The 56,478-nt window shown below is 42.1% G+C and overlaps 1 protein-coding gene and 1 long non-coding RNA gene across 3 annotated transcripts; both read left to right on the top strand.

The window, feature by feature from the left end:
- The first annotated feature begins 18,626 nt into the window (after positions 1–18,626).
- Positions 18,627–19,000, top strand: LOC109178495. The gene is made up of 3 exons (XR_002053727.1): positions 18,627–18,647; positions 18,750–18,806; positions 18,878–19,000. It is a non-coding gene; the product is annotated as an uncharacterized LOC109178495 (long non-coding RNA).
- Positions 19,001–31,537: 12,537 nt separating this feature from the next.
- On the top strand, positions 31,538–45,554 carry LOC109178437 (trans-resveratrol di-O-methyltransferase-like). Of its 2 annotated transcripts, XM_019328069.1 has the most exons (2): positions 31,538–31,721; positions 44,408–45,554. In XM_019328069.1, the coding sequence occupies exons 1-2, from the start codon at positions 31,636–31,638 to the stop codon at positions 45,411–45,413; spliced, it is 1,092 nt and encodes a 363-aa protein (XP_019183614.1). In that variant the 5' UTR covers positions 31,538–31,635; the 3' UTR covers positions 45,414–45,554. The 2 variants fall into 2 exon arrangements, with proteins under 2 accessions (XP_019183614.1, XP_019183613.1); XM_019328068.1 differs by lacking the exon at positions 31,538–31,721 and having other exon boundaries at positions 44,207–45,554.
- Positions 45,555–56,478: the final 10,924 nt, after the last annotated feature.

Consider the following 56,478-nt stretch of genomic DNA (forward strand, 5'->3'; position numbering starts at 1 on the left):
ACCTCTTCTTCTTCATTTTCATTTGCCATAAGACACATGTGTTCGTAGGATGAATTGTTGGAGATACTCATGCAAAACATTGCATTGTCATCTTTTGAGGTGTCACTTTCATCACTTGAAGACTCCTCTGACTCACTTGTTTCTAGTGGGTCACTAATAAGTGCTTTTCTTCTCTCCTTTGTGAACCTTTTGTCTTTGGTCTTGAATTTTTCCTGTTGAGGGTTAGAAATATTTGTATATTGACTTTTACTTACCTTGGGGTGTGGACAACTTGCTGCAAAGTGTCCAGGCTTTCTACAATTGTAGCATAAATTTGAATCTTCCTCAATCATTTCTTTCTTCGAATTTTTCGTTGCATTCCATTGTTTTCCTTGTGAATTTTTCTTGTAGTTGCTCATCTTCATGAATTTCCTAAATTTCTTGACAAAGAGAGCAAATTGATCATTAGGCAATAATTCATTTTGTATTGACCTTGAGGCTGATGGTTGCTCGGCTACGAGTGCGTTGATCTTTTCTTCATGATCTTCCTCTATCCTTGACTTCATCTCAAACTCATAAGCTTTTAGATCACTAAAAAGCTTATCTGTTGATAGGGTTTTTAGATCTCTATGATCTCTCATGGCCGCGACCTTCATATCCCAAGTAGATGGTAGTCCACGTAGGATTTTGAGTGAGATTTCCTTTTGATTAATGTCTTTTTCAAGATCATTAATTTCTCCTAAGATTTTGGCAAATCTTGTCTCCATGTCGGTAATATTCTCGTCGTTTAGCATTTTGAAATCCTCGAATTTCTTTAATGCTATGGTGAGCTTATTATCCTTTTCTTGCTCGTCTCCTTCACCAATTTGAATGAGTGTTTCCCAAACTTCTTTTGCGGATTGGCATTTTCGAACTTTTAGAAATATCGTGTCATCGATAGATTTAAACAAAATATCCTTGGCTGTGACACTTCGTAAATCTAAATGCTAATTGGGATTAATTAAGGAATTAATCCTAGCCTTCCTTAGTAATTTATTCCTAAAATCCTAAAATTTCATAGTCGAAGGACTAGAAATTGACTAGTCTTCTTGGTGTACCTTGTGTCTTGCGTGTTATACCTCAATACCTTATTCATCCACACCTTAGTAAGGGTAACTTGGTCTTTTCACTACTGAGAGGTGCTCATGTTTACCTAGCAAGACCTCTTGTCTCCATTCCATGCTAGCCAAAGTTCTAAAAACTCTCCAACCTCTCTCTAAAAGAATCCTAGCTTGCTCTCCAAGTCAAAAAGGGAACTTCCAAGCTTTGCATAGTCTTCCACCAAGATTCCAACTTTCCAACACTACAAGGCCGGGAATGGTACTATCTATCCTTCCCTACCTTTTCCTTACAAGATTCCTCCATCTTTTCTCTAAATCTTTCTTCTACCTTGTGGGTTTTGGGAGTTTGTAAAATATCTAGTGGTGGGTGAGGTGCTAGGTTAATCTAGAGGAGCTTTGGTCTTACTTTGACGTTGAAGAAGGTGTTCTTGGTCTACAAGAGGTAACCCATGCTACACAAAACCTATTTTCACTTGATAATAATGATTGTTGGCTTCTATGTGATATTCTTGATGTGTTTGAGTGATTGATGCATTGTCTTGTGGTGATGCATGTTTAGAGCTTGTATTTTAGGGTTCTTGGATGCTATTTTATGAGTTATTCATAGGTTAAAGTCATATCTTTATTGTGTGGAAGATTTGGGGTCATTTGGACTTAAACTTGGCCTAAAAAGTGATTTTTCGCGAATGCTGAATTTTGGACTCTGATGTACCCCGCGGGTACATCACGGGTGGAGCCCTACCCGTGGTCCCAACCGCGGGGAACATGTTTGGGGATTGCGGGGATTTGTTCACCGTGACCCCCTTCTTCTTGGTATTTGATGTTTTGACCTCCCATTGTTGGATTATTGAGCTTTTGTGAGTCTTCTTGATGTTTCGTATGTCTAGAACGATGAGTTAGGAATCCATGTTAGGATTTGGTGTCTTGAATCGTGCTTATGATCCAACCTTGTGATTCGTTGGATTGATGTTGAGTCTTTGTGGTTCATTGGAACTATTTTGGTTTACCCGTTTGATATGCATGCTAGTCTTGGCGTCATTGATGCCAGTATGTGTTCTTTGTCCCTTTCTATTGAGGATTGGCAACTCGTGTTGCCAATCATGTTGATATTGGATTGAGGTCCATTGTTGTTGTGGAGTATCGTTTCATGTCCTTCATTGAAACCCCTTGATTGAATCCCTTGATGTGATCCCGTGTGTATGATTATTCCTTGATTAAGCTATTGTTGAGCTTATCCGTTGTTGTACACACTTTGTGTGGAATCTAGGTGTTGTTGTATCTCTAGATTCCGTGTGTTTTGACTCTTGTTGGAATGATGGATTGATGTGATGAGATGTTTGAGCTGGTAAAGTGGACAGTGTGGGGACTTATGTGTGAACGGACCGGTAGTGAAGCTCTGGATGGCCGTTAGGTTACTTGTGACTTGTGGGCAACATGGGACACTTATTCCAGTTGCCAGAGATGGTAACTAACCCGTTGAGCTTGGAATCTCAATAAGGGGTGTATACACTTAAAGTTGCTAGCTCTGTTTCCATTGGGATGTGGTCCTTGTCATTGCGATGACACTATGCATTTGATCCAGGTCGTTGCGATGACTACGTGATACATGTTTGTTGATGATTTGGAGCCCTCCACACTGATCCACTATAAATCGAGCCGTGGTGCTGACTCCATGGTATATGAACTTGGAACTTGAAACTTGTGACATGTAGTTGTCACTGTGGCATGTAGTTGCCAATGTGTGTATGTGTATTCTTTGCTATTGAGCATGTCTTGATGTATTCTACTTTGTGATCAGTAGAATACATCTCGAGTTGTATTGTTTACAGTTGGTATTCTTGTCTTGTTGTTGTCGTAGGGATGTTGATTTCCCTTTTCATTTGAGAGTGTGAACGAGTCTTTGAAGTTGACTTCTATCTATGGCTTTTGAAATGATATATACTGTATTCCGTTTCGAAATGGTTGTGACTTATACTTATCTATATATGCTATTTAACGCGTGTTGATGGGTTACCAGCAATGTTCGCTGACCGGGTGTCATCCTCTATCTTTATGTTGCTTTACAGGTTTTGAGTAGCATCTTTGAGAGCGCGCTAGCAGATCGTTAGTTAGTGTAGCTCCTTGTGGCTTGTTTTAGTTAGACTTGTGGCCTGTGAGCTGTGGATTTTATAAGTATGACTATGACGTTTTGTTTAGACTTAGCGTGTGCACCTATTGATAGGTGTGGCATAACATCTCCCGTACTTGTTTATTAGCTTTCGCTTAATTTAATCTTAATGAGTAGACTTTATCTCTTCTTTAAGTTTTAATTGGTTTTAAAAGTTGATGAAAATCGGGGGTGTTACAGTTGGTATCAGAGCCTAGGTTTGAGCCTAGGATGTTAAGAGTTGGACTTTAAGAACCTAAGTTGAGCTTAGGTTAGTGCTCTAAATTGAGACTTTAAGTTGCTTAGTGAAGCTTTTAAGTGTTTAAGTACCTAAGTATAGGATTCTTAGGACGCGCGGTGAGGTTGTTCTGTTGTTAGCTCTAGTAGTTGTGGCTGTTGTTCTCGGTTGGTGTGGACCTTCTCGATAAGTCGCCTTGTTCTGGTTTCGTTGAAGTCCTGACGAAGGCTGTGGCTAAGAGGAAGAAGACTCGAAGGTCTGCTGTTACAAGGTAGTCAAGTCGTGGTGGTTGCAGCTAGTCACGTGGTCAATGCAGAGAAGATGGACTGCTCTTCTCGCAGCCAGGAGTCAGCTACATCAATCCTCGTTCAAGCAAGTGACGACGTCTCTCGTGCGACATCGTCATCAGTTATACGCTATCTCCGGAGTTGAAGTCTAAGTTTCGCGCAGCTGAAGTCCGTTAAGATGCAAAACGTCGAATGGAGTTCGAAGATCAAGACTCGAAGACCCTCACTCGTGAGGGGAAGTCAAGAGCGGTCGCAGACGGTCTAAGAAGATGTCAACTCTCGTCAATGGGTCGTTTTTTTTTTTTTTTGGATCAATGTGATAGAAGCCTCCCAGAGAGTTAAAGAGCTACAAGTCCACCTTGGACCTTTCTAAAGCACGAAGAGTTGAAGTGTAAGATCGAAAGTGTTCAACATAGAAGTAGTCCTACCTACCCTTGCAGAAACTAAGAATGGGCAAGTTCGAAGCAATGAACTTCGAGTAATAAAGATCAAGATGGCTATACGGGAAAATCTTGGACCTTTAAAGTGCACGGAGAAGAGGAACCACATTGCTAGTAAGTCACCTAACCCTGTGAAACGTGAAAAGGTTGAGTAGTAGTTGGTTAGTGAGGGTAGCGTTTATCCTAGTCGGCACACTTGGAAAGTTATGGTTAACATGAAGACTTCTGGTAAGGAGGTTTGGCAACAAGAAGGAAAGAAGACGTAACCGAGTTGCAATCAATCGTTGGGGCTGTCAGAAGACTAAAACTGGCAAGAGCGAATCAAAGGACGAATTTGGTCACCAAGTATTCCTAAGTTGCAAGTAAGACTCTGGGCCGACGATTTCTGGTAAGAGACCTATCCTTGGCTAAAGCAAGGAGGGACGGGAAGTAGCTAATCTTGTATGGGAAGACTGAACAACAAAAGGATATGCCTGACAAGAAAGAACTTAAGGATCAGTTCTACTGTTGGACCTTCATAAGCAAGACAGGTTCGTGCGGCAACAAAGTTTTCAAGGAACACTTACCGTTACTCCAGACAAGAAAAGACAAAGTTTACCTTCTGAAGATTGCAAGGTTATCAACCGTTAACGAGTTTTATCCTACGGAGCCTTTAGTAAGGACTTGAGTGAATCGTTGAGTAAGGAATCATGGGTTGTCTCAAGATGTTGACTTTGATAAAGACTTTGACTCACGCTACACTTTTGGAAAAGTATTATCGTCTGTGTTAAGTGTGAGGTCGCAATTGAACTCTACCATTTAATAAGCTAAGAAGTGGTTAACTAGAAGGAACCATGCAAATCAAGAAGGCAAGTTTGGAAACTTGCGCTATGGATTTACGAAGACCGTGGATTGTGCCCTAATGATGGATCAAGTTCCCCTTTCAGTGGTGGTTTTTGTCAAGCATTCAAAGGACTACTTATAAGATTTGGTGAGATTTAGAGTGCCAAGTTCATGATGCTAAGGAAGGTACAAGGAATACGTGGGTGTTTAGACCTCGATGGTTTTCAAGTGCAATAAAGAAGGAAGTTTGGTTCGTAAATCTCCAAAGTCTTGGGGTGACAAGAATAGACAACCTAGTGCGCTTAAAGAAAGAGGAAAGCATTGGTCAGTGCTTTAACCGATAATGGTCTTAACAAGGACGGACAACAAACCGAATCTCTAAGAACATTAAGGAAGTTTGCTAAGAGTTTCGTTACAGACGCAATGAGGAAGACCGATAAAGGAAGCAAGTCAACACACAGTTATCTGGTCCGTGTGTATGATTATTCCTTGATTAAGCTATTGTCAATGTTGCAAAAAACGTTAGGCGCCCCCTAGGCGCCAAGGGGGCGCCTAGGCGCCGATTTTTTTTTTTTATTTAAAAAAAAAATTAAAAATTAAAAATTTTCAAAATTTAGTAATAAAACAAAAGGTTTTCATAGTTATTTCTTAGAAACTATTTACAAAAGTGGTTGTAAGATTGTTCAAAAGATTGTTTAAACCATCTAAATAAATAAAAAACTAAAATTAAGAGCTAAAGAAGCATTTTTTTGAGAAATTATTGGACCAAACCGCCTTTGGTGATCGGTACCCTCGTGTACGCGATTTGGAAAAAAAATTGTCCAAATCGGACAACCGAGTCAAAAGTTATGCCTTCCGAAACTTTTCCAACATTTAAAAAAAAAAAATTCGCCGAACCGCCGAACCGGCCGGTTAGGCGGCCGGCCGCGTAGGAGGCCGCCGAGGCCATTCCTCGCGGCGGCCTCCTAGCGCCTAGCGCCTAGGCGCGATTTTTGCAACCCTGGCTATTGTTGAGCTTATCCGTTGTTGTACACACTTTGTGTGAAATCTAGGTGTTGTTGTATCTCTAGATTCCGTGTGTTTTGACTCTTGTTGGGATGATGGATTGATGTGATGAGATGTTTGAGCTGGTAAAGTGGACAGTGTGGGGACTTATGTGTGAACGGACCGGTAGTGAAGCTCCGGATGGCCGTTACGTTACTTGTGACTTGTGGGCAACATGGGACACTTATTCCAGTTGCCAGAGATGGTAACTAACCCGTTGAGCTTGGAATCTCAATAAGGGGTGTATACACTTAAAGTTGCTAGCTCTGTTTCCATTGGGCTGCGGTCCTTGTCATTGCGATGATACTATGCATTTGATCCGGGTAGTTGCGATGAGTACGTGATACATGTTTGTTGATGATTTGGAGCCCTCCACACTGATCCACTATGAATCGAGCCGTGGTGCTGGCTCCATGGTATATGAACTTGGAACTTGAAACTTGTGACATGTAGTTGTCACTGTGGCATTAGTTGCCAATGTGTGTATGTGTATTCTTTGCTATTGAGTATGTCTTGATGTATTCTACTTTGTGATCAGTAGAATACATCTCGAGTTGTATTGTTTACAGTTGGTATTCTTGTCTTGTTGTTGTCGTAGGGATGTTGATTTCCCTTTTCATTTGAGAGTGTGAACGAGTCTTTGAAGTTGACTTCTATCTATGGCTTTTGAAATGATATATACTGTATTCCGTTTCGAAATGGTTGTGACTTATACTTATCTATATATGCTATTTAACGCGTGTTGATGGGTTACCAGCAATGTTCGCTGACCGGGTGTCATCCTCTATCTTTATGTTGCTTTACAGGTTTTGAGTAGCATCTTTGAGAGCGCGCTAGCAGATCGTTAGTTAGTGTAGCTCCTTGTGGCTTGTTTTAGTTAGACTTGTGGCCTGTGAGCTGTGGATTTTATAAGTATGACTATGACGTTTTGTTTAGACTTAGCGTGTGCACCTATTGATAGGTGTGGCATAACATCTCCCGTACTTGTTTATTAGCTTTCGCTTAATTTAATCTTAATGAGTAGACTTTATCTCTTCTTTAAGCTTTAATTGGTTTTAAAAGTTGATGAAAATCGGGGGTGTTACAGTTGGTATCAGAGCCTAGGTTTGAGCCTAGGATGTTAAGAGTTGGACTTTAAGAACCTAAGTTGAGCTTAGGTTAGTGCTCTAAATTGAGACTTTAAGTTGCTTAGTGAAGCTTTTAAGTGTTTAAGTACCTAAGCATAGGATTCTTAGGACGCGCGGTGAGGTTGTTCTGTTGTAAGCTCTAGTAGTTGTGGCTGTTGTTCTCGGTTGGTGTGGACCTTCTCGATAAGTCGCCTTGTTCTGGTTTCGTTGAAGTCCTGACGAAGGCTGTGGCTAAGAGGAAGAAGACTCGAAGGTCTGCTGTTACAAGGTAGTCAAGTCGTGGTGGTTGCAGCTAGTCACGTGGTCAATGCAGAGAAGATGGACTGCTCTTCTCGCAGCCAGGAGTCAGCTACATCAATCCTCGTTCAAGCAAGTGACGACGTCTCTCGTGCGACATCGTCATCAGTTATACGCTATCTCCGGAGTTGAAGTCTAAGTTTCGCGCAGCTGAAGTCCGTTAAGATGCAAAACGTCGAATGGAGTTCGAAGATCAAGACTCGAAGACCCTCACTCGTGAGGGGAAGTCAAGAGCGGTCGCAGACGGTCTAAGAAGATGTCAACTCTCGTCAATGGGTCGTTTTTTTTTTTTTTTGGATCAATGTGATAGAAGCCTCCCAGAGAGTTAAAGAGCTACAAGTCCACCTTGGACCTTTCTAAAGCACGAAGAGTTGAAGTGTAAGATCGAAAGTGTTCAACATAGAAGTAGTCCTACCTACCCTTGCAGAAACCAAGAATGGGCAAGTTCGAAGCAATGAACTTCGAGTAATAAAGATCAAGATGGCTATACGGGAAAATCTTGGACCTTTAAAGTGCACGGAGAAGAGGAACCACATTGCTAGTAAGTCGCCTAACCCTGTGAAACGTGAAAAGGTTGAGTAGTAGTTGGTTAGTGAGGGTAGCGTTTATCCTAGTCGGCACACTTGGAAAGTTATGGTTAACATGAAGACTTCTGGTAAGGAGGTTTGGCAACAAGAAGGAAAGAAGACGTAACCGAGTTGCAATCAATCGTTGGGGCTGTCAAAAGACTAAAACTGGCAAGAGCGAATCAAAGGACGGATTTGGTCACCAAGTATTCCTAAGTTGCAAGTAAGACTCTGGGCCGACGATTTCTGGTAAGAGACCTATCCTTGGCTAAAGCAAGGAGGGACGGGAAGTAGCTAATCTTGTATGGGAAGACTGAACAACAAAAGGATATGCCTGACAAGAAAGAACTTAAGGATCAGTTCTACTGTTGGACCTTCATAAGTAAGACAGGTTCGTGCGGCAACAAAGTTTTCAAGGAACACTTACCGTTACTCCAGACAAGAAAAGACAAAGTTTACCTTATGAAGATTGCAAGGTTATCAACCGTTAACGAGTTTTATCCTACGGAGCCTTTAGTAAGGACTTGAGTGAATCGTTGAGTAAGGAATCATGGGTTGTCTCAAGATGTTGACTTTGATAAAGACTTTGACTCACGCTACACTTTTGGAAAAGTATTATCGTCTGTGTTAAGTGTGAGGTCGCAATTGAACTCTACCATTTAATAAGCTAAGAAGTGGTTAACTAGAAGGAACCATGCAAATCAAGAAGGCAAGTTTGGAAACTTGCGCTATGGATTTACGAAGACCGTGGATTGTGCCCTAATGATGGATCAAGTTCCCCTTTCAGTGGTGGTTTTTGTCAAGCATTCAAAGGACTACTTATAAGATTTGGTGAGATTTAGAGTGCCAAGTTCATGATGCTAAGGAAGGTACAAGGAATACGTGGGTGTTTAGACCTTGATGGTTTTCAAGTGCAATAAAGAAGGAAGTTTGGTTCGTAAATCTCCAAAGTCTTGGGGTGACAAGAATAGACAACCTAGTGCGCTTAAAGAAAGAGGAAAGCATTGGTCAGTGCTTTAACCGATAATGGTCTTAACAAGGACGGACAACAAACCGAATCTCTAAGAACATTAAGGAAGTTTGCTAAGAGTTTCGTTACAGACGCAATGAGGAAGACCGATAAAGGAAGCAAGTCAACACACAGTTATCTGGTCCGTGTGTATGATTATTCCTTGATTAAGCTATTGTCAATGTTGCAAAAAACGTTAGGCGCCCCCTAGGCGCCAAGGGGGCGCCTAGGCGCCGATTTTTTTTTTTTATTTAAAAAAAAATTAAAAATTAAAAATTTTCAAAATTTAGTAATAAAACAAAAGGTTTTCATAGTTATTTCTTAGAAACTATTTACAAAAGTGGTTGTAAGATTGTTCAAAAGATTGTTTAAACCATCTAAATAAATAAAAAACTAAAATTAAGAGCTAAAGAAGCATTTTTTTGAGAAATTAGTGGACCAAACCGCCTTTGGTGATCGGTACCCTCGTGTACGCGATTTGGAAAAAAAATTGTCCAAATCGGACAACCGAGTCAAAAGTTATGCCTTCCGAAACTTTTCCAACATTTAAAAAAAAAAAAAAATTCGCCGAACCGCCGAACCGGCCGGTTAGGCGGCCGGCCGCGTAGGAGGCCGCCGAGGCCATTCCTCGCGGCGGCCTCCTAGCGCCTAGCGCCTAGGCGCGATTTTTGCAACCCTGGCTATTGTTGAGCTTATCCGTTGTTGTACACACTTTGTGTGAAATCTAGGTGTTGTTGTATCTCTAGATTCCGTGTGTTTTGACTCTTGTTGGGATGATGGATTGATGTGATGAGATGTTTGAGCTGGTAAAGTGGACAGTGTGGGGACTTATGTGTGAACGGACCGGTAGTGAAGCTCCGGATGGCCGTTACGTTACTTGTGACTTGTGGGCAACATGGGACACTTATTCCAGTTGCCAGAGATGGTAACTAACCCGTTGAGCTTGGAATCTCAATAAGGGGTGTATACACTTAAAGTTGCTAGCTCTGTTTCCATTGGGCTGCGGTCCTTGTCATTGCGATGATACTATGCATTTGATCCGGGTAGTTGCGATGAGTACGTGATACATGTTTGTTGATGATTTGGAGCCCTCCAAACTAATCCACTATGAATCGAGCCGTGGTGCTGGCTCCATGGTATATGAACTTGGAACTTGGAACTTGTGACATGTAGTTGTCACTGTGGCATTAGTTGCCAATGTGTGTATGTGTATTCTTTGCTATTGAGTATGTCTTGATATATTCTACGTTGTGATCAGTAGAATATCACCTGACATGCTCAACACAAGAGAATAAAGACACATATTGGCAACACATGCCTTCGTGACATCACTCATCATGAAATAGAGAAACACACAACGGCAACACATGCCTTCGTGACATCACACATCACGAATCAAGAATCCTTCCTTATGCCCGGTTCCAACCTTATGGCTACCCCCAACCTTATGTCTAGTTCCAACCTTTACCTCTAGGACCCCTGTACACCAAGTCCAACCTTATTCCTCCGAGGACCGTCGTCCCCGCTCCGACAATCTCCAACATTACCACCGATTTCATAGTACACGAGGGTACCGATCACACACTTTGGCAACACATGCCTCCCAAGAAATATGTGAACCCATCACTCAGGTCACAAACTCCATAATCGCATCATGGCCACCACGAGGACCACTGTCGTACCTTGATGACTAATGTCCCGTACCATTAATCGTGCAATCCAGGTACAGCCACACACACAACACCATCATAGGAATCAATCAACGGATCACAACGAAGATATGAAACCATACTCAACAAGAGAAGGATCACAATCTGACAACAACGATGATTAACACAAGTCATCATCCACAATAGGAAAGAACAAACCACACACTCTAGCATTTAAACACCGAACTAGCATGCTTATCAAACGGGTAAACTAAACATAGTTCCAAAGAACAAACAAGACTCATCATGGTTCAACGAATCATAAGGTTGAACACTTAGCACGATTCAAGACACCAACACCTACATGGAATCCTACCATATAGTTCTAGACATACGAAACATCAAGAAGATACTCGAATAGTTCCACAAAAGAACATCAGGAAGTCAAAACACCAAATACCGAGTCAAAAGAATCATGGGGAACAAATCCCCGCACAAGCCAACATTGTATCCCGCGGGTGGGGCCACGGGTGGACCCCCACCCGTGGTTCCGCCCGCGGGAACCAACTCCCACCGGCCTTGTACCCCGCGGGTACACAACCCTGAACAAAATAATCCCTTCGGGGATTTTCAACACCAAGCTCAAATTCAAGTCCAAAACATCCAAAATCTCACCAAATACAAAAAAAATGACTTGAATCAAAGGAATAGCCAAGCAATGGCATACATGAACCCTAATAACAAGCTCTAGATATGCACTTTCACAAGACAATGCATCAACACTCACATTTCATAGCAAAAACACATGTAGAATCCAAGAAATCATCATATAGGTAATGAAAATAGATTTTGTAAAGCATGGGTTACCTCTTGTAGACTCAACCTTCACTTATAACACTTCTCAAAGCTCCTAACAAGGTTCACCTTCAACACCCACTTCAAGAACACACCAAAAGATCATAAAGATATCATCTTTAGGAAAAGATACCTTAGAGAACACTAAAAACACAAAAGGAACATAGATCTTACCCTCCTAGATGCTCAAAAGTAGGAAAGGTGGAATCTTGGAGACAACCTTTGAAGATCTTGGAAAGCTTAAACTTAGCTTGGAGAGAAAGCTAGCTAAATTCTAGAGAGAATGAAGAGTTTTATGTTTTGAGTGTGTAAGGAGAAGAATGAGAAATGACCTTAGGTTAGCTTGGATACCAACATGAGGTGTAAAGTCATCTTTACCCTTACTAAGATGAAAAAGGTGTAAGGGAACAAGTGAACTATTCACAAAGCTTTAGGTACAACACCTTGACTTGGGTTGACTAGTCAATTACTAGTCCCCGACTATGGAATTTTTAGGAATTTAAACAATTAAACTATCAATTAGTGGATCAATTGGAATAAGAGATGAAATAAAGAGAAATCAAAAGGATATAAAATCATAAAAGAGTAGAGATTACCAAAAATGCCAATTACAACTTCAATTGTTGTAGAAATCTTCAACCAAAATGTAGATGTTTATTTTCTCACTCTAGAGTTCTAACCTAATCTACAAAATCAGGAAAAATGGAATGGAAAAGATGAAGTGTGTCCCCAACTTTGTTGAATAAAATCCCCTTTTATATCTTCATTTCCGCGTAAGTGACGTGACAACGCAACTCGCGACGAGTCGGACAACGTGCGTTGTCCGGCTACTTATGCGATCTACGCGAGCTCGCGACGCGTGTTGTTCCGTGCATGGGTGTTTCTGCTTTTCCCACAACGCACGTCACAACGTGTGTTGTGACGTCTGTTTTGGCCTCGGTTTGTCTTCTCACCCCGCTTTGCCCCGTGGTGTGCCACCATGCCTTGTCTTGGGCAAATTCAACCTATAAAAGCATAAAATACAAAGTGTGGTGATATTTTATAACGCACTGCACAACATAGCTTAAACGGCCTAAACATTGTAACACAAAGGATTATAATTAACTTAAAATACACCCTAAAGATACCTTAAAAGCAGGTGTCTTTGACACTTATCAGATCCATAATCATCTATGGCCCTCCAAACTTAGCAAATTCTAAGTCAATTATCGATGCAAACTTAACCAGGAAATAGTCGTTGTCAAGCGCTATAAGTTCCATCCTGAACTTGGGATGACAAATCGTGGTCAAGCATTTGAGGAGGTATGAGTAACCCACCCTACGTTCCATAACCTTGACGATTAGACTTTGCCGCCACGGTATTCTCAGCCTCATTTTCTCCTTTTTACTAATGGAGATCACCGGACACTCAAGGTCTGTATCGCATTTCTTGTCATCCTCCTCGTCATCTCGACCTCCTGTTGCGTCTACCTCTAGCTATCCAGCGCACCCAACAGAGTGGCCCTATACGAAGTGTTAGCATTCATTCCAGAGGCTTGCTGAGCGTCCAGAACGGTTTCCTGTCTTTCCACGTTCATGGAAGCATGCTCACCACCCGATCCTTCCACTTGAGAATCCATCTCGATACCTTCCATGGTTACCCCCTCTCCTTCCTCCATAGACCTCTGCATTTTCTTTGTGCTTCTTTCACATAGATCCTAGTCCTCTGACGATCGTTGCTTCGGTAGCACAAAGGATTCAGGCGAACTCATGACAACAAAAAAGGGTCCAATTGAATGAAGTTACATCACTAATATATTTCAAAGATTTATCATGCTCACTCAACTGAAAAAGTCATATTTAAAGATCACGAGTTCAATTCTTTTTTGCATTCTCTTAGTCAAATTCATTGTACAAGATCTGTTTAATACAATTTACTTATCTTGCTTGATTTACGAACTATTACACATAAGTGACAATTACATATAGTGCACTTCCTCGAATAGTGGTTACAAATTTTTCTCATCATCAAAAAGAAAAAAGAGTAAAATTAAAGAAAATGATATTTTCATTTATTGTTGTGTTGTTTTCATTTTCTACGTGTTAGGTTAAAAGTAGGTTCAAGTAACAAATTAAATGTTTCCTAAAAAAATTATTGTACTCAATGCTGATTTTATTGAGGATGATTCAACATAAATTAAAAAATAACATATGAATAAATAATAAATAATAAATAAACAGGAGGATGAGAATATATTTTCTGTATCTGTATTCAATGATAATGTCTGAGAGTACAGGGAGCGCATATATAGAGATGTTAGATAGAATCCTAGTCTAACACGAATAATATAGTCCTAGTCTAATATGGATAATAGAGTCCTAATACTCCCCCTCAAGCACAAGTTTGGTCAGCCAAAACATTGAGCATGGAACAGAGTAAATAAAAACGTACAGACGAAAGAGACTTAGTAAAAAAATATCCGCTATCTGATCTTTAGTAGAAATAGAATTGACTTGTAATTCATTCTTTGCTACTTTATCACGAACAAAATGGTAGTCGATCTCAATGTGCTTGGTGCGAGCATGAAACACCGGATTAGTACATAGATAAGTAGCTCCCAGATTATCACACCAGAGTTTGGGCACAGAAGGTGGGGCAAACCCGTGAACCAGGCGCGGGGAGCTTGCTTAAGCCTATACAAAGAACGTTGAAGGAGACAAACGTGCTCGGGCATCGTTTTGTCTTCATAGCCAGGGGGCTGGCGCATATAAACCGTCTCAGCAAGATTGCCATTTAGGAAAGCATTGTGAATGTCTAACTGTCGAATAGTCCATCCATGAGAAATAGCTAAGGATAAGAGAAGTCGTACCGTAGTCGGTTTAACCACGGGACTAAAAGGCTCAAAGAAATCCTCACCGGTAACCTGATTGAATCCCTTGGCAACTAATCGAGCCTTGTAACGCTCAACCGAACCATAAGCTTTTCTCTTGGTTCTAAACACCCACTTGCAGCCAACCACATTCATACCTGATTTAAAAGGATCGAGCCGCAATGTATTGGTGTGCATCAAGACATTAAATTCCAAATCCATTGCATGCCGCCATTCGGGAAATTTGACCGCTTGAGTAAAACATGTAGGCTCAATAGTGACATCAGTGGATAGAGCAACATGATCATGCGGCCCCGAGCTCCGCGTATTCATCCCATGAGACCGAACGGGTGAGATAATGAGACGAGATCGACTACGGGGTCGACCTCTCGACTGAGCAGGTGGCTGGTCCGTGACTGTCCGCTCGGACTCGGTCACGGACGGCTCGACAGAGGCGGGCTGATCGTGGTGCTGGTTGGACCTGGTTACGGGCACGGCAGGTTGATCATTGAATACAGAAAATATATGAGTCCGCCAGAATAGATAATTCTGGGAGGTCAACTTTAACGAAACAAAGTGATGAGCCGATGAGAGGCTAACACCGATATTTTCCATGGAAAAACCTAGCTGATACCAGATGAGAATATATTTTCTGTATCTGTATTCAATGATAATGTCTGAGAGTACAGGGAGCGAATATATAAAGATGTTAGATAGAATCCTAGTCTAACACGAATAATATAATCCTAGTCTAATATGGATAATAGAGTCCTAAAAAGAAGTAATTTTCACATGAAAATCATTGGACTTTTTGGGTGATGTTATTATGAATTTCATTACAATATTTGGAGTATTTGTACATGTACATTTATAGAAAGCTTAAACTAAGAATAATTTCATGTAATTTATGGGAGTGTATAGAAATTTGGTTGAGCCCAAGGATGGAAGTATCATTTGTTATACCGTCGACCCGTCCACCTTGCAAGGTGGACCCTGGTTCTAAATTGTGTATTGAAATTGTGAACTTTTAGAATATAAATGTTGTTTCTAAGTTTTGAGAATTTGTGAATACAATACAAGGTCATCACAAATTGTGAATATTTAAAAGATAAATTGTGAACATTTAGTATGTAAATTGTGTATCTTTCGACCCGGGTCCACATAATAATTTGCTTGAAAGGATTGTTATGGACTCATGGTCCATCCTTTTCGCGGCAAATTTTACTGTGCCCATGGTGCGTGTAGTAGTGTGGTCCATGAAGTAAGTATCATTTTAATTACACTTTAGTTTCATTTGACAATATTGCTCTGGTTTTCAATTTCATTTTCCACACACACTAGTTTCATTATAGCAATACCAAAGTATCATTTTAATTCTACTATAGTTTCATTTGACAATATACGTTATTGCATGAGCTCTATTTTGTAGTTTCATTTTCCACACACACTAGTTTAATTATAGTAATATTAAAGTACTATTTTAATTACACTCTAGGTTCATATAACGATATATGTTATTGTATGACTCTGAATTTTAGTTTCATTTTCCATACACACTAGTTTCAATATAACAATACTAAAGTATCATTTTAATTATACTACAATTTCATTTGACAATATACATTGTTGAATAAGCTCTGTTTTTAAGTTTCATTTTCCACACACTAGTTTCATTATAGCAACACTGAAGTATCAATGTATCATTTTAATTCTACTACAATTTTATTTTATTACTATAGTTCACCTAGCATTGTGGACTATGATTCACTGTATAACAACTTCCTTTTCGCTGATCATAGACCATTTTTATAATAGAAGATAATAAGTGGAGCATTATATTCATAGTGAAGTAATATCTTATTTCATAATCCTTTCCTGGTGGAGTAATTAGCCTTCATGCCCCTTAAATACGGTAAATTATTGTATGGACCGTGGTCCACAATGTTATGTAGATAATAACAAAAAGTATATTTTTAATATATTAAATGTATAATTTTTTTTGTATTGAATGTACATTATACAATATAATATACACTCAAAATAAAAATAATGTGTATTCTCTAAATACAATGTACATTATTTTTGTACTGAATATACATTATTTTACAGTAGACAAAATATGGTCGACACAATGGTCCACACAGTGATGTGTGGACTATAATAAAAAATACATTTTTAATATGCTAAATGTACATTATTTGTGTTAGGAATGTCAATGTGCCCCGTCCCCGTTAGGAATCCCCGTCCCCGTCGGGGATGGGGACTGGGACGGGGAAAAATTTCGGGGATCGGAGACGGGGACGGGAATGAGGATACCCCTCCCTGACCCGTGCCGTCCCCGATTAATTATTATAATTAAAAAATAAAATAATAATAATAATAATAAATAATATATATATATATATATATATATATTAATTTTTTAAAATTAAAATTTACAATAATTTAAAATTTTGACAAGGAGTTACTGGGGACGGGGAATCTCCGTCCCCACCTAATTCTCCGCGGGGACGGGGATGGAGACTATTTTCAATTCCCCGTCGGGAATGGGGATGGGGACGGGGACGGGGAATATACTCGCCGCCTCCGCCATGTCTCGTTGTCATCCCTAATTTGTATATTGAATGTACATTATATAATATAATGTACACTTAGCAAACAAATAATGTACATCCCCTAAATATAATGTACATTTTTAATATATTAAAAGTACATTTTTTTTAAAAGTACATTATTTTTGTATTGAATATACATTATTTTACAGTGTACAAAATATGATCCACACAATAATAATTGCAGTGGTGGTGCAATGCTAAAATTGGTCCAATACAAAAATTTTGATTGGGTTTGGATTGTAAAAGTAGAGGAGGCCCATGTTGAATAGAGCAGCACATTTTGAACTTACGTGGCCGCGGCAAATTATTGTTTGGACCATGGTCCACACATTGTTATGTGGACCACAATAAAATATACATTTTTAATATATTAAATGTACATTATTTTTGTATGCTCAAAATGTACATTATACAAGATAATTTATACTCAGTACAAAAATAATTTACATCCCCTTAATTCAATGTACATTATTTTTGTACTGAATGTACATTATTTTACAATATACAAAATATGGCTTGTGTGGATCATGGTCCACACAATAATGATTGCCGCCTACCGACTATAGAGTATAAATATAGAATTCATGAATTCGACTCTAAATATTTAGTATGGAGTATAAATATACAATTCATGAATTCATCTCTAAATATTTAGTGTGGCTAAACAACATTTAAAGCCATAAATCAAAGTGGCGCAGCAGAAACACGATGGGTCATAACTCAAAGGTCCCAAGGTTGAAACTTGACTATGATATTTTTGGGTTCCAGATTGGTAACTACAAATTTTAAGTTGTATTTTTAGCCATAAGGATTTAACTATATATCCAATCACGTATATCATGGCAGAAGCTACAGTCTCAACTCATTCCTCATATGTGTTTTTTAAAGTTAATCTACAAAATTAGTTATATCTGTTCAAATTAGATTAGATATGGAGTAAATATTTGTGTTATTACTTATTAATTTAATTTAATTTTGGTGAAATTAGGTATTCGGGATTGTGTAGAATGACACAGAAGCTGGTGAATATACTGAAGCAAATGGACGCAAGAGATCCGTTTCGTATTGAAATGACCGATGCCCTTCTCGAAAAGCTGTAAGCTTTTTAATGCTTCGCTGCTTAATTGCTTTCCTTTGCCATTTGGTTTTTTATTAGCTCCCCATAATTAGTTTGTCAAAGAGAATGCCATTTAAGCTCAAACAGTGTTGGGGAACTTAAGAAATACATAAATGAAAGATTCAGTGCAGACATTTCAGATGAATAGAAAAGAGAGAAAGGGGTATAGTTTCTGCATATCATGGGTTCAGGCTTAAGTATACTTTAGTGTGATGGTATATATTAACATATGCATCGCTTTTGTTTCTAGTCATGAAGTTAGGGACCCAGTGGTTTAACTGGGATTCAATTTTGTAGCAAATTCAGAAGAAGAATGAAATTTAAAAAGGATAAGTAATAAGGGCTTCTTTTCTGCCCAAACCTTCTGTTTATCCGGTCTTTATATTTTGTATTTCATGTCATTGAATGCAATGTCTTAATAAATTCTCCTCTCTTTGCTTTTACAGGTATAACATGGGTGCGATATCAGAACGGAAAAGTTTTGCTATCAGTGTCATCCTTCTGTAGGTAAGTAATTATTTAGATGTCCTATTGCAAACATGATTTATGTACATTATATATCTGAAACTAAGCTTAACATGATTTATTTACGTCCTACCATGTTTTTAGGCTGCCGATGTACTCGCTCAGATAGAAAAGGCCAACAAGAAAAGGCTGGGAATTGAGGTATAACATAATATTTTGTACATAATCTGTGTGCTTGGAGCAACAGCTAACAATGCACTTTATTTATGCAGTGGGGAAAGGCAGAAGAGGAAAGTTTCAAGGCAAAAATTGAAGAGAGATATGACAGAGAGGGTGATCCGTATTACTTTACATCAAGACTTTGGGATGACGGTGTAATTGATCCAGCAGACATGAGAAAAGTCTTAGGCATTTGAGAGCGATAGTCCGTATTCTATCGACGACATAAATGAGCTTCGAGAGCATTGGTCAAAGTACTTCTTTTCCGAGTGCTTATAACTTTTATTTTATTGATAAAAAGTATTTTATTTTGATGATAGTATTGAGTTGGACATGTTTTGATGATATTATTGTATTGAAGTACTTCTCTTATTACTGCATTTTTTGCATAGAAGAATTTAATGACTCGTTAGCTAGAATGCTAGATAATGTTGCAGCTCTTGGTATACACTGATTGGAATTCTATGCTTTATCAAATAGCACAATAGATTTTGTATAGGATTTTGAATAAAAATTTAGGGAGTTTTTAAATCAATTAATTTATTAAAAATTATTTTTAAAAGAAATATAATTTTAAAATTATTTTTTTATTATTTTTTAAAACAGTATCCGCGACCGTTCTTAAACAGTATCCGCGACCGTGTGTCTATCTTCCTTAGAAGCTAAGCTCTGTAGTCTCAAGTTCTTTGTGAGCCTCAATACCTTGCGATTCATTCAGATCTACGAAGAATTAATAGTGGCTCCGACAATTACTGTTCAAGGTGCTTTCGGAATAACGGGAAGAATCTGTCTAAAATCGCAGCAAAAAAACTACTGTCTTTCCACCAAATGTTTTTTCAGCACTACCCGGTATGGCGAACCTTAATAGATCCCTCATGGTTTTATCCAAAGCCTCAAAACAATGTTTGTGTGTCTTCGATACTTCATCCCATATTATCAATTTGCTCCTTATTATAAGCTAAGCAAGGTCACTGCCTTGCGATATATTGCACATGTAATCTTCGTTCAAAGAGAGTTGTATAGCAAATCTGGAATGCACCGTCCTACCTCCCGGTAAGAGCAAAGATGCTATTACACTCAAAGCAACATTCGGAACAATATCACCGCGGCTCCTTATTTTTGTCGATAACGTTCTCCACACGAACGTCTTGCATGTTCCTTCGTGACTAGGGTTGTTAACGAACTGAACATAAATGAACGGAGGTTGTTCGTATTCGTATGTTAAGGTTTTTGGAGCGTTCGTGTTCGTTTGTTAATGTTTTTGAAAATCCTGTTCATGTTTGTTTGTTAAGCGTTCATTAGTGTTTGTTAACGTTCGTGAACACGTTCACGAACGTGTTCGTTAACATTAACGAACACGTTCACGAACGTGTTCGTTAACATTAACGAACACATTCATAAACATGTTTGTTAACAAGCACGTTCACGAACATGTTCATTAATATTTGCTAACATGTTCGTTCATGTTCATAAACACGTTCGTGAATGCTTAATAACCAAACATATAAACATGTTCATGATCACAATTCGTTCGTGAACAAGAAATAATTTATGAGTTAATTCCAGCAATGGTCCTCCGACTATATTGATTTTCCAAAATTAGTCCTCGACTTTTAATTTGGACACTTTACGTCCCTTGACTTTCAATTTTTTTTTCAATTGGGGTGCTTCCGTCAAATTACGATAAATTGGACGTTAAATGAAAGGGTAAAGTAGTCATTTTATCTACCTAATGTATAATTCTTCGTATTTCTCCCTTGTATTCACGACTTCGGACATCAAATTCACTTGATTGCTTAATCCCTAAATCCACTCTAATGATTAGAGGGCGCCTAGCGATTTTTTCAACATTATATATATATATATATATATATATATATATATATATATATATATATATCAGAGTTCAGGTGCGCCCGCGCCTTAACGTGCAGTCAGTGTACCATCCCCGATTTTATTATATTTTTAAAACTTATATGCAAGAGATAAAAAATCTAATCATTCGTTAAACATAAAGCGGAAGCAATCTAATCGGGAGCATTATGCCACATCTTACAATACTAAAGATGCACAGGCGAAAAAACTAAAAAGTAAAAACAAGTCAAAAGGAGTCAAGGCACACAGGACGCTCAAAACACAACGTCTAGACAAGGTGACTAAGCTATCTAACGCTCCAAGTCTAGCGCTCTCGGGCATCTACTCAAAACCTGTAGAACAAGGAAAACATAACATGGGGATAACACCCGGTCATCGAATATTGCTGGTAACCCATCAATACGTGTTAAATAACATATATAAATAAGTATAAGTCAAAACCATTTTCGAAACGGAATACAGTATATATCATTTCAAAAGCCAAGAGAGAAGTCAACTTCAAGGACTCATTCACACTCTCAAAGGGGAAGGAAATCAACATCCTTACGACAACAACAAGACAAGAATCATGAAAGACAATACAACTCGAGATGCATTCTATTGATCACAAAGTAGAATACATCAAGACATGCTCATTAGCAAAGAGTACACAATCACATATTGGCAACTACATGCCACCGTGACAACTACATGTCACAAGAATCATAATTCCAAGTTCCAACCTTATGCCCTGTTCCAACGTTATGGCTACCCCCGACCTTATTTCAGTTCCAACCATTACCTCCGAGTAACTCCTGTACTTCTGAGTCCAACCTTATGCCAACGGGAACCGTCGTTCCCTCACCAACAACCACCAGCATTTCCACCAACATATCAGTACACGAGGGTACGATTCATATCACACAACCACCAACATGTGAGCAAAGCTCAAGTAACAACCACCAACATATAAATCATAGTCACAAAAGTCATCATCATTGCCAAGAAGACTAAGGTTCCACAATAACCTTAATCAAGTATCAATCAAAGGGTACAACGATTACATACGTTCATATCATAGGAATCAATTAATGGATCACAACAAAGACATGAAACCATACTAAACAACTGTTAAACAATAAACTCAACTGTATATTTCTATATGTTCTGTGTGTCAATGTACAAGGAAGTATAGAGCTATTTATATTAGACAAGAACTAATCTTAGCCATAGGTTTCAAATACCTAAAACTAAGGCTAAGAGAGATCCCCTCAACTAACACCCTATTTCTCTAACACTCCCCCTCAAGTTGGAGCACCCAACTTGTTACATATGTATCACATGAACCATAGGACTCCACACCTAGACTATAAGCCCAAGTCTTGAACCACTCGAACAACCTTCAAACCACGATGTGCCAAACCAGTCCACAACGCACCTTGTCGCACCAACAACACTTCTACGGAGTCAACAAAAACTAGGCCAATCACCATAGCGCCGCACCTGCCTCTCACTCCCCACACCCTTATCACCGCTGCCTAACACCACAGCGTACCTGCCTCTCACTCCACAAACCCTTAGCGCAACTAGACCACAGTGCACCTGTCCCTCTCACCATGAACCCTTATCAACGCTGCCTAACACTACAACGTTTCCCTGGCGCATGCACGTAAACTGATTCACTCTGAATCATTCTTCAGCCGTCGGCCTCCCCCGTGGCATATGCCAGGTCCACCCCACTCCTGGCACCTGTGCTACCCACTCCTGCAGCACCCATGTTTACGCACACTGAACAAGCTGCACTTGACTTAACTCAGACCCTAGAATTGCTCCCATACCAAATTAATTTAGAGCGACAAACTATGATAAACAAAATACAAAGGTCAAGACTTATTAATACGAACACGATAAACAAAAGAAAACTACGGCAAACTACTGCCTAATTATTTCTCAGCTTCGTGGACCTCAGACCACCCAGCTTCGTGGACCTCCCCTACCATATCTCTTGGTTGTCTCTCTTTCTCGGCTGACACCAGATTGGTGAACAAACAAATCCTCGCTGCCTTCATCGGGGGTTATGAACCCAAACCCCTCACTGAACCACTCGACATAGCCCTCCATCCTCTGCTCACTCTCCTCAGCCCTAATAAACAAAACAGACCAACCTGAAAACACAGCAGTCCAACACGTAGCAGTAACACCGGAGCACACCACCACTGCAGACGCGTTGGGTGTTCAGAGACAAGCCCAATAGTACCAGCCGCGACCGGAGAAGACGCCGGAGAACTGCCCACGCGCCGGCGCGTGGCGTCGGAACCCTAGGACTGCGCCAGCGCGTGGCGGTGCGTGAGGACTCCGGTGGCTGCTCCGCCTCTCCCGCCGGTGTCGCCTCCTCTTTCCGACCGACACCCACTACCCAGTCACCTTCAAGGCTCTGATACCATGGTAAACAATAAACTCAACTATATATTTCTATATGTTCTGTGTGTCAATGTACAAGGAAGTATAGAGCTATTTATATTAGACAAGAACTAATCTTAGCCATAGGTTTCAAATACCTAAAACTAAGGCTAAGAGAGATCCCCTCAACTAACACCCTATTTCTCTAACAACAACGAAGCATCACAATCCGACACCAAGCGAAGGTCAACACAAGTTGCCAATCCCAATAAGAAAGAACAAACTACACATACTAGTATTTCAACATCAAACTAGCATGTTTATCAAACGGGTAAACCAAAAGTAGTTCCAAAGAACATTCAAGACTCACAATAGTCCAACGAATAACAAAGTCGGACCCTTTAGCACGATTCAAGACACCAAATCCTACATGGATTCCTAACATACCGTTCTAGACATAGGAAACATCAAGAAGACTCACAAATAACCCAATAAAACAACATCGAGAGGCCAAAACATCAATACCGAGTCAAAAAAATCACGGGGAACAAATCCCCGCCACAATCCACAACGTTCCTCGCGGGTGGGGCCACGGGTGGACAACCACCCGCGGTTCCGCCCGCGGGTACATACACCCGAGCGGCCACATTCCCCGCGGGTGGGGTGGCGGGTAGGGCCCTGCCCGTCGTTCCGCCCGCGGGTACACCCTGTACACCAAAATAATCCCTTTGGGGATTTTCAACAACAAATCCAAATTCAAGTCCAAAACACCCAAAATCTCACACAAAACAACAATATGACTTGAACCCAAGAAATGGAATTCAAGAACCCTAAGAACAAGCTCTAAACATGCATCACCACAAGATAATGCATCAAATCTCACAAATCAACACAAGAATCACAAGTAGAAGCCAAGAAATCATTATACAAGTAAGAAAATTGGTTTTGTAAAGCATGGGTTACCTTTGTAGCCTAACACTTCTCTTTGTCACCCTTAGAAAGCCTCTCCTAAAGATCTTTTTCCACCAACTTCATACACAAACCAAAAGACAGCAAAGGTTCTATTTTTTGAAAAAGACATCTAAAAAGAGGTCAAAAACACCAAAAGATCAAGGATCTTACCCTCACCTATGCTCAAGGTAAGGAAAGTAGGAATCTTGGGAGACAACTTGCAAGATTTGGGATGCCCAAATCCTAGCTTGGAGAAGAAGCTACACCTTTCTAGAGAGAATTGAAGTTAGAGATTTTTGTGTTTAGATTGTAGGTGAAAGAATGAAGGGATGTTGCTAGGTTAGCTTGAACCACAAACTTTAGGTAGAAAGACATCTCTACCCTTACTAAAGTTGGAAGAATAAGGGAACAAGGGTACAATCCAAGAAGCATAAGGTACAACCCTTTGACCTTGAATGACTAGTCAAATTCTAGTCCTTCGACTAATGAATTTTCAGGATTTTTAGGAATAAATTAACAAAGAGACTAGGATTAATTCTCTAATTAATCCTTGATTAGAGTTTGGATTTTCGGGGTGTCACATCCTCTCCCCCTAACAAGAAGCTTCGTCACCGAAGCTTGGGCACGAAAAGTTCAAACAAACAGGAAACAACGAATCAACCATGTGACAAAAGGAAAAATAAGAATACCATTTAACAAAAACTTCAAGGTTACAAAAGGTGTAAGGTTTGCCAAAGTCAAGATATTGCAAGGTTTCCATAAGATCACAAAAGAAATTTTCTTGAGCACACAACGCTAAGGCCAAAACAACGACAACAAGAAGACTTCTAAACCACACCTAAACTCAAACAGCTGAATTCTGCCTAGGCAAAACACTAAACTAACTATCCAAGCCGCAAACTATCAAACAAGATAAACAGGATAGAGCAACTAAGTACAGCCAACAAGCAACAACTACCAACGAGCCGACAACCAAGACAAGCAAGGGACGCAACGGGGTTCCACAACGAAAACGGTCGGCTTGCGAAACGGGTGACAAAACTTAGGAGATAAGTTGCAAACAAGGTTTTAAGCAATAAAGGTGTTCGCCACTAGCCAAAGTTAGAGAAACCAAGGGTTCAAATTAAGGTGGTAAGATTGATAGGCTTGGACACAACGAAGTTCAACACCAAAACCGTCGGTTAACAAAACGAGTGACAAGGCATATAAATAGGCTGAGGGTTCACAAAGATAAGGCAAGAAAGAAAGATAACGTGATGGACAGAAGATTTACAAGAAAGGGAAACTAATTCTACCTCAAGCTTAACTCCCTGCTTAAAAACTAGCCACCGATTTACCCAGATATAACGTCTAAGCTAAGGAACAATCTACAACAGAAACTGGCACCACAATAACCCTAAGCTAGATGACTCGGGATCAAAGAACCAGGATTGCGTCTTCAACTATTCTCCGCTGACTTCTTCCACCAAGGAAGCAAGGTACTCACACTACACAACTTGAGCTCGGCAGCCGCTTGAACTTGATTTGTCACTTCCAGACAAGGGCTACAACTGCCAGATCCAAAACATGAGCAGGATGTCCCTCTCCCTAGCTCTTAGGCTATCTTGATGCAGGTTGCTGACTTAACACTTGCATTAGCACACAACCCACAACTCTCCACAAAGCAACGCTTGAAACTTCAAAACTTTCGATCCGGATGAAAGGTCCAAAACAGGATTGGAAAAAGGAGAAAGGTATTCATGGAAAAGAAGGCTCACAAGGAGAGGTTCAGTTCAAAGGAAAAGATCAGGGTGAAAGGTTTAGGTTCAACAACACAAGGACCATGATGGTTAAGAAGAGGAGAATTGTAAACAAGGCTACCACTTAGGGAGTAAGGAATCAAAATGAAGTTTAAAGGAGTTGAAAAGAATTTCCTCACGGAGGGTATTCGATTTAAACTCGAGGATAGCGTTGATTAGGAAGGGAATCAAGATTTTCAAGGATACAACTTAGGAAAACGAGGTTGTCACCTTGTACAAAATCAAATTAAGGAGGAAACAAGAACAAGGCTCGAAGAGATAGGAAGGATTTCTCGGAAAAAGACATTTGGTTTGACAAGGGAAGAAGAGGAAAATGGCATAAAGAGGGTTAAGAATTCTCGACTTCAGGCCACTTCTTTGACTTCACGCTTCGATCACTGCACTTTTGATGAACTAAAGGTTCCTTACCTTGATTCTGACGCTAAGATCTTTATAGGTCCTTCTTCATAAGCTGAGATCACAAACATCTTCACCCAAACTTCTTTCAAACACTGGTTTCTTCTTCAACTTTACTACATCCGAGCGAAACTCACGCGGTGCATCACAGACGTACTCCTCCAAAGTATTCCAAGCCTTTGCCCAAGGCAAGTAGTTAAACCAAGCTTTAGGCTACTTTTCCCAACTCTTCCCAAGATCTCACACGGACTAGGCAAATGTGGATTGGCTTGCTTCCCTTACTGGTCTTCATCATTGCTTCAGTAACGAAACTCTTAGCAAACTTCCTTAATCTTCTTAGATATTCGGCTTGTTGTCCGTCCTTGTTAAGACTATTATCGGTTAAAACACTGGCCAACGCTTTCCTCTTTCTTTAAGGTCACCCGGTTGTCTGTTCTTGTCATCCCAAGACTTCGGTGATTACAAGCCAAACTTCTTTCCTTGTTGTACCTGAAGACCATCGAGGTCTAAACACTTAAGTATTCTTTGTACCCTCCTCAACATCGTGAACTTTGGCACTCTGAATCTCACAAAATCTTGTAAAGAGTCCTTGGGATACCCAATCGATAACTATCACTGTAAGAAGCTTGCTTCGACCTTGGAGCACATTCTACAACTTTGTAGTCTTCGTAAGTCAACCAGTTAAACTTCAACTTTATCTTTTTTTGCCTCGCTTAACGGTAAGTTCTCCCTGAAAACTTCTTTGATGCACGAACCTGTCTCTCTTATGAAAGTTCAACAATAAAACTGGTCCTTAAGTTCATTCCTAACTGTCCTTCCTTTTACTGATCAATCTTCCCATACAAGATTAGCTACTTCCCGTTCCTTTCTTGCTTTAGTCAAGGATAGGTCTCTTACCAGAAATCATCGGCACAGAGTCTTATTTGCAACTTAGGAACACTCGGTGATCAAATCCGTCTTTGCTTCGCTCTTGTCGGTTTGAGTCTTCTGGCTGCCCCAACGTTTGATTGCAACTCAGTTACGTCTTCTTTCCTACTTGTTGCCAAACCTCCTTACCAAAAGTCTTCATGTTAACCATAACTTTCCAGGTGTGCCGACTAGGATAAACGCTACCCTCATTTACCAACTACTACTCAACATCTTCACGTTTCACAGGGTCCGAAGACTAACCAACAATGTGGTTCCTCTTTTCCGTGTACCTTCAAGGTCCAAGCTTTCCCTTTGAGCCATCTTGTTCCTTAATGATCCCCGGATCACTGCTTCGAACTTGCCCCTTCTTGGTTTCTTCAAGGGTAGGAAGAACTACTTCCATGTTGAACGCCTCGAACTTACACTTCAACTCTTTGTACTTTAGAAAGGTCCAAAGTCGACTCTTAGCTTTTTAACTCTGGGAGGCTTCTGTCACGTTGATCAGAAGACGACCACTTGGTGCGTGTTGACATCTTCTTAGAGCGTCTGCGACCACTCTTGACTACCCCTCGAGAGCGAGGGTCTTCAAGTCTTGATCTTCGAACTCTAATAAACGTCTTGCTTCTTGACAGACTTCAGCTGCACGAAACTTAGATTCCAACTCTAGAGATAGCGTAGAACTGATGACGATATTGTACCAGAGACGGCGCCACTTGCTTGAATGGGGATTGTTGTAGTTGACTCCAGGTGCGAGTAAAGTCGTCTATCTTCTTTGCGTTGACCACGTATCCAGATGCAAACACCAAAACTTGACTACCTTGCATTAGCAGACCTTCGAGTCTTCTTTCTCTTAGCCACAGTCTTCGATAGGTCTTCAACGAACCCAAAACGAGGCGACTTACCAAGAAAGTTCACGCCAACCGAGAACAACAGCCACAACAACTAGCGCTAACAACAAAACAAAATAAGATAACTATACAGATAACAAAAGGTAGCTCACAACCTCACCACGCGTCCTAAGAATCCTATACTTAGGTACTTAAACACTTAGAGGCTTCACTAAACAATTTAAAGTCTCAACTTAGGGCACTAACCTAAGCTCAGCTTAGGTTCCTAAGGTCCAACTCTTAACATCCTAGGCTCAAACCTAGGCTCTGATACCAACTTTAACACCCCCGATTTTACCATATTTTTAAAACTTAAATGCAAGATATAAACAATCTAATCATTCATTAAACATAAAGCAGAAGTAATCTAATCAGGAGCATTATGCCACATCTTACAGTACTAAAGATGCACAGGCGGGAAAACTAAACAGTAAAAACAAGTCAAAAGGAGTCAAGGCACACATGCAGCTCAAAACACAACGTCTAGACAAGATGACTAAGCTATCTAACGCTCCAAGTCTAGCGCACTCGGGCATCTACTCAAAACCTGTAGAACAAGGAAAACATAACATGGGATAACACCCGGTCAGCGAATATTGCTGGTAACCCATCAAACGCATTAAATAACATATATAGATAAGTATAAGTCAAAACCATTTTCGAAACGGAATATAGTATATATCATTTCAAAAGCCAAGAGAGAAGTCAACTTCAAGGACTCATTCACACTCTCAAAAGGGAAGGAAATCAACATCCTTACGACAACAACAAGACAAGAATCATGAAAGACAATACAACTCGAGATGCATTCTACTGATCACAAAGTATAATACATCAAAACATGCTCATCAAAGAGTACACAATCACACATTGGCAACTACATGCCACCGTGACAACCACATGTTACAAGAATCATAATTCCAAGTTCCAACCTTATGGCTACCCCGGCCATATTTCAGTTTCAACCATTACGTCCGAGTAAACCCTGTACTTCTGAGTCCAACCTTATGCCTCCGGGAACCGTCGTTCCCCCACCAACAACAACCAACATATCAGTACACGAGGGTACGATTCATATCACACAACCACCAACATGTGAGCAAAGCTCAAGTAACAACCACCAACATATAAATCATAGTCACACAAGTCATCATCATTACCAAGAAGACTAAGGTTCCACAATAACCTTAATCAAGTATCAATCAAAGGGTACAATGATTACATACATTCATATCATAGGAATCAATCAATGGATCACAACAAGGACATGAAACCATACTCAACAACGAAGGATCACAATCCGACACCAAGCGATGGTCAACACAAGTTGCCAATCCCAATAAGAAAGAACAAACTACACATACTAGTATTTCAACATCAAACTAGCATGCTTATCAAACGGGTAAACCAAAAGTAGTTCCAAAGAACATTCAAGACTCACAATAGTCCAACGAATCACAAAGTCGGACCCTTAACACGATTCAAGACACCAAATCCTACATGGATTCCTAACATACCGTTCTAGACATAGGAAACATCAAGAAGACTCACAAATAACCCAATAAAACAACATCGATAGGCCAAAACATCAATACCGAGTCATAAAAATCACGGGGAACAAATCCCCGCCACAATCCACAACGTTCCCCGCGGGTGGGGCCACGGGTGGACAACCACCCGCGGTTCCGCCCGCGGGTACATACACCCGAGCGGCCACATTCCCCGCGGGTGGGGTGGCGGGTAGGGCCCTGCCCGCCGTTCCGCCCGCGGGTACACCCTGTACACCAAAATAATCCCTTTGGGGATTTTCAACAACAAATCCAAATTCAAGTCCAAAACACCCAAAATCTCACACAAAACAACAATATGACTTGAACCCAAGAAATGGAATTCAAGAACCCTAAGAACAAGCTCTAAACATGCATCACCACAAGACAATGCATCAAATCTCACAAATCAACACAAGAATCACAAGTAGAAGCCAAGAAATCATTATACAAGTAAGAATATAGGTTTTGTAAAGCATGGGTTACCTTTGTAGCCTAACACTTCTCTTTCTCACCCTTAGAAAGCCTCTCCTAAAGATCTTCTTTCACACCAACTTCATACATAAACCAAAAGACAGCAAATGTTCTATTTTTATAAAAAAGACATCTAAAAAGAGGTCAAAAACACCAAAAGATCAAGGATCTTACCCTCACCTATGCTCAAGGTAAGGAAAGTAGGAATCTTGGAAGACAACTTGCAAGATTTGGGATGCCCAAATCCTAGCTTGGAGAATAAACTACACCTTTCTAGAGAGAATTGAAGTTAGAGATTTTTGTGTTTAGATTGTAGGTGAAAGAATGAAGGGATGTTGCTAGGTTAGCTTGAACCACAAACTTTAGGTAGAAAGACATCTCTACCCTTACTAAAGTTGGAAGAATAAGAGAACAAGGGTACAACCCAAGAAGCATAAGGTACAACCCTTTGACCTTGAATGTCTAGTCAAATTCTAGTCCTTCGACTAATGAATTTTCAGGATTTTTAGGAATAAATTAACAAAGAGACTAGGATTAATTCTCTAATTAATCCTTGATTAGAGTTTGGAATTGCGGGGTGTCACAGTCAGTGCGACCGCAGTAATAGTTATGCAAATATGCACCAACAATGTTAAGAAATGCACAACACAAATATGCACCATTAGGTATGCATCACCAAATAATGCACCATTAGGTATGAGTAAAAGCATTACACAGTGTTCGGAAATGCACAATTAGGTCTGGGTAGTTATGGTGCATTATTTTGGGCGTGGGCGTGCACACACACACACACATATACATACATATATATTTCTTGGGTAAAATAATGTATGTAATTTATGAGTTAAAATAATATATGTTGTACTTTATGTATTAGAAAAATGAAATTTTTAGAGTAAAATAATGTATTTTATTATTTAAAATAATATACTTTATGTGTTATAATAATATATTTTATGAGTTAGAATAATATATTTTTATGTACTTTTGGACATTGATTCACACAGTTGGACAATAATGATTGGGGGCAGCTGCCATCTAAGTTGAATCTTGTGACATGTATTTTTTAATGTAATTTTTTTTTTCTGTGTGCTGTATTTTTTAATGTAATTTTTTCTTTTTGTGTGTGCGTAATTTATAGGTTATTAGCCTATTATTCATTCTCTTAGATAAAACATAAAACCAAATGAGATATTTCTTATAAAAAATTAAAAAAAAAAAAAACAAATGAGATATTGAATAGATAAGAATTTCAAACGAGAACTAAATGAGATTTTGTTTTCTCTCAAATGCTCTGTCAGGTCGGGGTGTGGGGGCCCTTAGGGTTGGGGTTCAGCCTTTTGGAAGAATAATTTTGGATTAGTTAGTTACACGTCAAACAATAGTGGAATGATAAAAAAAAAAAAAAAAAAAAAAAAAAAAAAAAAAAAAAATCTTTTGAGAAATCAAAAGTTGACTTGGCTATATAACCGTCTTCGTTGAATCCTCTTGGATCGTTATCACTATTGATCCCTGTTTCAACTCCTAGAACCATCCAATAAATATAATACTTACTATTGCAGAATTGAAATTAGAGAAAGTTGTGAAGTATTTGATGGAAGCTAATAGTAGGGATGTTGATCAACCAGACGCCATTGAAATGTTTGGAGCTTATGCTCATATCTACGAGCACGCATTCAACTACGCCATTGCACTTCGGCGGCTTAATAATCATTATACCCTGCACTACGGTGCACATAACACTGTGCGTCTCGCGCCTCCTAAAACGACTTCGTTTTGGGAGGCGCGGTAGGGAGTTGACATGATTATGTGTATTTGTTTATACAATTATGTGTATTTGTTTATACAATTATGTGTATTTTTTATACCATTATGTGTGTTTGTTTATACAATTATGTGTATTTGTTCATACGATTATATGTATTTTTTTTATACAATTATGTTAAACGACGTCGTTTTGCATCAAGGCGCACAATGCAATGCGCGCCCTGGTGCACGATATAAATTGCCGCGGCTCGAGTATTGGAAAATGGTGGTTGATGCTCCGCCATTGCACTTCGGCGTGTCATGGTGTTTTATTTACCGGTTGGTGAGGGTGGCGGGCTTTGTTCTTGGCTTGTAAGGTTGCTAGTTTGAGGCATGTGTTTATAGGAATTTCCCCTCGGTTTTGCTGGTGAATGGGCTCTTTCTTGCAGCTTTGACAATGGCTCGGCAGTGATTGCTAGTCGGAGTTCCTTTAATTTTTTCTTTTTAATTTATTATTAGTATTAGTAATTAAAAATAAAATTTAGTATAATATATAATAAAAATATATGCGGATGCCACGTCAACACACCCAATTAGCTCGAAAAAACTAATCATCAATAATTTACCGGTTACCTGAAGGTAACCTACAAAATAATGTAATTGCACTTTTTTTTAAATAAAAAAATAATAATTAAGGTTCTAATTGGAGCTTTTTGGAGTTGAAGGGCCTAATGACACAAATCAATATAGTTAGAGCGCTTATTTGATCCTTATTCGCTCTTTTAAAAATTGAAGGTATTTAAAAAATTTAAATTCAAATGTTAGATCAAAATATTTAAACGGGAAGATTTTAGATCAACGTACGATAAATAAGGGTGTCATTTTTGAGATGCGATTGACAACTGACAAATATTAGTACCTGGTAAACCAATCATGGAACATACATAAAAAAAAAAATTGTATGTTTAGGGCATTCTTAATAGAGAGATTTTTTGTATTGGTTTTTAAGATGTCAAATAGGAGAAATGAGAGAGGAAAATGTGAGAAAAAGAAAAGAAAAAAAAAAACTGCATTTACGCGCCCCGCTGGACGCCAGTTGTGAGCTTCAGGCGATTTTAAGGCTGCCATAACTGATTTGGTGGAACCTACTGTTTTGAAAAAGCTTGGGTCTTTGGCTCTTTGCATAATTACAGAGAGACCCAACTCCCTCTCTCTCTTCCGGCAATTTATATCCTGCACCACGACGCGCGTTGCATTGTGCATCCAGATGCAAAATGACGTTGTTTCAAATTTTTTTTTTTTTTTTTAAAAATTTCGCTACCCAGTGTTTGGCAGTTAATTTTCTTTTTAAAAAAAATTCATGTTAAAAAATGTACATAATGTTATACTAGAATACACATAATTGTATACATGAATGTACATAATTATATAACAAAATACACATACTCTTTTTTAAAAAATAATATACATAATCTAACATAATACATAATAAACATAAACTTTTAACATAATACACATCAACTCTTAACATAATACACAAAAATTTTTCGATTCGGATGTACATAATTGAATTAAAAAAAAAGTACATAATTATATTGGTAGGGAATGTCCCGACCGACATAAGCTCCACCACGACCGACTTTGCCTTTGTCTTTTTCTTCTGATCTTTGCAGGTAGCAGGTCGGGCTTTTTCATGAAGACCCCGGTCGGGAACGGCCGGAAGTTGCCCGAACGCTGGTGTCGATCACCGAGCGGTAGCCCTTTGACGAGAGAGCTGGCGAAAGGACGCGAAAGGACGCGTGGCAGCTCTTCATGATGACAGACAGGGCACCCGGGAGGGTGACACGTGGTGGCTACGTGGAAGGCATGCCGAGCGGCCGGAATCCTGTCCCCGGCACGGCGGCTATAAATACCCACAGTAGCTACAGTGTAGGGGACTTTTGGACGATCGATAGGTTGTTGTTAGAGAATCCCGACCGCAGTCAGTCGGTACTCAGAGCAACCAAGTAGATTGTACTTAGGGCCTCTATTGTGATCAATAAAGTCATTTACTTGCTTTAATTGGTCTCGTGTTATTACATATTGCTTACGTATAATTAGCAGTATCATTTTGGCGCCGTCCGTGGGGACCCGTGCAAGAAACCAACGTCTTGACGAGCACCCGATTTCTAAATCAACATGTATCCGTGGGCACACAACAACTTTGCCGACGACCAGGCGGATGCGGCGAGCTCCTCCGACCACTATGCTACCCAACAGCAGGGTCAGACGATGGACCTCAACCTCAACCTCTCACCACCGCATCCATCAAATGCATACCCGGCCGCACAACAGCCGGTGAATTACATACAACCGGGATACCCAACACCCGGCCTGCCATACTAGCAGCAGCCGATGATGTATCCCGCCCAGTATTCGTACCCGGTCCCACCTCCGCCGTATGGGTATTGGCCAGGCCAACCGATGTGCTACACTTCCCCGGTTGGTTATCCACCATATACGCCAGCTTATACAGCTCCAGCCGCCGCCCCTCCAGTACAACCGACCGCACAGGTAGAGCCGCAGCGTCAGTCCGCATCCCGGGCTCGACGCTCGGCTCATTCGCGGTTGGGGTCGGGGGGTGATGATGCGATGGAGGCACCAGCTCAGGCCGTCCAAGCGGAGGACCCTGAAGAAGTTGCCCGAGCGGTGGCTTTTGATCGTCTTCGACCAGAGATGCGCCAGCGTTTGGGACCCCAGGACCCGAACCGCGGGCAAGAAGACGTACAGATGCAGGAGGCTAGCCAGGAGGCTTCATCTAGGTATAGCGGGTCGAGATCTCATCGACGGCGACGCGCTCGGGATACAGCCCAAGCCGCTCAAGCCGCCGAGCTCAACGAAACCCGAGGATTACTCTATAACCTCCAGGCGGAAGTTGCGCAGCTCAGGAATGCGTACCCTGCAACACCCCCGGTCAACCAATCGACCCTGCACCAGACGCCTTTCACAGCAGCGGTAATGGCCCAGCCTTACCCGCTTGACTTAAAGGTCTCTGGGGAGAAGAGTTATGACGGGCGAGCAGATCCTGAGGCACACGTGAATGATTTTTTCAGCAACATGATGCTGAAGGGCGTTTCGGACGCCGTGATGTGCAGGGCCTTCTACTCGACCCTCACCGGTCGGGCGGCCGAGTGGTTCCGTACCCTGCAACCGGGGTCGATCGATAAATTTGAGACCCTGGCGATCAAATTTGTGAGGAAGTTCATCACTTCCAAAGTGGTGAGGAAGTCCTACATGTATCTCGAGAAGGCCAAGCAGCTAGAAGGGGAAAGCTTGACCGATTTCCTCATCAAATGGAAAGCAGCGGTCGGGGAGGTCGAGCCTATGGACGATGCGACCGCCACCCACATGCTTCACATATCTCTCCGGGCGGGGCATTTGTATCAGGACTTCATCCTACACCCCCCGACCAGTTACGAGGAGGCCCTTCGGAGGGTCACAGATTACGCCAACGCCGGCGAGGCGAACGCCGTAAAGCGCTTGCAGGAGATCGGCTCTTCGTCCCGTAAACAGGCCGGCCGGGCGGAGCATCGGTCGGGAGATGACAATCCCCGATCCCGCACCAGGCCTGGCGAGTTTACGGCCTTGAACCGATCCGCAGCGGAGGCCATGCAATACGCCCAGTCCTGCAATCTCATCAAACTCCCCCATCCCGATCGAGACGGCCCTGACAAGAGTAAGCACTGTGCTTACCATCGATGTGCCGGGCATGATACCGAGGAGTGTACCCACTTACGCCAATTGTTGGAAGATTTGCTTAACAGGGGAAAATTGGACAAGTGTGTGGGGAAGAGAGAGGACAACAAGAGGAACACCGAGCGGAGGGATCATAGACGTTCCCATCACCGCTCTGATCGATCTGGGCAAGACAGAAGGGACGATCGACGGGATGATCGTCATGATGACCGACGGGACCCCAACCCTCCATCTGGTAGCCGCCCGTCCGGAAAGCCTACCATCCACGTCATTTTTGGTGGACTGGAGGATGCTTCCCGACCGCGGACTAATTGCCCGGTCGCTATAGTGGATTCCCGGGGAACCGGGAAGAGGCAGAAGATGGAACCCATAACCTTCACCCTCGAGGACCAACCTACCAGCAGCGACCACGGCATGGAGGCGCTCGTGGTCACGATTGACGTTAAGGGGACAGACGTCCAGAGGGTTATGGTTGACACGGGCAGCAGTGTGAACGTCCTATACTTGGACGTGTTTGAGAAGCTTGGCCTCGACAGGAAGGAGCTGACTCCGGTCGGTGTACCACTGTCAGGATTTACCGGGGCTCTTATTTACCCCGAGGGAAAAATAACGCTCCCGGTCGAGATCGGCACACCTCCAAAGTCGATCCAAACGGAGCTAGAATTTGTTGTGGTCAATCTCCATTGCGTCCACAACATTATCTTGGGCCGACCCGCCATTATGATGATCGGTGGGATAATTTCTATGCCCCACCTGTGCATGAAATTCCCCACCCCTAATGGGGTCGGCGTGGTCCGTGGCGATGTCCAATCCGCCCGGAAGTGTTACACCCGAGCGGTCAATAGACGTGACTCCGGTCCATCTTCCCGGGTGAACACCATAGCCAAAGAGGAGGCTAAGGATCGGAAGGAACAGCCTGAGCCTTCCGAAGAAATTGAAGAAGTTCCCCTGTCCGAGGACCGCCCGAACAGGAAAATAAAGATTGGACGAGCCCTCACCCCCGAGATCCGAGCGGAAGTTCTGGCCGTGCTCCGGGAGTATGCTGATATCTTCGCGTGGGGGCCCGAAGATATGCCCGGGATTGATCGTTCGGTCATCTGTCATAAGCTAGCCGTCGATCCCGCAGCAAAGCCGGTCGTGCAGAAGACACGACACCTTTCCTCCGATCGCCGCGAGTTTGTTAGAGAAGAAGTCAAAAAGATGGCGGCGATCGAGCACATCCGTCCGGTGGTCTATCCCGAGTGGGTGGCAAATATCGTTCTTGTTCCTAAGCCCCCAGCATGGAGGATGTGCATCGACTTCACGGACCTCAACAAAGCCTGTCCGCTCGACCCGTATCCTCTACCGAGCATTCACCAGATGGTCGACGAGACGGCCGGGGCCGAGCTAATGAGCTTCATGGATGCTTTTAAGGGATATCATCAAATTATGATGCACCATGAAGACGAGAGCAAGACAGCCTTCGTAACACCGGACGGGCTGTATTGTTACCGAGTGATGCCGTTCGGCCTCTGGAACGCAGGAACGACCTATCAGAGGATGGTCAACATGCTCTTTGCCGATCTATTAGGCCGAACGATGGAAGCCTACATTGATGATATGCTGGTTAAGAGTCGGGACCAATCCGACCACACTCGGGACCTCCGGGAGTGCTTCCAGATCATGAGGAAGTACCAATTGCGGCTGAACCCGACCAAGTGCACATTCGCGGTTCAGACTGGCAAGTTCCTTGGCTATATGATGACCAAGAGAGGAATTGAGCCTAACCCGGCCAAGGTAAAAGCGATTCTGGACATGCAACCACCTTCCACCGTTCGGGAAGTCCAGCAATTGACCGGTCGGTTGGCAGCCCTCAGTCGGTTCCTCTCCAAGCTAGCCGAGCGCGCTTTACCTTTCTTCAAGGTATTGCGGAAGGTTAATGGATTCGTCTGGGACGAAGAATGCCGAGCGGCTTTTGATGAGCTGAAGGAATATCTCATGTCACCGATCGTGCTCTCAAAGCCTGAGCTCGGAGAAGAGCTAGACGTGTACCTCGCCGTGTCCGATCGCGCAGTAAGCGCAGTGTTGTGCCAAACCGATCCGGAAGGGGTCCAGCGACCGGTGTACTATGTAAGCCACGCGCTACATGGTCCCGAGCTCCGGTATTCCCGGCTAGAGAAGGTCGTCTACGCCTTATACATTGCCGCGAAGAAGTTGGCTCCCTACTTCCAAGGTCGAGCAATTCGCGTGTTGACCGATCAGCCGATCGGGCCAGTCCTCCGAACTGCTTCATCATCAGGTCGCCTAGTCAAATGGGCGTTAATGTTGACCCAGTACGCGATCGAATACCGACCAAGACCGGCTATTAAAGGTCAAGCTCTTGCGGACTTCTTGGTTGAGTGCACCGCCCGGGATACCCGGCCTCCTGAGGTTGCGGATCCCGAGGCTGAGTGGTGGTCGCTGGCTACAGATGGGTCAAGTAGCAAGAAAGGGGCAGGAGGAGGAGTGGTGGTCACGAGCCCGGAAGGATTCAAGGTCTATTTTGCTCTCATGTACCAGTTCCACCCGACCAACAACGAAGCCGAGTACGAAGCGTTCGTTAACGGCTTACAGTGTGCTCGGGACTTGGGGGCTGAATACATCCGAGCTCAAACCGATTCCGCGCTCGTGGTTGGACAAGTTCTCGGAGACTATGAAGTCAATGGAGAGCGTCTGCAGCTTTACCGAGATCTTGCCATGGAGAAGCTTGCTCAGTTCCGGGGGTATACCGTCCGACACATACCCCGATTGGATAATGCCGACGCAGATATTTTATCTAAATTGGCTCAAGATGCCCCGGAACACATGTCGAAGATAGCTCGGATTTTGGTGATCCCGAGACACAGCATTCATCGCCTACCGGTCAATCCCATCCAACCGGTAGAAGACAATTGGATCACCGATCTGAAGGAGTACCTCGAGCACGGTCGCCTCCCAGACGACCCGCAACGTGCTCGGAAGGCCAAGCTGAGAGCCCCAAGGTTCCAAGTCTTGGACGGTCGTCTATATAGGCGATCGTATGGAGGCCCCCTCATGCGTTGCTTAACCGCATTTGAGGCCGATTTAGTTATGAAGGAACTGCATTCGGGAATTTGCTCTTCACATCAAGGAGGCCGATCCCTGGCCCGTCGTATCATGCTGATCGGGTACTATTGGTCGTCCCTCCAGCTAGACTGTGAAAAGTTAGCTCGGGAATGTGAGACGTGCCAACTGTACGCCCGGATGCCTGGACGACCGGCAACCTTCTATCAGCCGGTCACGACCGCAATTCCTTTCGCTAGGTGGGGAGTAGACATCTTGGGCCCCTTCCCTCAGCTCTCTGGTCGGAGAAAGTTCGTGATCGTCGCCATTGATTACTTCTCCAAGTGGATAGAAGCCGAGCCCTTAGCCACGATTACCTCTCAGCAATGTGCTCGCTTCCTTTGGCGCAATGTGGTTTCCCGCTTTGGTGTGCCCGTGCATCTCATCAGCGACAACGGCCGCCAATTCGTAAGCCAGTATTTCCAGAACTTCTTGGCCACGATCGGGACGACTCACGTCCGGTCGTCGGTGGCTTACCCTCAGGGAAACGGTCAAGTGGAGAACGCGAACCAGACGATTTTGGAAGGTCTGAAAAAGAAGTTACACTCGGCCGGTCGTAGTTGGGCCGATGAGTTGCCATATGTCTTATGGACTTATCGGACGACCCCGAGGGAAGCTACTTTGGAGACCCCTTTCGCCCTGGTTTACGGAGCTGAAGCCCGACTCCCGATCGAGGCTTGGATCCCGACCGATCGAGAAAGAACCTACAATGCCGAGGAGAATGAACATGCTATGGCAGTGGATCTCGATGGGCTCGAAGAAAAAAGAGAGCTAGCCGCTCGGCGTGTAGCCGAGTACCAGAAGCGTGTGAAGAGTTCGAAGGACGTTCGGGTCAACCCTCGTTATTTTCAGGTTGGAGATTATGTTCTACGACGAAGGGAGGCCAGTCAACCTTTGGAGGGCGGAAAGTTAGCTCAAAATTGGGAAGGGCCGTACATCATCAGTGCGGTTATACGCCCGGGTACATACCGACTGGAGACGACAACTGGGCGGGTAATCGAGGGGACTTGGAATTCCGAGCACCTCGTTATGTTTAGGCATTAAGCCTATTTTTTGTAACTTTTGACGAAGTGGGGGCTTGACCTGCGAGTAAGTCCCGGTCGTCGGTTGTAATTAAGCTTTATGATTGTAAATACTTGTTTACCGCCTGCGAGCGGGAAGTTTTTAATGTATATACGATCGGTGATTGCTCGACCGCTTGCATGCGGCGGCCCGGTCGGTTATTTTCTTTACCTTCAGTGCACGCAGATCAATTTATCTTCAAGCCACACCGACCAGGCGAATCTATCGACCGGTCAGATGCGCTCCACATCGGCGGACATTCGAGTCACGCCATTGATCGGGGAAGCCAGGAGCCCTCAGCATATCCCCGATCCGTCCAACTTCTGTCCACTATTGCACCCACTCGTGCCTCGAGGGCACAATAGTGTGGGGGCTGGGATAAATGAAGTGTTCATAGGCCCATATCGCTCGGCATATCCTGACCGTGGGGCTTACTTCTTTTCGGAAAATTCGTCAAGACCTGGAGACCGGGTAAACTTGGTCGGGTAGGTCAATATTATGACGAATCTACTTTCAAACTTGGTCGGGAGATCGGGTAAACTCGGTCGGGTTGGCCAATTTTACGACGAAACATCAGATGTGCGACCAAGCCATAAGGCCCTAAGGTCGGGTGTTAGCAGGGTCGAGTATTGCAAGACCGGGCCTGAAGGCCGGGCGGTCGAGCGATTGAGATCAGTGTGTGCTCGAAGACGAAAGGGATAAGTTGGACAAAAAAATTTTAATTTTATTAATCAGCAAAAGTGCCCGGTACAAATTCGGGACCGGGCTCCCGATCGGTGTCCCTTTACAAAAAAACAGAAGAAGCTTATCCCTACTTCTTCGCTTCCTGAGCTCCAGCAGCTTCCCGAGCTCCAGCAGCTTCCTTCTCGCTCGCGGCGGCCGCAGAAGACCCGCCTTGCTCAGTTGTCTTCTCTTTGGGGCTGAAGGGAGAAGGACCGGGATCAGCCAAGTCCGGGGGTAGCGTCGAGAGAACCAGCTGAAGGTCCTCCCCCTCGAGAGCTTGCTCCATCCGGGTACGAGCCCTCTCGAGCATCTTCCGTTGCCCGACCTTGAAGGCCCACCGCCCGAACGAGAGGATCAGATCCTCCCCGACCTTTGTTCCCCGGGCTGCTGTGAGGAAGGCTGAGCCCGAGTCGCTGTCTTTGAAGACCGCTTGCGCCAACTCGCTCGGGTTACCGAGCTGAGCCTTCAGCTGTTTGGCCTCCTCGATTGCCCGATGGGCAACCTTCTCCGCCAGGGCCCGGTCCTCGTCGCCCTTCTTTAAGGCCTTTTGAGCCTTCTCGAGCTCGGCTTGGAGCTCTTTAACCTCCAGAAGGCGACGGGCGGCCGTCTTCTTATGGTGGTCGGCTTCCTCGGCCAGCATGGCCCGACCCTGTAATATTTGGGCCGCTCGGGAGATCTGCAAAGACAAAGACAGTCGGGGTTAGCCCGGTCGAACACACTTGCAAAAAAAGATGAATAGCTGAAGAAGGCTTACCTCGGCCAGATCATAGCCGATCCTCTCGGCTACCTGTGTGGGGGTCATCTTCCCCAGATCTTCTTTGGCTCGCCCCGCATTGCCAATTCGGGCCAATATGGACGAAGCGTCCTTTTCTCGCCCGACCGAAGGGCTCGGGCTGCGTTGTTCGCGGCGGCGTTTCATACCGCCCACCTCCCTCACGCCCTGCTCGGGCACTTTCTCTTTTCCCCGGGCGACTTCCACCCGGGTGATCAGGACGCCGGAGGGCTCGACGATAAAGCCCTCGCCCGTCGTCACGGTCGAGGTACTTAGTGGTCGGGCCGAGGGAATCTCCTTTTCCCCGGCGGGCTTCGCCTTCGCCTTCTTCTTGCCACCAAGGGAGATCTTGGCGGGCGGGGGAAGGGGGGCCTCTTCATCACCGAATTCTGCCATAGCTGCAAACAAAGAGATCAAGTTAGTGTGATCGAGGCATAAAGTTAAGTCGGGAGGGTTAGCTCGAGTTAAAACCTTTCTTCGTTCGCCTCGACGGTTTGGCGACCGTCACGCCCATCGGCACGGGCAGGTATTTCTCCTGTAGCTCGTATGTAGGGGGCGGGAGTTTAGCCGCCTCGAGACTCTCAGCCGTTCGGAAGATTGTATACTCGTGCAGCTCGCTCGAGATCCGACTGACCGTCTCCCTGAGCGCTTGCGTCTCGTCCGGCACCACTTGTTTCCGAAAGTGGGTGCCCCAAGCGCGGTCAACCGGGAGAATCCAGGGGTCGTATTTGAGGGAGAAAATCCTATTCTTCCACCCCCTGTTGTTCCCGGGCAGGCCTCTGATTGCGCACATGTCGGCTCAGGACTGTAGCATCAAGAACCCGCCCCCGTAGCTGCCCGGGAGAACTTTGACTTGGTAGATGAAGTTGAACAGCTCCATCGTACAGGCGGCTTCATGCCGAGCGCATATCTGCGGAAAGCAGGCGATGATCCGGTGTACGTTGGGGCAAATCTGGGCCGGGACGACCCGGTAGTAGGCCAAGAAAGCGTTCAGGAGGGGGGTGAAGGGAATGGCGATCGGGGCCATCAGGGAGTCGTAATGCATCCCGATCCATTTGCCCCGATGCCGATCGATGACATTCCCTAACTTCCGGCTCGTGTCAAATTCCACCCGACCTACGAGCCTTTCGGCAATTCTAGCCGCCTCGCCTTTGGTTAATCGGCTCATTTGTTGTTCGACATTCTCGCTGTTCAAGAATTCGAACTCTGTTGCGGCTGGTGCGCTTGGCCCAGCTATGTCTTCCTCGGCCGGCTCGGGAGCAGGTTCCGGGTGGTCCCCAACCACCCGGATGGGCGTTTCCCTAACGCCTTCGGTCGGAGATCCTTGTCTCCCCGACGTGGTTCCTTCTTCTTCTTCTTCTTCGCCGGAGCTCCCCGATCCGCTTGAGCTAGAGCTCGACGACCCGGATGAGCTGGACGACGTGTCTTGTGCGGCGGCCTGCTCGGGGGCTGGCGCCGGTCGGTAGATAGCTTCGGGGGAGTAGGACATGATGTCCACCTCCTCGTCGCTGAGATGCTCGACCTCCTCGTCATAATCCGCGATCGAGGCATTCTGACTGTCAGAGTCCGTCATTTCGATCTACCTAAAGGTCGGTCGGGGTTAGTAGAGGACTTAGAATGTCCGGGACAGTTAGTTGACCTAGAAGTTCTACCTAAAATGGAAGCATAAAGAAAAGAGAAGGGTTGAGAACTTACCGAATGAGGGAACTTCGCGGATGAAAGCTTGAAAGTCCTTGCTCGACTGCCTTGCAAAGGTGCTCTGCTCGGGACTCTCTGAGGGTACCGATTGAAGCAAAAGAGTGAGGAAAGTTCAAATGAGAGCCTCAAGGGCCTATTTATAGGAGGGCATTTAGGCGGGAAAAGAGCCCACTTGCGTGACACGACTGGCGCTGACTCCGAGGCGACGGTTGCAGTCGCAGAGGCCGGCAGTGGCCGACACGTGGCGAGGAAGGGAATGACAGCTGGCAGGTCGGCTTGGTGGCTGACGGTTCGGCTTCTTCATCCCGTCCCGTTTTTTCCCGAGGGATCAAAAAGACCCGGGCTGGGGGGCTTTTGGTAGGGAATGTCCCGACCGACATAAGCTCCACCATGACCGACTTTGCCTTTGTCTTTTTCTTCTGATCTTTGCAGGTAGCAGGTCGGGCTTTTTCATGAAGACCCCGGTCGGGAACGGCCGGAAGTTGCCCGAACGCTGGTGTCGATCACCGAGCGGTAGCCCTTTGACGAGAGAGCTGGCGAAAGGACGCGAAAGGACGCGTGGCGGCTCTTCATGATGACAGACAGGGCACCCGGGAGGGTGACACGTGGTGGCTACGTGGAAGGCATGCCGAGCGGCCGGAATCCTGTCCCCGGCACGGCGGCTATAAATACCCACAGTAGCTACAGTGTAGGGGACTTTTGGACGATCGATAGGTTGTTGTTAGAGAATCCCGACCGCAGTCAGTCGGTACTCAGAGCAACCAAGTAGATTGTACTTAGGGCCTCTATTGTGATCAATAAAGTCATTTACTTGCTTTAATTGGTCTCGTGTTATTACATATTGCTTACGTATAATTAGCAGTATCATATATAAAAATGTACATAATAAAAAATATACATAATTGTATAAACAAATATACATAATCATGTCAGTTTCCTACCGCGCTTCTCAAAACGACATCGTTTTGGGAGGCGCGGGGCGCTGCCGTGGGGCAGGGTACAACGATTGCTCTCTTCCCATGTTGCTAAAAAGTCTACAGGAAACCATGTGAAGGGGGCTCCTTGTGCGCAGTGAGCACCGGTCTAGCCTCTGTGATTAATGTTTAGGGGGCCCTTAGGGTTGGGGTTCAGCCTTTTGAAAGAATGATTTGTCCCACGTAATCAGTAAGTTGGTAAGATGGTTAGAGTATTGGATGACTAAGCAAGAATGATTTGTCCCACGTCAAATATTAGTGGAAAAAAAAAAAGAAAAAAAAAAGAAAAACAGAAGTCTCTTTTGAGAAATCAAAAGTTGACTTCGCCATATAGCCGCCTTCGTTGGAAATATATCATTAGATCTTTTTGGATTGTTATCACTATTGATCCCTGTTTCAACCACTCCTTCAACCATCCAATAAATATAATACTTACTATTGCAGAATTGAAAGAAAGTTGTGAAGTATTTGATGGAAGGTAATAGTAGGGATGTTGATGCACCAGACGCCATGGAAATGTTTGGAGCTTATGCTCATATCTACGAGCACGCATTCAACTACGCAAATTCCATGGTCCTCGCCGCTGCAATTCAGCTAAATATCCCAGACATAATCCACCGCCATGGAAAACCAGTCACCATTCCGGAGCTTGTTTCTGCGCTCAAACTCCCTCCTCAAAGATCAAACGCCGTTTATCGCATCATGCGCCTCTTAACTCACAATGGCTTCTTTGATTCAACAAAGCTCAATGAAGAAGAAGATGGGTATGTTCTCACAGCTTCTTCAAAGTTGCTCCTCAAAACCCAAATCCCAGACCTATCCCCTTTCGCCCGACTCCTGGTTGACCCGGTCATGGTGGCGCCGTGGCAGCTTTTGGGAGACTGGTTTTCAAGAAATGACGAGTCAACTCCCTTCGAGGCGGCGCACGGTGCTCCCATTTGGGAGTTTTGCCACAAGGATTCCAGGTTTAACAACGTTTTCAATGAGGCAATGGCTAGCGATTCCCAGATGATAAGCTTAGTCGTGAAAGATTGTGGGCAAGTGTTTGAAGGGGTGGATACATTGGTAGACGTTGGAGGCGGCACCGGAACCATTGCTAAGTTCATCTTGGAGGCGTTTCCGAGGTTGAAATGCACGGTGTTTGATCTCCCTCACGTTGTTGCAGATCAACCCCAGTCCCAAAACCTGCGATTCCTCGGAGGGAACATGTTTCACTCCATTCCTTCTGCTGATGCCATCATGTTCAAGCATGTTATGCATAACTGGAATGACGACAGCTGCGTGAAGATACTAAAGAAATGCAGAGAAGCTATCTCAAACGAGAAAGATGGAGTGAAGGGGAAGGTGATCATCATTGACATGGTTTTGGGCGCAGAGAAACACAATGAATTGGCAGACGCAACTGAAGTGAAGCTCGTGTTTGATGTTCTGATGATGATTCTTCTTACTGGGAAGGAACGAACTGAGAAGGAATGGGAAAAGCTGTTTATTGAGTCTGGGTTCACTCACTATAAGATAACTCCAGTTTTTGGCCTCAGGTCCCTCATTGAGGTGTTTCCTTAAATTACTACCCACTTTTTCATGTCTCCTATCCTAATACTGCCTTTAACAGAGTATGTTATTGTTAAGACTTAAAGAGAAGTGGCTCCACTTGTGAAAGATTATGACTAAAATAAACTGTCGGTCTGACAAATTAAAGTTTTCTCATGTTGATGAGCTTTTCTATGTGAACATTTCATTATCTGATCTTCATGAAAACGAATATTTGGCTGTTGAAGATGCATCTCCAGCCGTGTATGTTTAATGTTTGTGTATACATATAGAATGAGCTGAGATTGGAGGTAGGGATGATATCTCTTCATTTTTTAGAAGTTTGATGCATTCTAGGGAGTAGGGAGAGGGGTACTACTGCAGAGGTAGACCGCACAAGTAAAGGTAAAATTGGCAAAAATGTTAGTTTTTTTTTTTTCCTCTCATCTTTATGATCATTCAAACACCTCTGCATATGACGTCATCTGAGTTGCCCATATCATTTGGTTCTATTGCCAGCGTAATGGGCAATAATATTGCAAACCACCCCATATCAAAGCGAACTAACAGAAATTGTTAGAGATTAGCAAGAACAAAAAACAATAATAATGACAGAAACAAATAACAAATGAGAGGTTGGCAAAAACGAATGCCATGCATGTTGTTACTGCAGGACAAGCGCACGCTACCTCTGTGGCTAGTACGTCACGTAGACAACAGAAAAGCAACCAGGCGGCAGCAGGGGAAACACATACTGTAACACCCCTAAATTCTGAGATGTTTAAAACTTGTAAAATAAAGACAAATCCATTGATTGAATCCCAAACAAAGTAAAAAGCTAATCATAAGTGTCGGGGTGCTATGCCACACCTAGGTTTGAGAACCTAGGTGCACAGGCTAAGCTATCTAAGCATAATAAATCCCTAATTCAATATTTAAATACAACCCCCAAGGCACGCAGACCTACTTCTGAGCTAAGGCTAATTAGCTAAGTCCCAGGCTCTGACTAGCGCCCTCCAAAGCTAATGCTCATTACCTGAAAAACATTCGGTATAACAACCGTCAGCGAATAATGCTAGTAACCCACTCCAACGCGTTAAGTATAATATAGGTAGATATAAGAAATTCATTTTGAAACTGGAATACATATATACTTACGAGACTCTAGTTTTAATCCAAGATCAAGACTCAAGCCATATTAACAGACTCAATATCATAGAATAATCATGAGAACTAATAGGCACCCTATGTAACACCCCATGTTACGGCCTTCAATCCCGAATTAATTATTTAATTAAATTCCGCTAATAATAATTAGAAATGATTTAATTTGGTTAGGATTCCCTTTAATTAATTAATGTGGTCCACCACGATCTTGGACCCTTGCCTAAACTAGAGTTTTAAGCCTATTAGGAATAAAGAGAGTGGACATTCCACTATTCAGATTCTAATTAGGAATCCCAGACCTATTAGGAATAAAGATAGTAGGCCTTTACTACTCAGATTCTAATTAGGGATCCTAGAGCTATATACCTGTTAGGAATAGAATGTAGGTCTTTACTATTCAGACTCTTATTAGGATTCCTAACTCTATAAATAGGGGATTACAGAGCAATTAGAACCCTTACCACCCATAGTTATATTACACGAAATTATTCCTAGGGGATTCCCCACCACCAAGCCTAGGGAGATCAAACGGATGGAAATCTTAGAGAAAACCTTAATAGCCAAGGGAGGATTAATTAAGGCTAAGAGGTAACCCATGCCTCAACAAAACCTATTTTCCTTGCTATATCTTATTCATTGGCTCCTTTGATATATGATTTTGTGCTTGAGTCTTGATAGAGCTTTGCCTAGGGTTTATATTGTGTTTATGTGATAATCTTGGTGTTTATGTGATAATCTTGATGTTTATGTGATAATCTTGATGTTCTTGATACTATGATTTATTATATGAACGATCTTGTATTTTGATTATGTCTAGAGCCCTAGGGTTATAACGTGGATTTCGTATTATGTTATTCTTGGTATGATTGGGTGGGATCTTGCATGATCGGGTTCTGAGTCTAGCTTAGGACTTGTGTTTAGGATTTTGCATATAGATTTCTTGACGTTCTTGTGATTCCAGATGTCCCTGGATCGTTATGTGATTTGTGTTGAGTCTTGGCATGTTTAGGAATCGTGTTAGGGTGTATTTGGTGTGATTCTTGGTTTAATTCCGTTATTTGAATACGTGGTGTTGTCGTTATATGTTTAATGTGTTTGGACATGGTTCCGGGTTCCACGAGGGATCCCAGGACCATAAAGTTGCCTGTGTATCAGTGGAGGGTCGGTGGGGGGACTGACCACCTGCCACCTACCCGCTGCCTGCAATACTGTTCCAGTGGGCAGCCGGCGGGCGGTGGTCTGCCCGCCACCTACCCGCTGGAATCCTGGCGTGGTTCGTGGTGTTTTTCCCTGTTTGATATTTCCCCGTGTCCCGTTGTACCCCGTTTGTTGTGTATGAGTCTTATTGGGTGTTTTAGGCATCGTTCTAGGATTTTATGTCCGATGCGTGTCGTTGTTGTTGTGTCTTGCTTGATTATGTGTTTATGTGTTGATTGATTGATGATGATGAGTATTGTGGTCATTACTCAATGGCCAGTGTAACTGATAATGATGATGATAATGATATTGATGAGATTGTGATTGGTGGAAAATAAACTGTTGGCGGTTGGCACCACTTGTGCCCGGTCATTGTACTAAAGGTACATGCTATAGCGGTGACTGTGCTAAAGGCACACACCCACCTTCAACTAGCTTGCAGTTGAGCATGGGTCAGATTATAAGTGCTGCGGTGTCATGTTAGAGCTATATGCGCTAACCCCTTGATATTGGCACTAGAGGTGCATATCATTGAATGGCATTGCGGCACCATCTTGATATGTTGGTGGTTGAAAGGTGGGTTCGTCTGTGGGGGCATGTAGTTGCCCGGAGGCATAAGGGGTGGGGATTTAAGGGTGGCCTGGAGGTATAGGTTGGAACTGATATAAGGACGGAAGGGAGTTATACGGTTGGAACTTAATATAAGGTTGGAGGATGAATTGTGTGCTTTGTTGACTACTTGCTAATTGATTGTATTGAATGCCTTAGTTATTTGCATGATTATCTGCATGTTATTGTCTTGCATTGCATGTTTAGGACGCATATTAGTTCTTATGATTATTCTATGATATTGAGTCTGTTAATATGCCTTGAGTCTTGATCTTGGATTTAAACTAGAGTCTCATAAGTATATATGTATTCCAGTTTCAAAATGAGTTTCTTATATCTACCTATATTGTACCTAACGCGTTGGAGTGGGTTACCAGCATTATTCGCTGACGGTTGTTATACCGAATGTTTTTCAGGGACAGTGAGTAGCTTCGGAGCGCGCTAGTGGATTCGTGGACTTAGTTTAGATAGTTCTAGCCTGGATGAGATGGCCTGTGTGCCTTGATTTGTATTTGGGTATTAGTTATGGTTTATGCTTTGATAGTTAGATTAGCCTGTGCATCTGAGTTCTCCAACTCAGATGTGACATAGCACACCGACTACTATGTCTAGTTTATGCTCTGTTTGGGAATTAATAAGAGATTAGCCTTTATTTTATGAGTTTTAAATATCTTGAGCCTAAGTTCGACCCTAGGACAATGCCTTTAGGATAAGACTTTAAAGACGTTAAGCTTGAATTCTAAGTGTTTGAGGTCTTTAGGAAAGGACTTTAGGACATTACGCTTGAACTCTAGGTGTTAAGTACTTAGGGTATAGGAATCTTAGGACGCGCAGTGAGACTGTGAGTTTATCTATCATTGTCTTCTTAACTTCTCCTTACTCTATTCTGTGCTTAGCTTAAGAGTCCCCCATAATTATCGCATCAAGGTAGGGATGCAAACCCCTAACTTACCATTACGATCGATGTTGATCCTGTAAACACCGGAATTACGCCAACGAGGAACCAGTCGAGAATCCCAGAGCCTCCTACCCCCGGCTCGTTAACCCAGAACCCTCAACGAGGCTTACGCTAACACCGCCGACCTTCACCGAATCCAACTTCTACAACGGGGAGTTCAAGAACAGATCCGGAGAAGGAGTAACGAAAGTGGGAGACCACCTGTAAAGAGAACTAGAACGCCAATTAAATACAAGGAAGTGAAGTAACGCATGAACAGCGTCTTTGCTCTTAGAGAGGCAAAGAGAAATGCTACAAATGAAAGCAAAGCTAACAACAAAAAATAAGCAAAGCATGAATTAACTTTATTGCAGCACATTAAATTCTAATAGAACTCTCTAATAAACCAAAGCTTAAAATGAAGAAATCTAAACCTTTAAAGTATTGAAATCACAAGATGAAATCTAGAATTAACCATTTTCTTTTCTTAAAACTAAATAGTAAAATTATTCATGCACATTCCTTCATACAAATATTAAATAAATACAAAAATCATTAATATTTTAGAAGAATTCTTAGATTCTTAGATTATATTCTATAAATCGGACCAAGTATAATGTCTTAGTCATGACACGATTACACAAATAATAAAATAGTGGCACCTATCCAACTTGCTAAAATAACTTAGAGAGGATATCTAGGTAAAATGTAAAAAAGACATCCAAGACATTGTAAAGCAGTGTTAAATGTACTTGCTAGTTAGGGATTACATCTCTGGCAACTCAAGAAGTATGAGATGTGCATATGAAAAAGATCATTAGGCAAGTGAATATCTGTTCTGATTTCAACCATATTCAACAAGAAAGCCTCAAATTGGTTAAATATTAAATAAATATTTTCTCATAATTATTCATGTTTTTTATTTTTCAAATTAATTCTTGTTTTATTCAATATTATTTATTCTTTTACTCATCTTTCTGCCTTGTATTTGTCCACATTTGTACTCACCTTCCCATCTTTTAAAAATCCAGTTCCAAAGCTTGTATAAAATAAGGGTTGTACTCAACTTAGTGATTTTTTACTGCGAATCAGAAAAATTATCCCAACCCATTCTCAGAATATGAAGGGGATAGTTATGGAGATGGAGTATCTTGGCTTTATATTTTATATTTAAAAATTTTAGAACATTAAAGCACTACTATGAGGTTCTTAAAAGAATAGAAGGAAGATATGCATACAGTAAACACATGTAAGCTAAGAAAGAGATGTAGTTCATTGTTTCACCTGTTGAGTACTGGGAATACAAAAGGGTGTGGCTATAGGTATAGTGGTCTGTCCTCTCTCCGAACTGAAGTAGAAGGTAGAGGTTGAGACTTTCAGATAGAGTTCGAAGAAGAGAGATGAGCTAGGGTTGTGGGAGAGAAATACATGGCTAGATTTTGCGTAAGAGAAATAGAAAATTAAGAATCATTATAGTAGCAGTAGTAGTAACACTACATACAATACTGACACATAACAACAACTACTGTACTAGTATTATAACAACAACTATTGTACTCATATTTAATAATAATAATAATAATAATAATAATAATAATAATAATAATAATAATAATAATAATAATAATACCTTGATCGTCATATCTAGATACACTAAGTTGGGCATCATAGTTTGGGTCATTCCAAATGGATGTACATCGATGCCTTGTAATGCAACCCAAACTACTGAAGATCCATTAAGAGTACCAGTTGGGCCAATCACAAAGTCTAAGTCCAAACAATTAAGACAACTCTTCATTGTTTATGTTCAAAAATGGTGGAAATCCAATTCAAGTCCAATTGCTAATGATGGCGAAGAACTCAAGGCTTTTTATAATTGTTTAAGTGCTGATTTTGGTGATTAAATTAGGCCCAAATCAGCCCTATTATTTTTTATCATCATTAATTTAAATTGTTTGGCATAAAAGAGAAAACACTAGTTTGTATTTAGAAAGGATTCCTTAAATCCCTTTCTAAATAAAACTCTATTTACTTGTTTCTAGATTAGGTTTAGGACTCTTTTCCCATTGTATTTAGAATTATAATGCTGGCCCTATACCTATAAATAGGGCACATCCATATCAGTTTCGATCAGTCTTCAATTCAATAAAATTCTTAAGTTTTTCTTTACACTTGTGTAAGAAACCTTATGGCTAATTGTGGGCTCAATTAGTGGTTAGTCGTGGACTCGACTAACAAATTGATTCGTGGACTCGAATCAATCTTACTTTCTTCAACCTTAGATTTAGGTTCGTGGACTCGTTCTTGAATCGAAGGAAACTAGATCCGACTCTAGTTGATTGAAAATTGCAACATCAAGGTACTTGAAGCTACATGGGATTCTTCCAAGTCTTTGAGGATTCGAGACAAGGGGTTTCTCGTGAGGTTTAAGGTATTTTGATCCATCTCCCTCTTTACTTTGAGAGCATTCTTGGGATAATACTCCATCTTATTTGTATCTTGGATTAGGTTCATATCAATTTGGTATTCAGAGCCTAGGTTTATCTCATTATCATTAGAAATTTGGTTTCTTTGGCTCCCTAGGTTTATTTCGTTCTTATCATACATACTAAGTTCATTCATGTCTTATTCATTAAAACCCCCCAAAAAAATTTTCCTTTGCATTCTTGATTATTTTCTTGAATCTTGATACATGTTCTTTAGTTTCTTGAAAACCTATCCCGAAAACGTTTTCCGGTGTTGTTTTCCTGACAGAATTTATTTCGTACTTATCATACATACTAAGTTTATTCATGTCTTATTCATTTAAACCCCCCAAAAAAAATTTCCTTTGCATTCTTGATTATTTTCTTGAATCTTGATACATGTTCTTTAGTTTCTTGAAAACCTATCCCGAAAACGTTTTCCTTCTTTTCCATCCAATATCAACGAGACCTCACACCTCCTAAGCGCCATATTACCACAAATTCTGTCAGGAAAACAACACCATCTCACCCTTACCCAATGTTGCAAAAATCGCACCTAGGCGCCGATTAATCGGCGCCTAGGCGCTAGGCGCCATTGCGCCGCCGCGAAGAACGGCCTCCGCGGCCTCCTCCGCGGCCGGCCGGTTCGGCGGTTCGACGGTTTTTTTTTTTTTTTTTTTTTTTTTTTTGAAAATGTCGGAAAAGTTTCGGAAGGCATAACTTTTGACTCGGTTGTCCGATTTGGACAATTTTTTTTTCAAAAAAATGCTTCTTTAGCTCTTAATTTTAGTTTTTTTTATGTATTTAGATGGTTTAAACAATCTTTTGAACACTTTTACAACCACTTTCGTAAATAATTTCTAAGAAATAACTATAGAAACCTTATGTTTTATTACTAAATTTAAAAAATTTTTAATTTTTAATTTTATTTTTAATTAAAAAAATTAAAAAAAAATTTAAAAAAAATTAAAAATAAAAAATAAAAAATCGGCGCCTAGGCGCTAGGCGCCCCCTTGGCACCTAGGGGGCGCCTAGCGTGTTTTGCAACATTGCTTACCTATATCCAAAGCGCATTTACGCGCAATCACGTCACAATCACACCCTGTTCAAATTTCCGCGTTCTGTGACCAGTTTCAAAGAATGACCTATATCTCGAGATCCACTAGTTAGTTTTATCTGAAATTTTGATATGTTTTAGATCTCTTCTAGGGCGTTCTATTGATATATTATACACTTTCTAATTCCTTACGGTCGTTGAGGTATTGATCTTCGAAGTAAGGGCAGCGTTTCTGTTTTTCTGGGTGATTCTTGAAATTCTTGGTTCTGTTTTGAAGGGGTTGTGCGGATCCTCTTGGTCCGAAATTTTTTTTGATATTTACAGTAGTTATTTGGAGGTTACTTATAAAAAAAAAGTAAAAAGCAAAAAAAAAAAAAGAGAAAGCAAAAGAAGAAGAAGAAGAAGAATAAGGTTGGTAGGAGAATCTTGGAGGGAAAAGGAAGGGGAAAAGTATAAGGTTGGAAGGAGTTCTTGATAGATTCCTATTTTGTTGTGGTATACTTGAACCCCTCTTACATTCTATTTGTCTCTATCTATTGATATTGGTCTTGCATATCTTTCTGCCATACTTCCTTCTTTGGTTTCCTTTTTCTTTCAAATCTTATTTAGTTTCTTTGCTCGTATTGTCCTTTTTCTTTGCTTCTTGCTCTCAATTTTATTACCTATCTCGCGATACACCCTTACTCTCAAAGGCTTGTGAAGTATTCCAAAGTACGTTTTCTTGAACTTTGAGGTTGAATCAATATCAACTTGAGTACCGGACTAGAATTTTCCTTTTTGGAAAAAGGCTTGTGAGAGTATCTGCCACCTTGAGCGATACACGAGTGGAGTGTGTGTTTGTAAGAGTGTGTAGTGCACCCCCAGAGCTATATAATCCACCTCTTACCTGCGAGCTGAGAATAGTGAGGGAGCGAGCCAACTTTTTTATTTCACTAACGTGTCTACTCACACATCTTCTTTTTTTTTTTTAGATTTTTTTTTCTCTACAGATGGATGAACAAGTTCCAAACCCACCCCGGACATTGGAAGAAAAAATAGATGCTCTAACCTTTGACATGGACGGGTTACTCACACGAATGACTAATCTGGAGCAACGCTCACAGCAAGTACAACCACCACACAATGATGAGCGACACCTGCCACCAGCAGGGAGAGTGGATCCTAGATTTCAAAGGATCCAACAGCCTAATGAGGAGTTAGGAAACATTAAACTTGAAATTCCTAACTTCTCTGGTGAGAAGGGACCAACAGAGTATATAGAATGGGAGAATGCTGTTGAAACACTTTTTGATTTAAAGCACTATTCTGATGTTACAAAAATAAGGCTAGTTGCTACATCTTTTAAAGGGTATGCAGTATCTTGGTGGAGAAAAAGAAATAGGGAGAGAGTTGCTGATTTTATTCCCTATGAATCTTGGGTTCAAGTAAGGGAAGATATGCGCCAAACCTTTCGCCCTAAATCTTTTTTCTATGATCTTGAAAGAAAATTGCAAGGAACCATTCAGGGATCAATGTCGGTTGATGACTATCACCGAACAATCAATATTTTGCTTGAGCAAGGGGACATACATGAAGAAGAGGCAAGAACTATTGCTCGTTTCTTACATGGATTGAACAAAGAAATCCGGTGGGGAATGAGTACACAAAGATATGACACCCTTGATGATGCCTTGTATGCTGCACGCGACTCTGAAGCAAAAATCAAAGAGATGAAGATGTACAAGCCCAACAATGGTGCATCAAGATGGAACAACACTCGTTCTACCCCTCAAAACCGTGATGAACGCCCTCTTCCAAGAGATGATTCACGAGACAAAGGTAAGGAAAAGGTAAGTGAGGCAGTGAGGCCTCAACGTGATAGAGAATTGATTTGTTATAGATGTAATGGAAGAGGCCATATGGCTCGTGATTGTCCTAACAAGAGGGTAGTTAAGATAACAAAACAATGTGAAAAGTTTGCTTCTTGTCTTGAATATGAGTCTGAGGATGAGGTTAGTGACCATTTGGAAACCCCCAATGAGCATGTTGATGAGGAACCACCTTTACCTTTAGATTTTGATTATGAATATGTTGATAGTGAGTCTGTTCATACTCTTGTTGTTAAGAAGGTTTTGAATGTTCATCCTTTAAAAGAAGATGAGTCTCAAAGAGAAAATATATTTTATGCTAAAGGGTCAATTAGAAGGAATGCTTGTACTGTGATAATAAATTCTGGAAGTTGCACAAATGTGGCTAGTGCAGCTATGGTTAAATTTCTTCAATTACCTTTGCTTGATCACCCTAATCCATATCGTTTGCAATGGTTAACCGATGCAGGAGAAGTTAGAGTAACAAAGCAGGCTCTTATTCCTTTATCTATTAACAGTTACTCTGATGAATTTTCGTGTGATATTGTCCCAATGCAGGCTGCTCATGTGCTGTTAGGTAGACCATGGCAATTTGATAGAAAAATCACTTTTGATGGAATGATGAACACTTATGTGTTTCACATGGACGGAGTTAGATATGTCTTGTCTCCTTTGACTCCTAAACAGGTGGAAGAAATACTATTGAAATTGAGGAAGGCATCAAAAGAGGCGAAATCAGTGCCATATTCCCCCTATCCAAAATCAAAGCCTCCACCTCCTCCAATATCCCTTTCCACGCCATTTTCATCTCAAAACTCAGCAAAGGAATCACCACATCAGCCCTCTCTTCTTGCAGCAAAAATGACATTAAAAAGGCAATAAGAAGGGGAGACACGTTTAACTTACTTTTCATTCATAAGCTTACCACTGATCTTGATTTTTCTCTTGTGTTACACTCTGAATCTTGTTTTCATAATGCCTCTATTGATGAATTGCTTTCTGATTTTTTAGATTTATTCCCTAAAGAGATGCCAAAAGGATTGCCACCACTTAGAGGGATTGAGCATCAAATCGACTTTGTCCCTGGATCTACCTTGCCAAACCGACCAGCCTACAAAACCAATCCCGTAGAAGCAAAGGAAATCCAGAAACAGGTTGAAGAGCTTCTTGAAATTGGACATATTCAAGAAAGCTTGAGTCCGTGTGCCGTTCCAGTGCTCATTGTCCCAAAAAAAGACGGTACATGGAGAATGTGTGTTGATTGTCGTGCAATCAATAATATAACTATTAAGTATAGATTTCCTATTCCTCGACTTGATTATATGCTTGATGAACTTTATGGAGCTAAGTACTTTAGCAAGGTGGATTTGAAACGAGGATATCATCAAATCAGGATGAAAGAAGGTGATGAGTGGAAAACAGCCTTTAAAACAAAACATGGTTTATATGAGTGGTTAGTCATGCCTTTTGGCTTAACTAATGCCCCTAGCACATTCATGAGACTTATGAACCATGTTTTGAGGAAATTTATTGGTAATTTTGTTGTTGTTTACTTTGATGATATTCTGATTTATAGCAAGTTACAAGAAAAACACTTGAAACACCTTCGATTAGTTTTTCTTGAACTTAAGTCTGCACAGTTGTATGCCAATCTTGAGAAGTGTTATTTTATGTCTGAGAGTGTTGAGTTTTTAGGATTTCATGTTAGTATAGAAGGTGTGACCATGGATTCAAAAAAGGTTGAAGCTATTACAAGTTGGCCAACGCTAACTAATGTATCTAACTTGCGTAGTTTTCTTGGACTGGCAGGTTTCTACAG

The sequence above is a fragment of the Ipomoea nil genome, unplaced genomic scaffold (genome assembly GCF_001879475.1).
Source record: "Ipomoea nil cultivar Tokyo-kokei standard unplaced genomic scaffold, Asagao_1.1 scaffold0848, whole genome shotgun sequence".
Taxonomy (NCBI): Eukaryota; Viridiplantae; Streptophyta; class Magnoliopsida; order Solanales; family Convolvulaceae; genus Ipomoea; species Ipomoea nil.

Bases quoted from the DNA above. Each gene is read 5' to 3' on its own strand.
- LOC109178437 (XM_019328069.1), top strand. From the start codon at position 31,636: ATGGAAGCTAATAGTAGGGATGTTGATCAACCAGACGCCATTGAAATG. The intron at 31,722-44,407 runs CTACGCCATTGC...GCACGCATTCAA, and splicing joins ATCTACGAGCACGCATTCAA to CTACGCAAATTCCATGGTCC.